The sequence below is a fragment of the Lithobates pipiens genome, unplaced genomic scaffold (genome assembly GCF_037356315.1).
Source record: "Lithobates pipiens isolate NorthernLeopardFrog02 unplaced genomic scaffold, aLitPip1_a1.2 Scaffold_8, whole genome shotgun sequence".
Classification (NCBI taxonomy): domain Eukaryota; kingdom Metazoa; phylum Chordata; class Amphibia; order Anura; family Ranidae; genus Lithobates; species Lithobates pipiens.
The window spans coordinates 552,473,004-552,542,747 of NW_027507903.1; the positions used below are offsets into that span (position 1 = coordinate 552,473,004).

The window sequence follows — 69,744 nt, forward strand, 5'->3', positions numbered from 1 at the left end:
ACTCTCCTGCGCCCCCCCCAGTGCTCTCCTCCAACACCACACTCTCCTGCCCCCCCCCAGTGCTCTCCTCCACCACCACACTCTCCTGCCCCCCCCCAGTGCTCTCCTCCACCACCACACTCTCCAGCCCCCCTCAGTGCTCTCCTCCACCACCACACTCTCCTGCCCCCCCAGTGCTCTCCTCCACCACCACACTCTCCAGCCCCCCCTCAGTGCTCTCCTCCACCACCACACTCTCCTGCCCCCCCCCCCCCAGTGCTCTCCACCACCACACTTTCCTGCCCCCCCCAGTGCTCTCCTCCACCACCACACTCTCCTGCCCCCCCCCCAGTTCTCTCCTCCCCCACCACACTCTCCTGCCCCCCCAGTGCTCTCCTCCACCACCACACTCTCCAGCCCCCCCTCAGTGCTCTCCTCCACCACCACACTCTCCTGCCCCCCCCCAGTGCTCTCCTCCACCACCACACTTTCCTGCCCCCCCCCCCAGTGCTCTCCTCCCCCACCACACTCTCCTGCCCCCCCCCCAGTGCTCTCCTCCACCACCACACTCTCCTGCCCCCCCAGTGCTCTCCTCCACCACCACACTCTCTAGCCCCCCCTCAGTGCTCTCCTCCACCACCACACTCTCCTGCCCCCCCCCAGTGCTCTCCTCCACCACCACACTTTCCTACCCCCCCAGTGCTCTCCTCCCCCACCACACTCTCCTGCCCCCCCAGTGCTCTCCTCCACCACCACACTCTCCTCCCCCCAGTGCTCTCCTCCACCACCACACTCTCCTGCCCCCCCCAGTGCTCTCCTCCACCACCACACTCTCCTGCCCCCCCCCCAGTTCTCTCCTCCCCCACCACACTCTCCTGCCCCCCCAGTGCTCTCCTCCACCACCACACTCTCCAGCCCCCCCTCAGTGCTCTCCTCCACCACCACACTCTCCTGCCCCCCCCCCCAGTGCTCTCCTCCACCACCACACTTTCCTGCCCCCCCCCAGTGCTCTCCTCCCCCACCACACTCTCCTGCCCCCCCCCAGTGCTCTCCTCCACCACCACACTCTCCTGCCCCCCCAGTGCTCTCCTCCACCACCACACTCTCTAGCCCCCCCTCAGTGCTCTCCTCCACCACCACACTCTCCTGCCCCCCCCCCCAGTGCTCTCCTCCACCACCACACTTTCCTACCCCCCCAGTGCTCTCCTCCCCCACCACACTCTCCTGCCCCCCCAGTGCTCTCCTCCACCACCACACTCTCCTCCCCCCAGTGCTCTCCTCCACCACCACACTCTCCTGCCCCCCCAGTGCTTTCCTCCACCACCACACTTTCCTACCCCCCCAGTGCTCTCCTCCCCCACCACACTCTCCTGCCCCCCCAGTGCTCTCCTCCACCACCACACTCTCCTGCCCCCCCAGTGCTCTCCTCCACCACCACACTCTCCTGCCCCCCCAGTGCTCTCCTCCACCACCACACTCTCCTGCCCCCCCAGTGCTCTCCTCCACCACCACACTCTCCTGCCCCCCCCCAGTGCTCTCCTCCACCACCACACTCTCCTGCCCCCCCAGTGCTCTCCTCCACCACCACACTCTCCTGCCCCCCCCAGTGCTCTCCTCCACCATCACACTTTCCTGCCCCCCCCAGTGCTCTCCTCCCCACCACACTCTCCTGCCCCCCCCGTGCTCTCCTCCACCACCAGACTCTCCTCCCCCCAGTGCTCTCCTCCACCACCACACTCTCCTGCCCCCCCCCCCCAGTGCTCTCCTCCACCACCACACTCTCCTGCCCCCCCCAGTGCTCTCCTCCACCACCACACTCTCCTGCCCCCCCCAGTGCTCTCCTCCACCACCACACTCTCCTGCCCCCCCCAGTGCTCTCCTCCACCACCACACTCTCCTGCCCCCCCTCCCAGTGCTCTCCTCCACCACCACACTCTCCTGCCTCCCCCCTCTCTCCTCCACCACACTCTCCTGCCCCCCTCACAGTTTTCTCTTCCCCTGTTCTTGCTGCCCCCCAACTCTCCCCATCCTTCTCTAGCCACCATCCCAGTGCTCCCCCCCTGTTCCCCCCCGCCCAGTGCTCTCCACTCCCCCCAGTGCTCCCCCCCACAGCACTCTCTGCTCCCCCCAGTCCTCTCCCCTCCGTGCTCGCCCCCCTGTTCTCCCCCCCCATGCTCCCCCCCTGTCCCCCCTCCAGTGCTCTCCACTCCCTCCAGTGCTCTCTCCCCTGTTCCCCCCCGTGCGCCCCCCCCTGTTCCCCCCCAGTGCTCTTCACTCCCTCCAGTGCTCTCCCCCCTCTTCTTTCTCCCCCCTCTTCTTTCCACTCCCCCCAGTGCTCCCCCCCCCCAGTGCTCTTCAGCTCTCCCCATCACTCTCCAGCCCCCAACCCAGTGCTCTCCAGCCCCCCATTCTCCCCACCCCTGTTCTTTCTGCCGCCCTGGTGCTCTCCAGCCTCCACCCCTGTTCTTTTTGGCTCCCCCCAGCACTCTCCACTCCCCACCCCTGTAGTCTCCACTCCCCCTGCATTCTGCCCCCACCCATGTGCTCTCCAACCCTACCAGTGCTCTCCACCCCTCATAGCCCATAGTGCTCTCCAGTCCCCAGTGCTTTCCACCCCTGTTCTTTCTTGCCCCCACTGGTGCTCTCCACTTCCCCCTGCTCTTTGTACCGCCCCCCCAGTACTCTCCAGCCCCCGTGCTCTCCACCCCTGTTTTTCTGCTCCCCCAGTGCTCTTCACCGCACCACACTCTCCTGCCCCCCCCCCCCCCCGTGCTCTCCTCCACCACCACACTCTCCTGCCCCCCTGCTCTCCAGCTCTCCCCATCCTTCTCTAGCCACCATCCCAGTGCTCTCCCCCATTTCCCCCCAGTGCTCTCCCCCCTGTGCCCCCCCACAGTGCTCTCCACTCCCCCCAGTCTTCTCCCCTCCGTGCTCTCCCACTGTTCTCCTCCCCAGTGCTCTCCCCCCCAGTGCTCTCCGCAAGGTTACTCAGGTGGCTGCGTACCATGCCCATATAGCCTAGAGAATGTACATCTTTTTACATTGCAATACATCTGTTTTTGCCATATTTTTATCTTGATGAAAACAGCCTATACAGTGACAGTATGAGATCAAAATATGGCCACAACAGATGTATTGCAATGTAAAAAGATGTACATTCTCTAGGCTATATGGGCATGGAACACAGCCACCAGAGTAACTTCCAATACAAAGTGAAGATGAATTATCTGTTATATAACACATATGTATTACCAGTGGAAAGATTTTCATGAGATTGTCGAAAAGGGGCGGAGCATGAGTGGCCTTAAAATGATGCTCCCCCTGGAAAAAGTTCTGCGGACGCCCATGAGGGTGCTGTATTATATTTGAGAAGAGGAGAAGAGATATTGTCAGTGTGTGTTAAAAGATTCAATAAACAAACGACTTTTCAAACTATGAATCATCACAAATACATATATCTAGACATAAATATCGACTTTCAATGCATACGAACGAAATTATAGCGTATATAACGAATTAATTCGACATGATTCAAGATTCAGTATAACAAATATTGACACTCTACAGAAATAACGAATTATCTGAAAATGTATTAACGTAACATAACTAATATAACGAAATTAAGTATTTTACGAATGACAACGAACCGAAACTAAACAACATTTTCAGTTTTGCACAAATCTAGTAAACACATGTCTAGTAAACACGCGCAAGTAGAGAAGAGCCAATCAGCTGCTCTCCTGACGGGGGGGGGGGGGGGGGGGGTCTGTGCTGATTATCAGTGCAGCCCCCCCCTTGGATGCCTGTCCAGGACCACCAGGATACTGCCAGGACCACCAGGGATGGCCGCCACACTGGACCACCAGGTATGCCACCCTAGACCACCAGGGAAATGCCAATCAGTGCCCAAAGAGCTGCCAATCAGTGCCAAAATAAAATGCCTGCCAGTGCCACCAGTGATGCCTATCAGTTAAATCTATCAGTGCCAGCCATCAGAGCCCATCAATGCCCATCAGCGCTGCCTTTTAGTGCCCATCAGTGTCGCCTATCAGTGCCCAGAAGTGCCGTCTATCAGTGCCACCCATAAGTACCCATCAGTGTCGCCTATCAGTGCCCATCAGTGTCGCCTATCAGTGCCCATCAGTGTCCACCAGTGCCACCTATGAGTGCCCATCAGTGCCGCCTATCAATGCCCATCAGTGTGGCATTTCAGTGCCACCTATCAGTGTGCATCAGTGCCACCTATGAGTGCTGTCGCATCCAGGGGCGGATCCAGAGTCTAGTCTCGGGAGGGGCACTTCTATAAAATATGTTTTTTGGGGGGCAATTTATATGGGAAATGGCTGGTATTGGCGCTTCAATCATTACGGCACCATGGTTGTTATGGTGTCAGGATGATTGAAGCGCATTATTTCTATTAATACATTGTAATATAAAATTAAATGGTTCAACTCACCATATTGCAGAATCAGTGGGAGCCCTGAGGATGTCACTTGCCATGTCGCCTGCCACCAAATGTGGATTGTCACTTGTCACCAAATGCGGATTGTTACTTGCCACGTCACCTGCCACACATTGCGGATTGTCACTTGCCACGTAGCCTGCCACACATTGCAGATTGGCACTTGCCACGTCACCTGCCACACATTGCGGATTGTGACTTGCCACGTCACCTGCCACACATTGCGGATTGTCACTTGCCACGTCGCTTGCCACCAGATGCGGATTGCCACGTAGCCTGCCACACATTGCGGATTGCCACTTGCCACGTCACCTGCCACACATTGCGGATTGTCACTTGCCACGTTGCCTGACCCACATTGCGGATTGCCACTTGCCACGTCACCTGCCACACATTGGGGATTGTCACTTGCCACGTCACCTGCCACACATTGCGGATTGTCACTTGCCACGTTGCCTGCCACACAATGCGGATTGCCACGTCACCTGCCACACATTGCGGATTGTCACTTGCCACGTTGCCTGCCACACATTGCGGATTGCCACTTGCCACGTAGCCTGCCACACATTGCGGATTGTCACTTGCCACGTCACCTGCCACACATTGCGGATTGCCACTTGCCACGTAGTCTGCCACACATTGCGGATTGTCACTTGCCACGTCACCTGCCACACATTGCAGATTGTCACTTGCCACGTTGCCTGCCACACATTGCGGATTGCCACTTGCCAGGTAGCCTGCCACACACTGCGGATTGTCACCTACTGGTGGTCTTTTGTTGGGTCCCAGAGTGAAGATAGGCAGCAGAGAGATGATGCAATCTCTCTGCTGCACACAGCTTCCTACACAGTGAGGGTGGAACTGGAGGGATGCAGGGCAGTGAGAGATGATGTCATCTCCCTGCTCCCCTGCCTGCTGGCTTCCTGATTGGCCAGCAGCCCTCCTAAGCCGCCCAGCTGCCCCCCCCTCACCCGTCCACTCAGCGCGGGTACCCGCGGAACCGACCGCGATTGGACCCGCGGAACCGGCCGCGGGTACCCTCGGAACCGGCCGCGATTGGACCCGCGGAACCGGCCCGGGGTACCCGCGGAACCGGCCGCGATTGGACCCGCGGAACCGGCCCGCGGGTACCCGCGGAACCGGCCGCGATTGGACCCGCGGAACCGGCCGCGATTGGACCCGCGGAACCCGGCCGCGGGTACCCGCGGAACCGGCCGCGATTGGACCCACGGAACCGGCCCGCGGGTACCCGCGGAACCGGCCGCGATTGACCCGCGGAACCGGCCGTGCTGTCATTAGCTGGCGGTATTCTCGGAGGGGGCAATTGACCCGTTGCCCCCCCCCTGGATCCGCCCCTGGTCGCATCAGTGTCGCCTTATCAGTGCCCATCAGTGCAGCTTATCAGTGCCCATCAGTGAAGGAGAAAACTTACTTATTTACAAAATTTTTATAACAAAAACAAAGGAAAACTTAAAAAAAAAGTGGTGATCATATACCACCAAAAGAAATCTCTATTTGTGGGAACAAAATGATAACAATTTAGTTTGGCTACAGGTGTTGCATGACCGCGCAATTGTCATTGAAAAAGTGACAGTGCTGAAAATTGGCCTGGGCAGGAAGGTTTAAAAGTGCCCTGCATTGAAGTGATTCAATTTAGTTTTTACATGCAAACAGTTTAAGTACTTGACTCAGACCTGGTATCTACCTCTTGCAGTGTTCTTTAACCACTTGCTTACTGGGCACTTAAACCCCCCTCAGTCCCAGACCAATTTTCAGCTTTCAGCGCTGATACACTTTGAATGACAATTGCGCGGGCATACAACACTGTACCCAAATGAAATTTTTATCATTTTTTTCCCACAAATAGAGCTTTCTTTTGGTGGTATTTAGTTACAGCTCGGAGTTTTATTTTTTTGCTAAACAAACAAAAAAAGATGCAAAAAAAAAAAAATCATGTTTTAATAGTTTGTTATAAAATTTTGCAAACAGGTCATTTTTCTCCTTCATTGAAGTGCGCTGATTAGGCGGCACTGATAGGCTGCATTGGTGGGCACTGATGGGCTGCATTGGTGGGCACTGATGGGCTGCATTGGTGGGCACTGATGGGCTGCATTGGTGGGCACTGATAGGCTGCACCGGTGGGCACTGATAGGCATAGTTAAGGCGGCACTAATAGGCACAGATAAGGCGGCACCGATGGGCACAGATAAGGCGGCACTGATGGGCAAAGATGGGCACAGATAAGATGGCACGGATGGGTGGCACGGATAAGTGGCACGGATGGGTGGCACGGATGGGCACTGATAGGTACCACAGATAGATGGGACTGATGGGCACTGATAGGTGGCACTGCTGGGCACTGATGGGCGGCACTGCTGGGCACAGATGGGCGGCACTGCTGGGCACTGATGGGCGGCACTGGGGTGCAGCACCTTTGAGGCAGATTGGGTGGCACTGTGGGTGGCACTGTGGGTGGCACTGTGGGTGGCACTGTGGGCACTATGGGCACTGACGGGGGGCACTTACTTTTGCTTTTATTTTATTTCAGGATGGCACTGCGGGAGGCAGGTGGGCACAGGCAGGTGGCAGGTGGTCCCTTGTATTGATGGCCGTGATCGGGACTGATGTCCCGATCACGGCCGCCGGCGATCGGCTTTTTTTTTCTCTCCTCGCGCTGTCAGGAGATTACCGGCTCCGTTCTATCACATGATCAGCTGTCATTGGCTGACAGCTGATCACGTGATAAGGGGTCGGGATCGACCCCTTACACGGATCGGTGATCAGGCGAGTCTCACGGACTCGCCGATCACAGAGCGCGCAGCGCGCGCCCCTCAGGGGGCGCGCAGGCCGCTCGTAACCGGGACCACGTCAATAGACGTAGTCCCGGAAATGTAGGTCCGCGCTAATGCCGTCATTTGGCAATAGCGCGGATCTGTAGTGGTTAAAGTAGGGCTGGAGTGTGAATGGAAGACCAGCACAAGCAGACAATCTGTACATTTGCTGAAAAGGAGCTTGCTGGTATGAGGAGAGAGAAGAGTGACAGAGAGATGAGCTCATTACTGTGCTTCTTCTCCTGTCATTATCCAGTCATAGGCTGGGGCGTGTCCAGAATGACCTGGGCTATAGCAAAAAGTAAAAAAGAATGCGTTTTTTTCAAAATTGACACTTTTTTTTATTTATCCACTCCTAGGAGTGGATCGCTGCAGCTGGCTGGTGATCAGTCAGCATGAGCTGTTTTTTACAGCTTTTTACTCACTGATCACCAACCTAGTCGAAAACACAGTGTAAACACAATGTCCCCACACATGTCCCCAAAACACACATGTCCGCAAAATACACATGTCCCCAAATAATAAAAACACATGTGCCCCACATATGCCCCATTAAAATCACGTGTCCCAATGATCATCTGCACACATATGTCCATGATCACCTGCACACATCTGTACATGATTATTTGCGTACATATGTCTGTGATCACACAAACCAACTATTATACACTTAACGTAATTTTTTTTACCAAAGACATGTAGCAGAATACATTTTGGCTTAAATTTATGAAAAAAATTGATTTTATTGGATTTCTTTTAAAATAGAAAGAAGAAAATATTGTTTTTTTCCAAATTTACGCAATTTTTTCGCTTATATCGCAAAAAATAAAAAACGGAGTCGTGAATAAATACCACCAAAATAAAGCTCTATTTGTGCAAACAAAATGATAAAAATTTCATTTGGGTACAGCGTAGCATGACCGCGCAATTGTCACTGAAAGTGCGAGAGCGCTGAAAGCTGAAAATTGGGCTGGTAAGGAAGGGGGTGAAAGTGCCCTGTATTGTAGTGGTTAAGCTATGCGGTTTGCTATCACATCACTGTGCCTTATTGGATACAATCTAATGAGCTCCAGTGAAGACTATCAGGTCTGCATCTTGGACATTGCTGTTGTCACCATTTAAAGGGCCCTATTCTGTCCCTATTCTGTCTGGTCTCTTATTAGGATATAAAAGGTTTTATAGGCCGTCTTGGGGTTCCCTTTTAGTGTATGACTGCCTGCCTTAGATAGCTAAGCCTGTACTATCCTTACAGGTCATGCTCCAGGTGGTACTTCATTGTACATAAATGTTATTATGCTCTTGAACTGTTCCTAAGTTGTCTTGTTGGGAAATTATTCTTCCGAGTCTGGGCTGTTATTCAGAACTCGGTTGACCAATTACCCTCCTTTGTATATAAATACCACATTGCTTACTTCAGTAAAAGCTGAGATAATATAAACATATTTGACTTGTGTGACGTGTCATTTAAAGGTGCTGTAAAAAATGTCTGAACCCAGAGTGTCAGGTGGGTTGGAATGTTCACAGGGTCATGGCGATGCAGATGAACAGGTAAATCCAAGCAGTCCTCAAGGGGGCCGTGCTGCAAGGAGTAGGGGTATTATGGGATTCCCACCTGACTTCCAACAACTTCAGGGACACCTTTCCTATAAACACTCCTCTACTTCCAGCACACTTGCTTGCAGAACTCCGCTGCCACACTGATGAAAATGCTTCTGACACATAACCCAGTCTGATCTTTGAGCAACAGCCTGTTATAGGCAGGAACCCAAGGCCCCTTTAAATGTGTAGCAAAAGTCAGTGTCCAGCTTTCCTCACTATGTCTACTTATCCCAGCACCACTTTTCAGGCACTGATAACCCACCTGGCTGCAGCTGCTCCTTTCACTAGCCCTCCTGGCTACACCTCCACAGTTCTCTGACTCCTCTGGAGAACTCCTGGATGTCATGACTTGCTCTTGCTGTCCTGTTCTTGCTCCTGTGTCTCCATAAAGGATTTCCTCTGGGTCCCTCCAGCACCCGAGCCCCAGGCCCGAGGTAACCCCCCCTCAGACTAGGGGCACCCTCAGGGGCCACCAACAGCCTCCTCGGCACTCCTTCTCCTTCTTTCACCCAACTGCCCCTGCTGGCATAACCAATATGTATTTTTGACTTACCTGCCCCCTTCCAGCCCACCTTGCTGGGGATCGGCTGGGGCCCTCATAAATACTCCAAGCATCTTCTCATAAACTCCACGCTCTACTTCTGGAAGCTTCTCCAAGGTTCCAGAGATCAAGGGGAGTCACTAGAGATGCTTATTGCTGAGTTATCCAGCCTTCCTGAGTCACTCAGCCCTGACCCAGATTCAACCCAGGCCTGGCTCTAAGCCAGGCCAAATTTCCCACTGTATACACTATACACTATACTTATATACACTAACACACTTAGCTAGAGGGTGCAACGTTTACATTTTGGATAGCATATGAAAGGGTTAGACCCTCTGTCAAGTGTTATTGTTGTCTGTGTCGCTAGTCGGAAAAATACATCCCTCTTATTGTGCTGTTGAACACTGAAAATGAGGCAGAATATGAATCCAAAATTTTAGAGCTGCCACCAGAGCAAGATGCAGTATAAGGGAAAATATTACAACCTTTTACAGTCAGCAAAACAAAAGAAAAAAAAATCCAATCTGGTAACCTTTTCAGATGAAAGCTATCTTGTTCACATGGGCAGGTGAAGAGCAGTAAAAACAATTGGGTTAGTCGCAGTTATACAAACCACCTATCTAAAAGATAGCTAGTAACCACTCTTGGTTGTACACATGATACAGTCCTGGCAAAAAATATACCACAACCTCAACCTCTAAGGCTCACATGCACATTAGTGTTTGTTTTAAGCGAAAAAAAATGCTGGAAAAAATGCTATTAGTAGAGTTTTTAGGGGGGGTTCTGCTTTAAAAATGCTCCTGGATACTCTACAAAAACTATTTTTTTTTCTACTCCTAGATGCCGAAGCTCAAAAAACGCTAATAGCCTAAAGTAGTGTGCATGGACGCATTGGATAACATTATTTAGCTTCTAGGAGCAGAAAAAAAAAATGCTAATAACAGCTGCTAGGACAGTGATGGCAAACCTTGGCACCCCAGCAGTGTTGCCGACTGCCCATAGATTTACGGGCAGTCCGTAAATTTAAACCCTTTTTCGGGCTGCCTGTTAAAGTTCGTTACGGGCACCGGTGCCCGTAAAAAAGATGGCTGCGGCCCAACTACGCAACTGTGCATGCACCGTTCCGAAGCCGGCCGGGCTTGGGAAAGCTTGTACACGCTCCGCCAGGTGGCGCATGTGCGGTAACGTAATTGCACTGCCCGGTGCCATTTTTGAATAGATCGAGAGAGATGGCGGCCGGCGACTCTGTCCTGTCCTATAGTGCACTCGTCATAGAAGGAGGGGCTGAGCAGGAGTGAGGAGGGGGAGGAGAGTGAAGCTGTTGGTGGGATATCGTAGTAAAAAGGGGACAGAGAGAGGAGGATATTACTGGGAGCCGGGAGGCTGAAGCCTTGCCATGCCATGCAGGGGACAGAGACTGATGTGCTATGTCCACCATCATTACTTCTCCAGTCCACATCATCAGTGTGCTGTGTCCTCCTATGCCCCTTTCATCTCTCCACAGGTCAGGGCAGCACAGTGCTGCCCTGACCTGTGGAGAGGTGAAAGGGGCACAGGAGGAGGATACAGCACACTGATGATGTGGATAAGTAATATGATGGTGGGCAGAGGAGGAGGCTACTGTGAGGGGGTGAGGAGGATGCCATCATGTCCGCAGCCTCTGTCCACCCCCTATAGTATGTCCGCAGCCTCTGTCCACCTCCTGTAGTATGTCCGCAGCCTCTGTCCACCTCCTGTAGTATGTCCGCAGCCTCTGTCCACCTCCTGTAGTATGTTCGCAGCCTCTGTCCACCTCCAGTAGTGTGTCCGCAGTCTCTGTCCACCTCCTCTAGTGTGTCCGCAGCTTCTGTCCACCTCCTGTAGTATGTCTGCAGCTTCTGTTCACGTCCTGTAGTATGTCTGCAGCCTCTGCTCACCTCCTGTAGTATGTCCGCAGCCTCTGTCCACCTCCTGTAGTATGTCCGCAGCTTCTGTTCACCTCCTGTAGTGTGTCCGCAGCCTCTGTCCACCTCGTGTAGTGTGTCCGCAGCCTCTGTCCACCTCCTGTAGTATGTCCGCAGCCTCTGTCCACCTCCTGTAGTATGTCCGCAGCCTCTGTCCACTTCCTGAATCATGTCCGCAGCCTCTGTCCACCTCCTGTATCATGTCCGCAGCCTTTGACCATCTGTTGTCTTTTATCATGTCTGCAGTCTCTGAGGGGATCCTAGAAAGTCAAGAGTGGGAGCGCCGCTGGGATGGGGGTTACGGGAAGAGACAGACATGTGTGGACTGCAGAGAGGAGACTATAGACTAAAACTAGAGCTGCCATGTTGGAGCCGACTGACTGAGCCCTGCACAGTGCACCTGAGAGGAGGTCAGTGACAACGCCGCCAGGCCAGTCTGGGGGGGGGGGTCACTCATGTAAGGGGGAGTGAATACAATAATGTAAGGGGCCACTAATATAAAGGTTCCCCCCTATATTGGTAATCCTCCCTCCCTTACCTTAGTGTATTCACTCTGTGGAAGGTGGTCTCTGGTCACCATCCTGCAGACTCTGATGTAAGGGAGAACTCTGTGCTGGCTAGGTTATGGTATCCTGACCTTCATGTAAATTGAGAAATATGTTTTTTGACTTTTGTTTACCTTAAACACATTGCTAATAGCACTAGCTATCTGTTTATAGTTCACATATTGATATTTTAGCACTAAAACAGTAATTTTAGGTACTTTTTTGCAGTACCAGTAAAGAATGTGGATTCATCAGTAAATTTCATGATTTTTCATCAGTAAAAAATTGGTGCCGTTTGTAAATTTTGGCGTTCTGCCAGTAAATTTCACTTGGGAGAGTTGCCAACACTGCACCCCAGATGTTTTGGAACTACATTTCCCATGATGATCAACTACACTGCAGAGTGCATGAGCATCTTGGGAAATGTAGCTCCAAAACATCAGGGGTGCCAAGGTTCACCATCACTGTTCTAGGAGCTTAAAAAAACACTAAGGCTCCATGCACACTAGTGTTTTTTTTAAAGTGGTTGTAAACCCTTACAACACACTTTGACCTACAGGTAAGCCTAGATTAAGGCTTACCTGTAGGTTCAAAAAATATCTCCTAAACCTATACGGTTTAGGAGATATTTGCCCGAAGACAGGCACCGCTGTCTACGGCGCATGCGCCGTAGACAGCGGCGCGCAGGCGCACTGAGCGTGGCATTTTCAACGACGGAGCTGCCGTGCGTGTCGGCTCCCGTGCACATGCGCGGGAGTGACGTCATTGCGTCTTCGCCGAATGACAGCGGTGGAGCTGCGAGAAGATGGAGGCTCCGGACTACAGGGGACAGCGGTGACTTCGCTGGCTCCTGTGTCAGGTAAGTGACACATAATGGACTACTATGCGATGCATAGTAGTCCATTATGCTTTGCCTTTGCAGGGAATGAAAGAGGAAGTAAACTCATCAGGGTTTACTTCCTCTTTAAGCTCCTAGAAGCTGTTATTAGCATTCTTGTTCTGCTCCTAGAAGCAAAATAGTGTCATCCTATGTGTCCATGCACACTACTTTAGGCTATTAGCATTTTTAGAGCTTCAGCGCCTAGGAGCAGAAAAAAAAAATCTTTTGTAGCATTTCCTGGAGCGTTTTTAACCACTAGAGATCCGCGCTATAGCCAAATGACGGCTACAGCGCGGACCTCCTTTGCCGGGACGACGTCTATTGACGTCGTCCCGTGCACGAGCGGCCTGCGCGCCCTGTGATCGGCGAGTCTACGAGACTCGCCTGATCACGGATCCGAGCCAATGACAGCTGATCATGTGATACAACGGCCAGCTTACCAGTGCCCACCTGCCCCCTGCCAGTGCCACCTCTGTAATAAAAAAGTGCCACCCATCAGTGCCCATAGTGCCACCCTGCAGTGCCCACAGTGCCACACATCAGTGTCCACAGTGCCACCCATCTTGTGCCCACAGTGCCACCCATCAGTGCCCACAATCTGCCTCAACAACGGTGCTGCACCCCAGTGCCACATATCCGTGCCCATCAGTGTCATCTACCAGTGCCGATCAGTGCCCATTAGTGCCGCCCATCAGTGCCCAGAAGTGCCACCTATCAGTGCCCATCAGTCCCATCTATCAGTGGTACCTATCAGTGCCCCTTAGTGCCACCCATCCGTGCCATCTTATCTGTGCCCATCTTTGCCCATCAGTGCCGCCTTATCTGTGCCCATCAGTATTGCCTTATTTGTGCCTATTGGTGCCACCTTATCTGTGCCTATTAGTGCCGCCTTAACTATGCCTATCAGTGCCCACCAGTGCAGCCTATCAGAGCCCACCAGTGCCGCCTCATCAGCGCATTTCAGTGAAGGAGAAAAATTACCTGTTTGCAAAATGTTATAACAAACTATTAAACATGATTTTTTATTTTTTTTATTTTGCATCTTTTTTTGTTTGTTTAGCAAAAAATAAAACTCCCAGCTGTAATTAAATACCACCAAAAGAAAGCTCTATTTGTGGGAAAAAAATTATAAAAATTTCATTTGGGTACGGTGTTGTATGCCCGCGCAATTGTCATTCAAAATGCATCAGCGCTGAAAGCTGAAAATTGGTCTGGGCAGGAGGGGGGTTTAAGTGCCCAGTAAGCAAGTGGTTAAAGCAGAAACACCCCAAAATGCTACTAATAGCGTATTTAAGCTTTTTTCCCTTTTACTGCATAAATGATAATAAAAAACGCAAATGCTCTTAAACGCTACTAAAACACCACTACAAAAAGCACAATGTTCACTTTTTTTATCCTAAGTTGCTTAACGGTGCTGCTGATCGCCTGCAGGCTTTTATCAGCCACTTCCTACCTACATGCACTCTAGAGGTAGCTGCATTTCTCAGGACAGGTTTTTTTACTTGTGTAAACACTGATCACTTCTGAGATTGCTCACACACACACATGAAAGTGGGAAATTTCAGCAATAAGCCCATGCATGGGTAAGCACAGATGCAGAAGTGATCTGCGTTTATACACTTATATATAAGTGTGCACGTGTCCAGCCATTCAGTTGAATTGGCATCTGTATGAGGGGATTTTACGCCAGAGGACTCGATGCATGTGTGCACGAGGCCTAAGTCTAGGTTTACATCTATGTGGTTGATGCATTTTGCAGGCAACTTTTGCGTGCATTTTTAAACCCTCATATTTGATGCGATTTTGCATTTTTTCCCCCCTCTTTAAAAACACTGCATATAGCTGATTGCTTGGGAGAGGACCAGGAAGCCAGCCACCGCATCCTTAACAAACGATATGTCATCAGCTGTCAGCAGCCCCCCCCTGTGACGTTGCCGACCCAGCATGCACTGTTTGATGACATCACAGGGGGGAGGTGGCACCAGGTGACATCGCTGGATGGCCCCGTCCCTTAGATATTTAAGAACTGTCACACAGCGGGACAGGCAGACCGTGGGAGCGTTCATCGCGAGCGGAGCTGTTTTGTTGGGTTTTTTTTGTTTATTTTTTTTCTTTTTTGGGGTTTGGCGGGGCAGTGGGCATCGTGATTGATGATGGATCTACATCGGGGGACATTGTTTTTTTTATTTTTTAATAAAGGAGTTGTCAAAAACTGGCTGGTGATTGAGCTTATGGCTCATCGGCCAACTCCCCAGCTGCTCCTTAGTAAACAGTACAATGTATTTAAAGAAAAAACAAAGCAAAAAGAAAAACGCATTACCAACGCACCCCCTTGCGTTTTTGGTGCAACTCCATTTAAGTCTATTAGGCTGGGTTCACACTTGTGTGATGCAGGAACCCGTGTGATTCCTGATCCATGTGATCTGATCCCAGTATAGACCAAAAAAAGGGTCCTGCACCATTTTGGTGCGAATGCGATGCGATTTCAGCCATAAAGTTTGGGTGAATTTGCATCACACAGACATCACATGTCATCTGCACAGCAATGCGTGCAAATTGCATGTGATGTCTGTGCTCTCATAAGTGTGAACCCAGCCTTGCATGCAAAACGCAATCTGCTGCGGGGAAAAGTCCCTGACCCTTTGCAAAAATGCACCGGCTGAAAAACGCATAGATGTGAATGTGTACCATAGGAAACCTGTTAAATGGACTGTAGTGAGTTTCTGCAAAAGGCAAAACGCACTAAAAAAACGCATAGGTGTGAACGTAGGGTCAGTCCTGCAATGATACAGTGTATCAGGGATCAGACGCAAGCTACAGGGATAAATGACTAGAGCAGCCTGGGCTTTCCTGATGAAGCTACAGCAAGATGGCATGGACATAGGTGTGACAGCAATGAGACCAAAAGGGTTCATTGCAAATGTGAAGGGGTGCATGCTCAGAATCGCAGGAATAATCCATTATATATGAGAGAGAGGAGGAGCGGAGGACCAGACCTGAGCACACATTGGTTCCTCCCTCTGTGACAAAGAGGCGAGGGGCAGCTGGTGTAGGGAGGAGGGAGTCAGCTGAGTGAGGAGGAAGCATCATATGATACAGAGGAAGGAGCTGTATGAGTGTGACATTGTATCCCCGGGTGCAGGGATCTCCTGTGTAAGGTAAGAGCTCTTCATATCCTCCATAGTCACCACTGCATACAGATACATGGCCAACACACGCTTTCAATGTAGTGCAGCGGGTGTAGATCAGTATGGTACAACATGTGATATGCATAATGTGCTGTGTATGTATACAGCATGGCTCCTGGACTCTTTGGGCTCCGGCCGCCTGTTTCTTATCATGTGCTGTGTTATACAGTTATACAACAAGATACGTGTTGTAGTACATAAGCCATGTTGTTGTTGCGCTCACCCTATGACCCCTGGGCTCTGCCTGGTCATTATCCGGTAACACAAAGAGCATTCATGTGTTCCTGCAGCTAATGCATGGTTTAGGATTACAGGTGAAACCGATGAAGGCAGAAGGTTATTCCAATGGGAATTTCAGATAGAAATGTGGCATAGGGAGAGCTGGGGGTGTTGCCCTTGGTTACCCACATTCCATCTGTTGTTTTCCAAAGCAGGTTAGAAAATGGCAGTTACATCAAGTGGGTTGTTCCTGCCAACATCAGGCTGGATACAGCAGGAGCTGCAGATGCTGATGGCAAGGATTTTAATGGAGAAGTACAGCCAAAGCTAATTTGGCTATACTTCTTCTGTGGATCACAGGAGTGCAGTTCGTTCTGCACTCCTGTGACCCGCTGTCAGCTGATGTCACAGAGCTGGTTCAGAGTCGAGATCTGCCCACGTGTCTGGACCGGCTCAGCCTCTCAGCGAGCCCGAGCCGCCCATCAGAGGTGACTAACAGTCACTAGCTCTTTGCTCAGGGAGCCCTGAGAACTGAGTAATTGCCAGTGTTTGATCACTCGGTTCTCAGCCTAAGCGCCCTTTCACACTGGGGTATTGGAGGCATCAGCGGTAAACCACCGCTATTTTTAGCGGCACTTTTCTCGCCCACTAGCAGGGCGCCTTTAACCCCCGCTAGCGGCCGAAAAAGGGTTAAAAGTGCCGGCAAAGCACCGCTTGATTTCAATGGGCAGGGGCACTTTATACACCATTCTTAAAGCGTCTCAAAGAAGCTGCTTGCAGGACTTTTTTTTACGTCCTGCCAGTGCACCACTTCAGTGTGAAAGCCCTCACACTGGAGTGACAGGAGAGGCGCTATTTTTAGTGCTATAGCGCCTGTAAAGCGCCTCAGTTTGAAAGGGGTCTTAGAGGCGGCGGGGAAGAGATGCAGCATCCACCTAGGTAACAGTGGTGGCCTGTCCATTAGGGGCACGCAGGCACCCCCCCTCCAAGTCTCCCCCCTATAGGCAATAAATATGAATCTCTCCCCGGCCGCTGTGGCCAACCCCTATTCATGTGCCCCTTTCAGGGCACCGGGCGCATGAATTACAGCGGCTTTTTTTTATGTTTTCCCGCTTCCCCAAACAAAATTTCCACCAGCCGCCACTGCTAGTTAACTATGATTCTAAAATAAAAACAATTCCCATACTTCTCTTTTAAAGCAACCGCAAAAGGGCGCATGTCTTTAAAGGACATTTGTTGTAATATAAATATTTAGTTGCTCAAACATTGACGATGTTGATTGGGGAATACCTCCCACTGCCCTATTCTATTTTGACAGTTGGAGGTTTCTCAGTTGTCAGAATAAGGCCTCTTTCACACTACCGATCCGTTCAGGTCCGCCTGTCAGTTTTTCAGGCCGGCCTGAACAGATGCTCCATAGAGGTCTATGGAGCGTCGGATGTCAGCAGTGACATGAGCAGTGACATGTCCGCTGACATCTGACTGGCTCCGATCCGAAAAAGTGTGACGGGGGAAAAAAACTACTTTTCCATCCTTCATCGGGTCGGGTGACGACGGACTCTGTGGTCCGTCGCCATCCGATCTCCCATAGGAGAGAGGCTCTCTGACAGGTCCGTCCCTGTGCAGTGTGCAGAGACGGACCTCTCATCTTCCTGCTCAGCGGAGATCGACTAAGCGATCCCCGCTGAGCAAGTGGATGTCCACGGGGCGGATCAGCACGGCCCCATGTGAAAGAGCCCTTAAAGGATCATTCCTTGCAGCTATAGCCACCTGCTGTAATCGAACAAAAAATAACCCAGTCGGGCTGGTTGTACTGACAGTATAACTAATGCGGCGTACACACGGTCTGAATTCCGGCCAGAAAAAGACCGATGAGAGCTTTTCATCGGAAAATGCGACTGTGTGTATGCTCCATCGGAATTTAGCTGTCCGAATTTCCGCCAGCCAAAATTTGATAGCATGTTCTCAATTTTCCCGACGGAAAAACGTTCTATCGGTAGTTCTGACCGTGTTTATGCAATTCCGACACTCCAAAAAATCACGCATGCTCAGATTCAACTACGAGACAGAAGCTATTGGCTACTGGCTATTGAACTTCCTTTTTCTAGTTCCGTCGTACGTGTTGTACGTCACCGCGTTCTAAACTATCGGAATTTGGTGTGACCGTGTGTAGGCAAGACAGCTTGAGTGGAATTCCGTCAGGAAAACCATCAGAGCTTCTTCAGACAAGAATTCCGATCGTGTGTATGCGGCATTAAAGGCAAAACCTTTTTTTGGATAGAGTAGAGAGGGATTAGAGTGCTTTTCAGTTTTTAATGTGGTCTATGCCCTTGTTGGGGAGATTCCCTCTCTCTATTTGGTCTGTTTAACATTACCATTGAAAGTAAGACCTTTCACACGTTTTTCAGGTGCTACAGTGCTAAAAATAGCGCCTGAAAAAAGCGGCTCCATTCACTGCAGTGTGAAAGCCCAAGGGCTTTCACACTGGAGCGATGAGCTTGCAGGGTGTCAGGAAAAGTCCTGCCAGCAGCTTGTTTGGAGCAGTGAACTCACCACACCTCCACCGCTGCTCCCCATTGAAATCAATGGGGCAGCACTGCGATACCACCGGCAAAACGTCACGCCGGCGGAGTTTTGCGGGCGGATTTAACCCCTTTTTGGCCTCTAGCGGGGGGTTAAAACTGCCCCCGCTAGCGTCTGAATAACGTTGCTAAAAATAGCGCCGCTTTACCGTTGATGCCCGGAATAGAAGGGAAATCTTCCAATGGGGATACTAGTTCTGGTGACCCGGGGTCCCCACAGAATTCCCTTTAACCACTTGCCGCCTGCCCATCATCAAATGACAGAGGGACAGTGTGGCTCTCATTCTGGGTGGACGTCATATGATGGCGCACCCGAGCGGCTGCTCCTGTGGGGGGCACATGGCGATTGCGGTCTTGCCGTGTTGCTGGGACACCGCACGACCCCGATCTCTGTGAAGAGACACTGACACCGCTCTTTAATCATGTGATCGGCTGTGTCCAATCACAGCCAGTCACCTGTAAACAAGGAAGTGCCGGTAATCAGCGTTCCTCACCTGACACTGACAGTGTGTGGCAAGGAGAGCAGATCAGCCGGATCTCCTTGCAGGGAACTGCGAGATTTAATCAGGGCACTGATGATCAGTGCCCTGATTACATTCGAGAGCCCACAATCAGTGCACACCAGAGCCAGCAATCAGTGACCATTAGTGATGCCAGTTAGTGCTGGCTTTCAGTGCCCACCAGTGCCACTCATCAGTGCCACATATCAGTGCTACCTATCGGTGCAGTAAAGGAAAAAAATTACTTTTTTACAAAATTTGCTGAAAGAAAAACTTTTTTTTTTTTTTTCATAATTTTCCGTCTTTTGTTTTTGTAAAAAATAAATCCCAGCAGTGTTTTTAAATACCACCAAAAGGAAGCTCTATATGGTTACACTGTAGCATGACCGCGCAATTGTCATTCAAAATGCGACAGCGTTGAAAGCTGAAAAATGGCTTGGGCAGGAAGGGTATGAAAGTGCCCTGTAGGTAAGTGCTTAATTTGCAGTGATTTCCTTACTTCCTGTTCGGCTATGGGACAGGGAGTGAAGGTCCACAATGGGATACATTTTTTTTTTTTTTGACAGGGGTTATAACCCTCCCTTACTCTATCCAAAATGAGAAATAAATGTTTTGTCTATAGTTCTACTTGAAAATTATCAATCGGTCGACTTCAGTACAACCAGCCTGCCCATACATGGATCAAAATATTGCCGGTTCCTGCTGAACCTGCCCAATGTCGATCCCTCTGTGGTCAGCTTTAGGCTCCATCTACACGGGCTCCATACAGTCTCGAAAAATGAAAGTAATCACTGGCTGTGCAATCGCTGGCTGTGCTACAGCAGCCGCCAACAGCCTGTCGTCGCATTTTATATGCTCAACAGCCACAGCTATCCACACACGTCTGTCAATCCCAGCTGCAGGAATCCACAGACTCTTGCCACTGGGATTGTGCGTAAATGCTTGTGTGAATAGATTTTTGGGCCTATGGTACACCACCAATCTGCAAACTACAGGATCACTGTATTATCCTGTTTTCACAGCATTATTTCCTCCTCAGTAAGAATTTTGCAGTTTTTCACTGAAAGCTGGACCAAGTTTTCACCAGGTTGCTGTGGTAAGGCACTGTCACAACGCGCTTTACTGCATTGTGCAGCAGCACACCTTAAGAGCCCTTTCACACTGGGGCCATCCGTGCGTTAGCGATAAAGTGCCGCTCGTACCCGCTGCGCTTTACCACTGTTTAAGCTGCGATTTATATATTTTTTTTTTTTTACCTCTAGCAGGGAGCTTTTAACCACAAAGAAGGGGTTAAAAGTGCCCCTGTTGCTGTGCTTTTCAGGCACTTCAGAAGCGCTGCCCATTCATTGCAATGGGCAGGGGCGTTTTCGGAGGGCTAAATACAGTGCACCCAAAGATGCCAAAAGGGATAGGGACAATTGTAGACACTCACTCAGGTTGAACTGGATGGACTGGTGTCTTTATTCAACCTTACTAACTATGAAACTATGCTGCTTGCAGGACTTTTTCCAACGTCCTGCAAACGCACCGCCCGCCCCAGTGTGAAAGCACTCAGGCTTTCACATTCGGGCGGCATGGGAGGCAGTTTTCAGGAGCTAAAACGCCTGAAAACTGCCTCAGTGTGAAAGGGCTCGAAATGCGTTGATGCTGTGTCGTTAATTTTGAATGCCATCTCATCATCCTTTTCAACAGATGTTTGTTGCAGCACCATGTACTTCTTTCACATGGGCAGCTGGGGGGTGGTAAAAACAGTAGTTTTAGCACAATTTACACCCCCCTCCCCCAAGCCACCCACCCAAGCTGACCGCCAACAGTCAAACTTGGCCATTTAGGTCAATGGAGCTACATTGCAACCACAAGGCAAACGTCTCTCAAATTGACATTTGACAAAAGAACAAAACAGGCATTCAGGATAGAGCAGACTTGCTTTTCGGAGCATTGGCTAGTGTCATCACAGCCGTTATGAGCTGAAATGTCCTTACTGGGGACATATATTATAAATTAAAACCTCCCATAGGTTCTATCCTTTCCCCTTCTTGGGGAAGGGATAGAAAATGTGTCTTGTTGCAAGCTGTGTCCCCGGGACAGATTTACCATGACTCTCTGCCTTGGATGTTGGAGAACAAATCGCAAATAAAACTGACAATTGCGCAGTCGTGCGACATTGTACCCAAACAAAATTGACGTCCTTTTTTTTCCCCACAAATAGAGCTTTCTTTTATTGGTATTTTATCACCTCTGCGTTTTTTATTTTTTGCACGATAAACAAAAAAACTACGCAATCGTCAATTTTGAAAAAAACACATCCTTTTTTCCTTTTTGCTATAATTATTATCCCCCAAAAACATATAAAAAACACTTTTTTTTTTTTTTTTTCCTCAGTTTAGGCCGATATGTATTCTTCCACATATTTTTGGTAAAAAAATTCACAAAATAAGTATATATTGATTGGTTTGCGTAAAAGTTATAGCGTCTTCAAAATAGGGGATAGTTTTATGGCTTTTTTATTAGTGATGACAGCGATCTGAGATTTTTATCAGGACTGCAACATTATGGCAGACGCATCGGAAACTTGACACTATTTTGGGACCATTGTAATTTGTACAGCGATCAGTGCTATAAAAATGCACAGATTACTGTGTAAATGCCACAGGCAGTGAAAGGGATAACCACTAGGGGGCGATGAAGGGGTAAAGTGTGTCCTAGGGAATGATTCTAACTAGGGGGGATGGGCTTCAAGTCACACGACAGCAATCACTGCTCCCGATGACAGGGAGCAGTGATCTCTGGCATGACACAAGACAGAAATGCCTTGTTTACATAGGCACTTCCCCGTTCTGCAGCTCAGTGACACGATCGCCGGGAGATATCGAGTCCGCTGGTCCCACGGGCATGGTCACACTGTATGCGGAGGGTGCGTGCCTGCTATCCCCGCCTCTTAGGCCCCTTTCACACCGAGGCAGTTTTCAGGCTTTCACACTGGAGTGGTTGGTGCGCTGGCAGGATGGTGAAAAAAAGTCCTGCTAGCCACATCTTTGCGGGGGTCAAAACTGTCCCGCTAGCGACCGCATACCGCTGCTAAAACGATGGTAAAGCGGTGCTAAAAATAGTGCCTTTTTACCGCCGACGCCCGCACTGCCCCAATGTGATAGGGGACTTAAAGGGGATGTATAGGTACGCCCATTTGCCCACCGCTGCCATTGCCACCTGTCTGTTTGACCCGGACAGTACGGGTTTAGAAGGCTGTGCCCGGGTTTCCCTCTGCCTCACACCTGGACACCATTTCCAGATGACACGGGGTACCATGGGGCCTCCTTTTATGAGCCACAGCACACAGGATGACCCGGACAGCAGGGGGATCGAAGTGGCGGGCGAGGGGAGCAATTACAGAGCAATGAAAACATAAGGGGGGAGAGAGAGACGACAGGCAGCTGCTGGTGCGGAAGTTTTTAATAAAATAAATGCTTAAAAACAAACAATCCACTCACTCTCCATCAGGGCCGCTGATAGAAATCATGGGGCCCCGTACAGCCTACTTGATGGGGCCCCCTTCAGCTCCACCCTGGCCCCGCCCCTGGTCCCTCCTTCAGCCCCTCCCCAGACCCCGCCTTGAAACAAAGTGTAGGTTTGTCTACAAGTAATATTTGTTTTTCTCCAGCCAGTTATAGGTTTGATTATCCAAAAGAAATACTGTTTTCAGATGAGAACAGACCTCGTTAATATCTATATGTAATACAAACCATTAATGAATAAATAAAATGGTATTTTGAAATTGAATTAGGGATATTAAACAAATCACAAAGGTTGAAAAAAACAACAAGCCAGGTCTCGTTAAAGATAGTTTACTGTAGATAGTTTTCAGGTGTATTGGCAGGGCAGAGGCGGCTCTAGGCTTTGTGGGGCCTTAGGCAAAACTTAGGCATGAGGCCCCACTCACACCCACAATGGGAAAAATAATTCAAGTGATAAATAACTGTATAAGGAGGGTAATTGGACACAGTACAGGGAGGAGCAGGACACAGCACAGGGGAAGGGTAAAGAGGCACAGTACAGGGGGCAGGAGTGTACAGCACAGGGAGGGAGGGAAAGTGGGCACAGTACAGGGGGCAAGAGGGTATAGTAAAGGAGGGAGCATGAGGGCACAGCACAGGGGGAGGGTAAGTGGGCACAGTACAGTGGAAGGTAAGTGGGCATAGTACAGTGGGAAGGAGGGTACAGTACAGGGGGAGCAGGAAGGCACAGAACAGGGGGGGGGAGTGGACAGAGTACGGGGGCAGGAGGGAACAGTACAGGGGGAGCAGGAGGGCACGGCACAGGGGGAGGGTAAGTGGGCACAGTACAGGGGGCAGGAGGGTATAGTAAAGGAGGGAGCAGGAGGGCACAGCACAGGGGGAGAGTAAGTGGGCACAGTACAGTGGAAGGTAAGTGGACATAGTACAGGGGGCAGGAGGGTACAGTACAGGGGGAGCAGGAAGGCACAGAACAGGGGAGGTAAGTGGGAACAGTACAGGGGGCAGGAGGGTACAGAACAGGGGGAGCAGGAAGGTACAGCACAGGAGGGAGGGTAAGTGGGCACAGTACAGGGGGTAGGAGGGCACAGCACAAGGGGAGGGTAAGTGGGCACAGTACAGGGGCAGGATGGGGCAGTACAGGGGGAGCAGGAAGGCGCAGCACAGAGGGGAGGGTAAGTGGGCACAGTACAGGGGGCAGGAGGGCACAGCATAGGGGGAGGGTAAGTGGGCACAGTACAGGGGGTAGGAGGGTACAGTACAGGGGGAGGGTAAGTGGACAATACAGGGGGCAGGAGGGTACAGTACCAGGGGAGCAGGAGGGCACAGAAGATGGGGAGGATAAGTGGGCACAGTACAGAGGTCAGGAGGGCACAGCACAGGGGGAGGGTAAGTGATCACAGTACAGGGGGGAGGAGGGCACAGCACATGGGGAGGGTAAGTGGGCACAGGACCGAGCAGCAGGAGGGTACAGTACATGGGAGGGTAAGTGGGCACAGGACAAAAGAGTAAGTTAAAGGAGGGAGCTGGAGGGCACAGCACAGAGGGAGGGTAAGTGGTACAGGGGGAGTGGAAGGAAAGAAAGATACCCATTACATCAGAGTACCCCCCCCTAGAGACCCCCCTTATAGCAGCACCCCTTGCCCTCTTTAAGATCCACATCATTTGTATTGCCTTACCGGCATGAATAAGGTACCGTGAGAGCCGAAGATGGGGGGGCGGAGCTGAGAGGTGGAGCGGGGAGAGAGGCACCGAGCGGAGGAACAGACTGGCCTAGCTAAGAATCCTCCTTGAGTGGAGCGCAGTGCCGGAAATTCGGGACTTGGTCCGACACTGGCTCCATCCCCTGATGGGTCAGCGGGGCAGACAGGAGAAGTGGGCGGAAGGAGGATGAGCAGCAGCATTAGCAGCTCTCTCTCCTTTCCTGCTTGTGAGGGGAGGATGGAAGTGTCAGCGCTGGCTCTGAGCAGCTGTCCCTGGCTGTGATCCGGAGCTATCAGTGAGCTCCGATCAATCAGTAAACAACCCGCTATCTCTCCATGTAGCGGTGAGCAGAGTCAGCACTGTGTTGATGGCGGGGGGTGCGGACGGTGATCGGTGGAGGAGAATATTTTTTTTTTTCATTAAAAATTGACTTTGCAGTTCAGGTTGCCCGGGCCCCCCCTGCTGGTCAGGCCCGGTACAGCAGGGCCAGTTGTACTGGCCTATCAGCGGCCCTGCTCTCCATGCCAGAGATGTATATGTCAGTCTGTGAAGTTGGCTGTCCCATTCTCCCCTCCGATCCACGCTGCTGTTATCACTGAATCTCTGGAGGAAGCCATGGATACAGAGCTGTGGGGAGACTGCAGTGAGCTGTCAGCCTGGGATGCTGTGACCAATCAGAGTGTTCCGGAGGCTTAACCACGCCTCCATCATCAGAGGCTGACAGTTCACATGAGTTTCCCGCTGCTCTCTGTTTCCTCCAGCGATTCAGTGATAACAGCAGCGTGGATCGGGAGAATGGGAAAGCCGACTTCACAGACTGACATATACAGCTCTGACATGGAGAGCGAGTTGATTGTTTTTAAGCATTTCTTTTATTAAAAACACCCACACCAGCAGCTGTCTGTCGCCTCTCTCTCCTTTATGTTTTGACCCCTCCTCTGTGTTTGCCTCTCCTCCTCTGTAATTGCACCCCCTCATCTGTGGCAACCCTAAAGGTGGCAACCCTAGTGCCGACGTAACTTGGCATGCAGCGGTCGGCAAGTGGTTAACAAACTTTGTTGCAGATTCCTACCTAAAGAAATCCCCTGTGTCCATGTGGTAAGGAAATCTAATGGGAGTGGTTTCATAATTATCAGTCAGTTGCTGCACCAGCAGGGCTGTAATGAGAAAAGCTGTTGAATCTGCATCCCCTTAGATGTGATTTCCTATTGGAAGTATCAGGGGATGCCTGATATCTGACTTGTATCTTAGTGTAGACTTTTTGGAAAATCAGTGAGCCAATCACACAAGCAGGAAATTATGTTTCTGGGGGTCGTTCTATAGGCATTCTGTGTACAGAACACCTCCGGGTAGCCATATTGCATTTTACAGAAATTTACAGAGCTGCAGATTGAAAAGGAAAGGTAATTTTTAATAACATTCAATTATAATTTGACTTGTGATGCAATTGTATGATCTATTTTTTATTTTTTTTCCCCATGAAAGTGGATTTACGCTCTAAAGAACAAGTTCCTTTTGAAATGAACTGCGGTGAATGTGAAAGTGACATTTCATATCAACATTTACTTATCTTGTGGGCTGAGCCCCATATTGTTGACCAGTCAAACACCAGAGAACTCCTTACAAAACTATGAAAAATATTTTATTGGAACGATATAGTTCTCATATGGCGCTTTGTTATTTTGGAATTCTATGTGAAGGGTAAAACACTGCGGAGGTGTGGAAGAGGACCCGTCGTATAATACAGTAAAGTCTACCAGTAACACAACAGTTCCAGTAAATACTGAATTATAGGGTATTTCCTTTTTCTAAAATGGGAAATATTAGATCAACATAGTCTTGTGAAAGTCTCATAAATTATAGCGTGTCCATCCAGAAGATGCGTTGTTATCTAATGTGCAGGGTTAGTGTACAGTGCATGCTAGAAAACGTTAGGCAGTGAACTGTGCCACCACCATATCTTGGATTATAATCGGAACAATGTTCCCTTTACCCCCTGTCTCTTTGACACTAATTAGTTCCACCATAATGACACAGGGGCCTAATGATCAGCCCTAGTTAGGCTGATCAATACAATCCTGTGACATAACCCTGGAACAAGACGTTTTGTGCAGTGTACTGCTGTGAGGTCATTGTATTCGTAACAATTAATTAAATTACTTTTTTGGATAAGGTAGAGAAGTGTTTGAACCCCATGTAACGTTTGTTGCTCAATTACTGTATGTAAGAAGCAGTAAAGGGCCCCACAGTAGTGTTCAATGAGTCCAAAAAAGTTTTCTTATGAAATTGGTAATAAAAAAATAAAAATAAAAAGAGCCAACATGTTTCAGAGTTCAGACATTCCTCCTTCATCAGGCCTATGAATAAAATAAAAAAATCAGATCCTTTCACCAGAACTTTGCACAGCTCCCTTTCACTGATTATCTAATATACATTTTTTTGAACTTTTTGACCAAGGGTGTGGCATCCTTACTGCTCCTTATAATATACTGTCTTTGGACTTCTCTCAAGACCCCCTTGCTCTTGGGGTGCTCAAGTACAGCGGTGACCTGTCCATACAGGGTGCCACCCGCCCCTAATCTACATGCAGGGCGCCAGACACATAGATGCCAATGGAGTTTTTTGTTTTTGTTTTTTTTTAGAAGCACACGATTAGAGCCCGAGGCTCTAATTTGGCTTCAAAAAAGGGTGGGCTCGGGGCACAGAGCACTGTGCCTTGAGCCCACCCAGTTGTGTGACAATGGCAAACTAATATTCGCTATTGTCTTCCTGATTCTCCTCCCAGCCAATCGGGAAGAGGGTCCTGAGACCCGTCACCAGATTGGCCGAGAGGTAGAGCAATTCTATTGGCTGACTAAGAGGAGGGAGGAGACGCAGGGTGGAAGCTACCGTGATGCCGAGGAGGCGGAGACGCAAGCGAAGCCCCGCCGCTTGGAGGAAGTGCTGCCTGCGACCTAGATGGGGTAAGTGTAGGGCTGGCGGCTGACTGGGGGGGGGGGGGTTGATTTGTCTGTGTCCTCTCATTATCTGTTGTGTCTCTCAGATAGGAAGTGAAGGAAATACTCCCCCATCGGAAACACAGATAGCAAAAAAAGGGGTTTGTCTAGAGATAGACTTTAAAAAACAAAACATAGGCCTTTATACTGGTGTAGCACCCTCATCTTAGAATAGGGCTACAGGTAAATTTTAGTTGTGCTGGGTTGTAGCCAGCCTGGCTAATTTGTAGTGTTTAGAGGTCAAATGTCTTCTCTCCTAAACCTGTTTAGCTGTGACTTCTCCTCTTTGTCAGTTGGTGGCGCTGTTGCCTTTGACATTATTATGATGAGCCAATCAGATTCCTTGTTATGAATGCTGGGAGGAGGTATTTATTCAAAAGGAGTCAGGTGATCGGGGTCTTCCCACCCAGAGCTGCGACCTGGGTGGATGTGTGTGAAACAGCTCCTGGCTGCTAGGCCTATTCAAGGCCTACCTGGGTGCTCAAGATTATTCTGAGAAAAGCCAGCTCAATATCCGGAAACAATTCTGAGAGGGATAGAGTTCTAGAGAAGCACCAGAGGTGACTCTTCACTGACCAGGGATCCATAAGGTGGTTAGGAGAGCTTCAAGAGAGCACTCATCCAAAAGAATTCAGTATGAAGCTGTGAGTAAAGTTCAGTTATTATAGGAGAAAGGCTATCATACAAAGTATAGATGTGCTGGTTCAGCTTAAAGGCTCATTTCCTGTACTGCTGTTTGCCTTATCTCACCTATTTTTGTCTAAGGAGTCTGCCAATCTGCCTGTTTGCTGATTGTTACTAAGGGTGTCCTGTGCCCTATCCCCTCTCTCACACATTTTTCCTGTTTTGAGAAATAAACTTCTCTCTTGTTTAAGCATAAAAGTGACGGGCACCCAACTTTCTTGTACATAACTCACTATGCTGAGTAACCTGCTCCCTGATGAATTATGTCATCCCACCCTACCTCTGCTAGTCACCATCAAGCTCGCGGAAAACTGGGGTAGGCGATACACTGGGCATACAGCAAAGAAGCAGTACCGGAATAAACTCTGCAGGCCCTAGGCAGTTGAAATCTTGAGGTCCCCCTCGCAGGTTTCTGTAAGTTTTCGTGCATGTGCGTTAATGGGTTAACTTTGAAGTAGTGTGCATGTTGGCCGTTGATGGAGATGAGCATCACTACTGTGCATTACACGTACATAGGTTGCACCAACATTTTTAGAGTGACAGCTGAAAGAAGATGAGTTTTTAAGTGACAAACTGTAATGTGAACCTGATGCCTATGGTTTATATACTTTAAGTTGTTATTGGGTACTTTACATTGATACAGTATTTTCTTTATAGAGTCTATAAGAGAGGTGTCACTCATCCAAGGCTTCATCTCCATAATGGTTGCCCTCAAAGGGCCAGTTTTATCTATAATGCCACGTACACAGGATCGGAATTCTCGTCGGAAAAAGCTCTGATGTTTTTCCAGACGGAATTCGGCTCAAGCTGTCTTGCCTACACACGGTCACATCAAATTCCGATTGTTTATAACGCAGTGACGTACAACACGTATGACGAGACTAGAAAAAGGAAGTTCAATAGCCAGTAACCAATAGCTTCTGTCTCGTAGTTGAATCTGAGCATTCGTGATTTTTGGCGTGTCGGAATTGCATACACACGATCGGAATTACCAATAGAAAGTTTTTCCGTTGGGAAAATTGAGAACATGCTATCAATTTTTGGCTGGCAGAAATTCGGACAGCTAAATTCTGATGGAGCATACACGCGGCCGCATTTTCCGATGAAAAGCTCTCATCGGTCTTTTTCTAGCCGGAATTCCGATCGTGTGTACGCGGCATAAGACAGTATACATTTAGCCAGGGCTTTTTTTCTTTTCTCTCAAAGAATAGGTTCAGAACTCAACCAACAGTGAGTTTTACTAACAGTGGGAGGATCCTTCTCAAGTCCCGTCGTACCTGAAGTCACGTTCAAAATGAACGGACTTTAGTCCGTGTGTGGGCAAGTCCGTTCATTTGGAAAGTCCGGCGGACCAGCATACAGACGATCAGATTGTCCACTCGAAAGCCGAGTCCGGCGGACAATTTTGAGTCAAGTCTTCTTTCAAAGTCCCCCGGACTTTCAGGAAGAAAAGTAAGTCCGCCGGATAGTCCGATCGTGTGTACGCGGCATTACAGTATATTTTACCAAGGACACTAAGGAGGGAGGCTTCAGATTTTGTTTGCACTTCATAATTTACCTTTAATAATTTATTAATAATGATAATTACATTTTTATTGACACTACTAAGGGCACTAGGCGCAACAACATAATCACTCTCATTATCTGACTCAAATTGTGGAACACAATAAGGTTGTATGCAGCTAGCCATCACAAGAAAAGCTCTATATCAATATCTACAAGGTAGTGCGGGATATCCTACACATTTTTTGCCAATCTACAGAGGGCCCCATAGGAAAAGGAGAAGCGAAAGTAAACCCTTCTGTTTAGTGACTACATTGGAAAGGAAGTCCCAGCACTCTTGTCAGTACAGATCTATTCCTTCTCTCCATATGGCAGTAGAGCAATGCTATAATGATCTGTTTCTTACTAATTGCGCCCAGCACTAGATGCCTATTAGAATTGATTTGCTTCTTCACTGATCAGATCCAGATCCTAAAAATACATAAATACAAATATTCCCTCTCCAGATTAATCACCAGGTTGCAGCAATGATGTCAGATGATCTGGATGACATTTATGTTTGCTGTGCAAACATCAAATGCTCATGTAAGAGAAATATTTGCAATCACACACCTGTGAAAAAAGTTGCCGTCATGCTATCTTGTGCTCTCGTCAACCCAACTTAACCTTATCCTAATGTTACACCAACAATTTTCGCAAACTTTGTGCTTTGCTATATAGCGTTGAAAGGAGAGTAAAGCTCTTCTAAAGTAAAGTGCATATGTTTTGATAATTTTGAGCTGTATCTGCTATGTTATAAAAATAAAAAGATAACACTGATGTGATAGCATTTTAATCAGCAGACTTGAGTAAATTTCCATGTAAATATATGGGGTTTACATTTTTTTTTTTTTAAGATTTATTCCAAAAAAACAAGGAAACAAAAATAGAAGTATTCGAATTTGCTACCAAATAAAGGCTTATCTGACGCAAAAAAATGTTATAATACCATAGACTACAAACCCTCAAATATATTTATACAGAATGTAGACATCGCCAAAACAAAATAAATGCTTTGGCACCGAAGTAATTAAGAGGATCGTCTTGCCTATTTATGATCTTACTTGAAAGATATGCTAAATGATAAAGTTTTGCATGCAAGTGATACTTTTTATTGGCTGACTCAGAAAACCAAAAAGTTATGTAAGCTTTGTCCGGCACGCCTGATGAAGAAATCAAGTGTGTTTTGAAACTTTGCATTTTCCGTCTTCTGAGTTGGCCAGTAATTCCTTTAACTCTAAAGATTCTACCTTCGTCAGTGATAAACACACTACCATACACTGTCAGTAACGCTGTACACTTGCCAAAATGGTTATGTTGAGTTCCCCTGGATAGTAGGAACCTTTGGAAAGTTCTTCCGTGGGTAAACTTTTAGGAATGTGTACGCGGAAACCTCTCCAGGATGTTTATATAAGAATTATTGTAGAAAGCTTTGGAAGAAAATTCTGTTTACATTTTATTCTGTTCTGCTTAATTAAAGTGAATGTAAAAATAAGAAATAAAACTTTTATCGTGCCAATAAAATAGGCACCAGAGAGCACGGTAATCATATGACCAAAGAAGGCCCAGCAATGGGCTCTAGAGGTGTACCCAGGCTTGGGGTATAGGGACAATTGCCCTGCGCACAGGGAGATCTATAGGTCTCAGCACATTACTGTTGTACAGCAGGCCCTATAAGTGGGATAGTTTGTAGCCTTTCCAAGAACTACATGGGCTCCCAGTGCAGCTATGTGCCATCAGTGATATCCCACCATTAATGATTTCACTAGGGCCCCTAAGAGAGGGGGCTTGGTTTGTATATGACAATGTTTAAAGGTTATGTTTTTTTTTCTTTCTTCTAGGGCCAGCACCAAGAACATCATCCATTGTTTTCTTCCCACTACCAGCCATGATCCACAGCCTGTTCCTCATCAACCCTTCCGGGGATATCTTCCTGGAGAAACACTGGAAAAGTGTAGTGTCGCGATCGGTTTGTGACTACTTTTTTGAGGCACAAGAAAGGGCATCAGATCCAGAGAATGTGCCACCCATCATCCAGACTCCCCATCATTACCTGCTCAGTGTTTACAGGCATTCCATATTTTTTGTGGCTGTGATACAGACTGAAGTGCCTCCGCTGTTTGCTATTGAGTTTCTTCACCGAGTGGTGGACACATTCCAGGTGAGACCTTACAATAGCTGTTCCTTTTTTTACCTAGAAGTGCCTCAGAGGATAAGTGTACTTGCATACGTCAAAATGTCCGCTATCATTGTCCAATATGCAAAATGCATGAAAGGACAACATGAGTTGCTATGAACAAAGAGAACTGTCTATCTCGGATGCTTTTAGTTAAAAACTAAACGAATTTGTTCTGTTTGGGTGATGAGCAGAAACTGTTGATTACACTTGCTTAGGACTTTTCAGACCTACTTACCAATCTATGCACTTATGTGAATGTTAGTGTATTGTTACTTAGGGCTCGTTCAGATGTGTAGCTGAGAGGCAGTAAAAGCAGGCAGTTGAGCCGCAGTTTTACTGCTCCTGACCATCCACCTGAACAATGATATGCAACTGCACAGGGATGTGCACATAAAAAATGAAACTCCCCTGGTGGAGGACTGGCGAAAATGAAGTATGAGAATCCATTAAGGGGTCCTTAATGTTGCCTTTATTGAGGCAAGTTACACGAAAGGTGGTATTTAGTGTGGGAACGCCGGTCAAAACAGTGTACCACGCACCTCGGCTACCAATTTCAGGGGCTGGGGCCAGATAGGTTCACCTTTGCATGTGTGATGGTCATGTTCCAAGGTCTGTTGTTTTTGGATGATGGTTCATTCATTTTATTTTTTCAGTCACAATGGTGACAACAGTCACAGCATCACTAAAGATGCGTGTATTGCCCTAGTAAATAAGCCTGTTGAAAATGCTCCATAACATACTCAGACCTTGATCTACTTTATATATCTAGCAGCCAAAATCACGATGGCGACAGCATGGAAAAGCCCCATAATAGACATTGTAATAGTAAAACGAAAACTTGCATAGATCCTCTTTACTGAAAAAATAGTGAGTGTCTTACGAGATAAACAATCAATTTTTGAAAAAATATGGTCCCCTTGGCTTACTACTGAACCTTAGAGCCGGTTCACACAGGGGCGACTCAGATCCGACTTCAGGTCGCCCCTAGTCGCCTCAGGTCGGACAACATTTAAAAATCAATGTAAGGGAATGAGAGCCGTCTTAATGCACGCTACTGAAGTCGCTCCGACTTCAGAAAAGGTTCCTCTACTACTTCAATCCAACTTGTAGGCGACTGGTACCCATTGATTTCAATGGAGGTCGCCTCCAAGTTGGATCTCCATCTATACGGAGGCGACTCTGACAGAATTATCAGCTCTCAAGAGGTAACTTCACGCCAAATTTCTGAAAAAAATTTAGCGTGGGTTCCCCCTCCGAGAGCATACCAGGCCCTTAGGTCTGGTATGGATTCTAAGGGGAACCCCCTACACCGAAAAAACGGCGTGGGGTCCCCCCCAGATCCACACCAGACCCTTATCCGAGCACGCTACCCGGCCGGCCAGGAAAGGGGGTGGGGACGAGCGAGCGCCCCCCCCCTCCTGAGCCGTACCAGGCCACGTGCCCTCAACATGGGGGGTGCCATGTTGATGAGGACAAGGGCCTCTTCCCAACAACCCTGGCCGTTGGTTGTCGGGGTCTGCGGGCGGGGGGCTTATCAGAATCCGGGGGCCCCCTTTAATAAGGGGGCCCCGGATACCGGCCCCCCACCCTATGTGAATGAGTATGGGGTACAATGTACCCCCTACCCATTCACCTGTGCAAAAAAAAGTAAAAAAAAACACACAACACAGGGCGGCGACAGAAGACCGGGCCATCGCTAGTAAAAGAGCTGGAAGAAGAAACGGTGGCCCGGCAAGAAGAACCGAAGAGGGGGACAAGACCCCCGAAGTCAGAAGAAAGCCGGGCTCCTCCGCTAATAAAAGAGCTAGCAGAAGATAGCGGAGGAGTCCGGCGGGAAGACCCCCGAAGACGGAAGACCCCCGGAGCTGTGCAATAAACTATTTTAACCCTGTGTTGTGTGTTTTTAACTTTTTTTTTCACAGGTGAATGGGTAGGGGTACATTGTACCCCATACTCATTTACATAGGGTGGGGGGCCGGTATCCGGGGGCCCCTTATTAAAGGGGGCTCCCGGATTCCGATAAGCCCCCTGCCCGCAGACCCCGACAACCAATGGCCAGGGTTGTCGAGAAGAGGCCCTTGTCCTCATCAACATGGGGACAAGGTGCATTGGGGTGGGGGGGGGGGGCGCTCGCTCGTTCCCACCCCCTTTCCTGGCCGACCGGGTAGCGTGCTCGGATAAGGGTCTGGTATGGATCTGGGGGGGGACCCTACGCCGTTTTTTCGGCATGGGGGTTCCCCTTAGAATCCATACCAGACCTAAGGGCCTGGAATGCTTTCGGAGGGGGAACCCACGCCAAATTTTTTTTTCATAAATTTGGCATGGAGTTCCCCCTTCAGAGCTCATTCTCTGATTGGCCACGGCAAAAGTCGCCTGGCCTGGGGCGACTTAAAGTCGTGTTGTAAGTTGCCCCAGGTCGTGTTCAAGTCGTCTCCAAGTTGCCTCACAAAGTCGTCCTGGAAGTCGTGTCGCCCCTGTGTGAACCAGCTCTACGGTATGAATAAGTTGATGCAGGATCTCCTGACAGATCCATTTCTTTTCTTCATTTCTCCCTTTTTTTTATTATTTTATTCTTTCCCTTAACTTTGGCCAGCCTTGGCATCACGTCCACTTAGCTTTTTTTTTTTTTTCTCTTTTCTATTTAAGTTCTTGATGTTCATATTTGAGGTCGGGAGTCCCTTTGTGGATCCGTTAGAATGCTCGTCAACGGGGAATGCTTCGCGAACCGTGGTTGCTGGACGTGGGTTTTACTTTCTGTTGGGCCTACTTCCAGGGATTACGATTTAAGATGATCTTGACCTTGATATCTTGGGTTTTGTTGTCCCACACTATGATCCAAGGGGTGATCGTATGGAAGACCACTTCCTAGTGTCCACAATCGTTTTGATGTTTTATGGCCCTGTTCTAACAAAATATGTTATTCCGGTTCACTTCTGATGGCGGTGAAATGGTCACTCATGAGCTTAATGAATACCCACCTAATTGCCAAGATTTTCCAAACTTTTGTTTCCTCCACCTCTGTGCCATTGTCTATACAGATCTTGTGAGGATTGTTCATTGCTCTGCACAGTGCTCTTGTTACTGCTGCTCTTTTTAAAACCTTGAAAAAAAAAAAATTAAACCCCCTGCAGGGTTCTGCCCACTGCCTGCATCCCATTCAATTTAATGGGGGTGCTGTGCACATTGCACACTGTTGCGGCATGGTGGTTTGGCATCTTGAGGGTTAAAACGGGCATTGAGGAGACAACATTTTGCTTCCTAACGACCTGTAAACCACCATCTAAAAAGCAAGAACTGCCGCACATCTGAATGAGCCCCAAGAAGATCCTGTCACCATATCATTTATTTTAATAATAATAATGTTTCCATAAGATTAATTATTAGGCCCTTTTCACACCATCAATTTCGTAGCGCTATTTGGCCGCTAGCGGGAAGCGCTTACCCCCCCGCTAGTGGCCGAGAAAGGGTTAAAACCACCCGCTAAACGCTGCTGCAGCATTTCTTTGCCAGCGGAATACCCGCGCTGCCCATTGACTTCAATGGGCAGGAGCAGTAAACACACTGCTCCAAAGATGCTGCTAGCAGGCCTTTTTTTTAGCGTCCTGCCAGCGCACCGCTCCAGTGTGAATGCCCTTGGGCTTTCACATTGGAGACAGAGGAGTAGCTCTTTCAGGGCGCTTTGCAGGCGCTATTTGTAGCGCCTGCAAATCACCCCAGTGTGAAAGGGGTCTTACAGTTACAATACAATTCAATGCAGGAAGAATCAAATGCCCTGCTCGTCAGAGTTTACACATCAGTCCCATCCCTCAAGGAGCTTACAATCTGTGGTTCCTAACTCACATTCATACATACACATACTGGGGCCAATGTAGACAGGAGCCAATTAACCTACCAGCATGTCTTTGGAGTGTGGGAGGAAACCCATGCAATCTCCAGGCAGGTAGTGTCATGGCTGGGATTCAAAGCTGCATGTACATTTAACACGTTTTATGAAAGGTAAACTTCTCCCTTGTGTCGACATTCAAAAGATTTGAAATTGCTACTGATCATGACTATCTTGGATGTGTTGTCGGCAGCCACAGTAGACACTTTTTACTGAAAATGGAAAAACAAGACAATGACTGTAGTATTCTCCTTTCGCTTCCTCTGTGTTGCTCATAACATTTACTATCTACTAGATTCAGAATATCCACTACTGATTGCAGATGCAGCACATGTGGCAACCAATCAGAATTTCGAATAAACATACCCATAAGAAAGCAATTGTTTATAGCATTTAAATCGTCTGGTCATCTAACTATCTTTGCGCTCTTCTTCCCCCCCCCCCCCTTTTTTTTTTAAGGATTATTTTGGTTCATGCTCAGAAATTGTCATCAAAGAGAATGTGGTAGTTGTCTATGAAGTTCTTGAGGAGATGTTGGATAATGGATTCCCTCTTGCTACCGAATCAAATATATTGAAGGAGCTTATTAAACCTCCCACTATACTCCGCAGTGTGGTGAACACAATTACAGGTAACGGGCTTTGTCTTGCATTATTTAAGCAGTTTTGCTCTGAATGATTGCTATGTTTTAGTGGAATTTTTTTTTCTCTACCCCATCAGATCCTCACTGTTGTCTGTGACCTGATGGGGACAGATCTCCAGCTGCTACACAATGATTATGATAATATGCAAAACATTACAATGTGAGCATCAGTGGGAAGACCAGAGTTTTCTCCCTTATAATCTTTGATGCATATTAACATATATACACATCACACATACATACACAAAACTACAAACCTAAGGTTCCCAACCAAGTATTTGACTCATCACTCTAATGTAAGAATAATGATGATTCCAATACCACCTAACCGCTTGCCGACCGCCTCACGCCAATATACTGCGGAAGAATGGCACGGCTGGGCAAAACCCCTCCGAGCCAGAAGGCACGCACGTGCCCGCTGCACAGCGGGGGGACCGGATGGGAGCGATCACTGCTGGCCACACGCGATCATGTGCACGACAGCCAGCATGTTTCGTTGATGAGCTGAAACTGTTGGATATGTGTGTACACACAAATCCCTGTCCTGTCAGAGGAGACCTATTGTTTGTTCCTACTAAGTAGGAATAACGATATGTCTCCTCCCCCCCAATCAGTCCTATCCCCATACAGTTAGAACACATACAGGGAATACACATTTAACCCCTTGCTCGCCCCTAGTGTTAACCCCTTCCCTACCAGTGTCATTTACACAGTAATCTGTGCATTTATAGCACTGATCGCTGTATAAATGTCAATGGTCCCAAAAATGTGTCAAGTGTCCGATCTGTCCACAGCAATATTGCAGTACCGCTAAAAATCGCAGATTGACGCCATTACTAGTAAAAAAAAAATTATAATAAAAATGCCATAAATCTTTCCCATAGTTTGAAGACGCTATAACTTTTGCGCAAACCAATCAATATACGCTCTATTTGTTTGAGTACAGCATTTGCATGACCACACAATTCTCAGTTAAAACGACAAAATGCCAAACTGTAAAAAGTGCTCTGGTCAGGAAGGGGGTTAAATCCGGGGCTGAAGTGGTTAACTTGTTCAGCTCCGCGCTATAGCCGAATGACGACTACAGAGCAGATTTGCTTTGTCAGAAGTACATCTATTGACGTCCTTCCCATTCAAAGCTGGCCACCCCCCCGAAGGCCCGAGTAAGGGGCCGATCCTGGCCCCTTACCACATGATCAGCTGTCAGCCAATGACATCTGATCACGTGATGTAAACAGAGGATTTGTAATCCATTTTTTTTTTCTTCTCACGCTGTCAGCGTGAGAAGAAAAAGACGATCGCCGGCTTCTGTTTGTAGGAACCTTGGTCCGGAAGAGGCTAGGCTGCCTCATATGTGCCCACAAGTACCGCGAGCCAGTGCCACAAATCAGTGTCCCCAATCAGTGCCAACAGTAGTAAGTTTCACTTATCAGTGCTGCCTATCAGTGTCGCCTACCAGTGCCAATTAGTGCCCTTCAGTACCACCTATCAATGCCCACTAGTGCCACCTTACCAGTGCCGCCTTATCAGGCTGCATTGATGGGCACTGATGGGCTGCACTGATGTGCATCGTTGCCCATCAGTGTAGCCTCCTCATCCACGTACATCAATGAAGGAGAAAAATTACCTGTTTGGAAAATGTATTAACAAAATATAAAATGGTTTTGTATTTTTTTTTTTTGTAAAAATCAGCCTTTTAAGAAAATTTTAACAAAAAATTAAAACCCGGAAATGATAAAATACCCCCAAAAGAAAGCTCTATTTGTGGGAATTTTTTTGGGGTACAGTGTTGTGTGACCGCGCAATTGTTGTTCAAAGAGTGGCAGTGCCCTTTACATCAAATGTCCCAATCAGCGTTTCTTTTTACTTTAAATATCCCAGTCAAAGTGCGTTCTTATGCCGCGTACACACGATCAAACAAGCGGGTGGAAAAGTCCGGCAAACTCAAGTCCGCCGGACAATCCCCCCGTGTGTAGCCTCCGGCATACTTTTTTGACCCGAAAGTACGGCGGACTTAGAAAGTAGTTTTACACTCCAATCTTCCCGGCGGACTCGCATTTCGGCAGACAATCCGGCCGTGTGTATGCCAGTCCGCCGTACTTTTGAAATGAGCGGACTTTTCCTGCCCGGAGAAAAGTCCGCTCATTTCGAGCGGGTCTCCAGGTAGGCGGGGCCGCGAAGGAGACGTCGCTCGCCCCGCCGCCTGGTATGGACTTAAAGGGGAACCCCAACGCCGAAAAAAAATCGGTGTGGGGGTCCCCCCCAAGTCCACAACAGACCCTTGTCCGAGCACGCTACCCGGCCGGCCAGGAAAGGGGGGGCGAGCGAGCGCAACACAACACACGAGATAAAATACTTTATTGCACAGCTCCGGGGGTCTTCCGTCTTCGGGGGTCTTCTCGCCAGACTCCTCCGCTATCTTCTTGTAGCTCTTTTGCTAGCGGAGGAGTCCGGCTTTCTTCCTCGCCGCCGGCCTCTTCTTCCGTCTTCGGGGGTCTTGTCCCCCTCTTCGGTTCTTCTGCCGGGCCACCGCGCCTTCTTATAGCTCTTTTACAGGTGGTGGCCCGGTCTTCTGTCGCCGCCGCCGCCTTCCGTTCTTCTGTTCTTCTCTGCTTCTTCTTCTTCTTCAGATGTTGCCTCGCCGAGTCCTCCACTCACAATGACAGGGACCGGGCACACGGCGACTTATATAGGGACAAGGGGCAGGGTCTTCGGTGGATGTCACATGGGTTCATGTCACATGGTGACCCCGCCCCTTACGATGTCACAGTCCCGGAGGATGCTGGGACTGTCGCCATGTGACATCAACCCATGTGACATCAACCCATGTGACATCAACCCATGTGACATCCACCGAAGACCCCGCCCCTTGTCCCTATATAAGTCGCCGCGTGCCCGTTCCCTGTCATTGTGAGCGGAGGACTCGGCGAGGCAACATCTGAAGAAGAAGAAGAAGCAGAGAAGAACAGAAGAACGGAAGGCGGCGGCGGCGACAGAAGACCGGGCCACCGCCTGTAAAAGAGCTATAAGAAGCGCGGTGGCCCGGCAGAAGAACCGAAGGGGGGGACAAGACCCCCGAAGTCGGAAGAAGAGGCTGGCGGCGAGGAAGAAAGCCGGACTCCTCCGCTAGCAAAAGAGCTACAAGAAGATAGCGGAGGAGTCCGGCGAGAACTGGTACGGCTCAGGAGGGGGGGCGCTCGCTCGCCCCCCCTTTCCTGGCCGGCCGGGTAGCGTGCTCGGACAAGGGTCTGTTGTGGACTTGGGGGGGACCCCCACGCCGATTTTTTTTTTTTTTTTTTTTTTTTTTTTTTTTTTTTTTTTTTTTCCGGCGTTGGGCTTCCCCTTTAAGTCCATACCAGGTAGCGGGGCCAGCGACGTCTCCCTCGCGGGCCCCGCCTACCTGGAGACGCGCTCGAAATAAGCGGAATTTCCTCCGCGTGTGTGGGCGAGTCCGTTCATTTCAAAAATAGGGCGGATAGTACGGCGGACTTAGTACGCCGTATTAGTCCGCTGAAAAAGTGCCGTGTGTGGGCAAGTAGCCCTTTCGGAAAGTCCGACGGGAAGTCCGCCAGACTAAGTACGTCGGACAGACGGCTACGTGTGTACGCGGCTTTACATGAATTATCCCCACTGCAGTGTCCCCATTAAAGGTTACCATCCGAGTGCCACCTTACAGCAATTGTCACAATTGGAGTGCTCCTTACATCAATTGTCCCTATTACATTGGCTCATGGATCACTGGATACACTCTCTCCAAAACCTGTGGGGGGCTCACAGCTAAAATCCTGGGGGGGGGGGCATAGCCCCCCCAACCCGCCAACCCACTAGATATGGGCTTAAACTGGATTATTATAAACTGATATTTATGCTGCTTAAATTGTAGAAACCTCTAGTTAGGAATAAGGAAATTATATTAATGATTTTTTGTTTTTTGTTTTTTGTGCTTTGGTTGCAGGTAGCTCAAATGTGGGTGACCAGCTCCCAACAGGCCAGCTCTCAGTAGTGCCATGGAGGAGAACAGGAGTCAAGTATACTAACAATGAGGCTTACTTTGATGTCATAGAAGAGATTGATGCCATCATTGACAAATCAGGTCACTGGTTAATACAGGGGTTGACAAATTTGCTTGGAATCTAGGAGCCAGCTTAAAAAGTTAGGAGCCAGGTCCGTGACGGCGATCCGGACCTGTCCCTGGGCTGACATGGAGACGAGTGAGGGGAAGATAGCAGCGCCGTCGCCGCCCCCCCCCCCCCCCGTCTCCAAGTCATTGCCCATAGCTCTTAGAGGGACATTTTATTTATTTTTTTCAAATGACAATTTTTTTTTTCAATTGCATTTTAGTGTAAATATGAGATCCGAGGTCTCTGACCCCAGATCTCATATTTAAGAGGACCTGTCATGCTTTTTCTATTACAAGGGATTTTTACATTCCTTGTAATAAGAATAAAAGTGACACAACATTTTTTTTAAAAGAACAGTGGAAAAAAAAAAGTTAAAATAAGCAGAAAAAATAATAATTTTTAAACGCGCCCTGTCCTGCCCGCATATAAAATCGGTGTTCGAACCACACATAGGAGGTAGCGCCGTGATCGGTAGAGCGAGAGCAATAATTCTAGCCCCAGACCTCCTCTGTAACTCAAAACGTGCAACCTGTAGAATTTTTTTAAACGTCGCCTATGGAGATTTTAAAGGGTAAAAGTTTGTCGCCATTCCATGAGCGGGTGCAATTTTGAAGCGTGACATGTTGGGTATCAATTTACTTGGCGTAACATTATCTTTCACAATATAAAAAATAATTGGGCTAACTTTACTGTTGTCTTATTTTTTTATTAACTAAATTATTTTTCCCAACAAAAGTGCGCTTGTAAGTCCGCTGCACAAATACGGTGTGACAGACAGTATTGCAACAACCACCATTTTATTCTCTAGGGTGTTAGAATAAAAAATATATATAATGTTTAGGGGGTTCTAAATAAAGGGAAGAAGATGCAGGTAATATAAAACAGGCAGAGGAAACTTTGCAGAGGAAATTAGCATTGCTGGTTTGTCATACCAACAACGACCACAAGAGGGCGCCAGATTCCATAAGGAATCATAGGACCGCAGAAGGCCTCAAAGCCGCGGCCTAAATTTTCGGCCGCCGGCGGAACGGCCCGATGCGATCACGCTGGGGGGGTCCACAGAGACAGGATACCCCCAGCTGTGCTGCCCCAGGCGCGAGGTCGCTATTTCTAGTCGCCAATGCGACCTGGCGACCGGGTTTTGTCGAGCCCTGGGTTAATATATACAATAACTTATCAATGATCTAATAATGTTAGTGGCCATAAAAGTTCTAACAGCAAGTGAAGTAGACATTGCAAGCATGCCATAGAAATCACTAAATCATCTTAAAAAAAAAAAAAAAAAAGATTTAATAGCAGGCACCAGATAACCATTATCCATTACAAGGACTGCATAAAGTTGTAAAATGTAAATCACCACATCTGGGTTAGAATAAAGATCACTGTGGGTGCCAGGATCATAACCAGATGGTCACATCGCTTGACATTAGCTGTTCTTGGTGAAAACATGCCCTTCTGTGGCCTTCAAACTATACAGTAGAAGCAAGTGCACAACATTGAAGCTTTCCCTTAAATTCTGCGTTGCCTACTGGACATGTACCACCATCTGATAATGTATGTGTTTCAGTGGTAGTAGGTATACATACTTGTGGCGGCCACTGTCTGTTATATAGCTTAGATCATTAACTCTGGAAGCTCTTACAATAAATCTGCCTCAACCTCATAAAATAATGCCATGTTTACAAAGCAGACATCACAAGTTGGCACATTTATTTTAACATCCACCCTCCTCTGCCTCCAGAGGCACCTGAAAATCCTGGACTTGAGTGTATGGAGAGAAAATTCAGACCGCCTCCCACCCCCACCAGGTCTGCGTTGCTCCTGGGGGAAAGGTGGTTATGCAAATACTGACTTTAGCAATTCCACTGGCACCCTGGTATGTGAGAGGATGAGAATAAAGCAATCCATGTGATCTTACTCTGCCTCTTGTGCACCTACAGTCTTAGTTTAGGTTTGCTTTAAAATGGTTTAAAATTATAAAAACATTTTTAAATGAAAGTTAGAAAAACTAAAAGATTGTAACGTGGTCGTTTTTTTAATGCTGTAAAGGGGTATATTTTCCACTTGGCCAGTTGGCCAGGTGAACCTTTGATCACTTTGCATGTCCAATCGTGTGTGTGTGTGTGTGTGTGTGTGTGTGTGTGTATGTATGTGTATATATATATATATATATATATATATATATATATATATATATATATATATATATATATATATATATATATATATATATATATATATATTCAATTTTTTATTTTTTTTATGTATGCTTGGATGATTGAAGTAAATACACCTTAAGGCTGGGTTCACACCGCTGCGGGTGAGAGATCCGGATGTGATTCGCACCGCACTGCAGTGCAAATCACATCCGATCTCTGTGCGATGCGAGTTCAGCCATACAGATAGTATGGCTGAATTCGCATCGCACCCGCCGCAAACTCGCACAGGACCCTTTTTTTGGTCCGCAGCAGAATCGGATCGCATGGGTGTTCACACCATGCGATCCGATTCCTGTCCGAGTTTGCAGATCGCACTGCGATATGCGGACTGGTCTGGGGGTGTCATTAAGATTTCATTGACACTCCCAGCAGTCCGCATAGGGCAGTGTGAACTGCCGGCGGGAGGCATGCGATGCGGGGAAAACGCAGCGGATTTGCGGCGTTCCCGCATCGCTATGGTGTGAACCTAGCCTAACTTAGCTGCATGAAAAATCTGTTGCTCAAGTTTAAGGCTGCATTCACACCTGAGCGTAGCTTTTCAAGCGTTTTTTGCGGCGTTTTTTACCGCGATTCGCTGCGTTTTTTACCGCGATTTGCTGCGAATTTGTGCAGGGCAAAAGGTCACCAATGTTAAAAGAAGAAAAACGACCAAATCAGCCCGATTCGCGCGACAAAAAAGGGTCCGGAACTTGTTTGAGCTTCAGGCGTAGGGCTTCAGGCAACTTGGAGTGGAGATGTGAACCATCTCCATTGAGAATAATGGATTTTTTCCCCTCCAGCGTTTTGTAGCTTCAGGCGTCAAGCTACAAAACGCTCAGGTGTGAATGGGGTCTAAAGTATTACTAAACCCACCACAGTAAAAAAAAAAATCTGTATATGCAGTAAATCATGCTTGTTATACTCGCTGTGCAATCTAAGGGGTTAATCCTCTACATTGTGTAAAAAGGCTGTTTGATCCTGTCTTCTCTGATCCTCCCCTCCTTCCACTGTCCCCTAAGAATTTCCTGATAAAACAGAATCTATGGAGTCAGGCTGCACATTCTCAGTTTGGTGTGTATTGCTAGAGGTTTTTTGTTTTTGTTTTCTTGGGAGGGTGCATGTGATCAGCACAGTGCCAATCAGCACTGTCCAGACAGAGGGTCAGGGGTCTCGCAGTCTCATAGGACAGTCAGAAAACTCCTCCTACAAGCTTTAACCAGTGCTTGATAGAAGTCACAAGACTCTAACTGTTGGGGAGAAAAGGCATTTAGAAGTTTATATTTAGTAAAGTAATTGCATTTCTATGTTCTGTGTACTGTGGGAGACCAGATATAGTGAATGCAGGGTCCTGGGTTTAGTAACACTTTAAGTGCACATGGATGCATAAAGGAGGTACTTGATGATCAATCCTACCAAGCTCTCCAAAGTATAGTTCTTTGGCAGTAGTAACGTGTTACCAGAGACCTCTTGCTTCATTATATATAATTTTGTTAAAAGGAAATAGACTGCCATGCTTAAATCTTATCAGAAAATGGTACTTGCTGTATTGCTTATCCAATGGCTTCATTACTTTTTGAGTTATTAGTCCAGTACAATGAATACAGGAACAACCAGCTTTTTGCAGAAGAGGTCAGCAGCAGCTTCCCTTTTTTAGAGACTCAAAATGGCATATACAGTACAAAAAATAAGTTGTTTGTTGCTTGCAAAGTCAGCTGTCAGAATACCTGAATAGTGAGTGACTGCATGTCATTGGCTGCAGTTGCTGTTCTGCCAAGAATTTCCACCCAGTTCTTTCGATTTTCAGATCAAAGTTTGTCAAGCTAGGTGGTACAAAGTCACCCATGGCTCAAATTTTGGTTGTTTCAGCATGTATCCGTCTGAAATTGAACTGTGTGTGTCTAGCATTACAATCACCACATGTCAAGAGGTTGGGGATTCTGGAAATTGTCCCAGGTGCCTGAAGAAAAGATGGTGGAGCTTTGCCACAAAATTTGCAAAGTGCATTTCTGATTAAGCTTGAGTTGCATCTATTCAAGGTATGGATAGATTAGCAGTTAGTGCCAGTTTCTTACTGGCATTTCAGTGAAATTTTGGCAAGTGACATTGAATTTAGTGAACACCTAATTGGGGGCAGTACTAGTCATCTCTCTACAGTTCTTCAATGAATGTACAAATATAAGCCATACTAATTATGCCTTCTGTATTACAGGCTGCACAGTAACTGCTGAGATCCAGGGTGTGATCGATGCCTGTGTAAAACTGAGCGGGATGCCTGATCTAACACTTTCTTTCATGGTATGTCAGAAGTAATAAATGGCTGTCTGATAGAAAATGTAATTTGCCAATTTCTCGTCTCAATACTAGATCCAAGGCAGCTGCATCGTTCACAGTGACTAAAAAGGAGAAAAGCAATGAGGCCAACAATAATGCAGTAAATACATAAGTGTTAAAAACAGTAATACACTCCCAAACACTTGGGAAGAAGGGAAAGAATGGGCAGTCGGCTTAAATCAGTTTCTATAGATCCCTCATCCCTACTGTGGCCAGCAACTGGGAATGCTGTTGTGGTAAAACAGGCCAGTCCTTACAGTTCTGTGCAGCGAAGGGGAAGTAAAAATTCTAGACGCTACAATCCGACTCCACCCACTCCTGAACATGAAGAGGTACCTTATGGAATCATGGTACGTTTTTGGGGAAACACTCTATTCTTTCTCCTGAACTCTACTTGGTGCCACCCAGATGAAAAAGAGCATTTAGTAAATAATATATCAAATCAGCAACCAAAAAGCCCTAACAGAATAAATAGATTATCCAACAAGCAGGCTTGGGTAGTCCCCAGAGGTCAGACAGATGAAAGGACAAACTTTCCCTATCTCTTTTAAAACTGATTGAAAATGCATCAGGCAAAGAAACCGGAAGTTGCGCAGTAGAAGACCCGCCCACGGCACATGTGAAGAGCTCTGTGAAATTGCACAGTCCAGAGTCCCGGAAGCCAGCCAACCCACAATACATGTGAGGAGCTCTGTAGAGTTGCTCAGTCCAGAATTTAGGAAAAAACCTACCCATAGCACATGTGAGGAGCTCTGTGAAGTTATACAGTTCAGAGTTTAGGAAGCAGACCCATCCCACAGCACATGCGTTTATCTCTAAGAAATTGCTCAGTCCAGAATTTTAGAAACTGACTCTCACACAGCACATGTGAGGAGCTCTGTGAAGTCTGGGTGCAGTGGATTGCATATAACTTGGGGTACATTGAGTGGATATTCGTTCTTAAGCATGGGGTGTATGCTGGATAGCATTCACAATTTGCCTGATTTCATATATCTGGAATTACCCTTTAGTACTAATCTCAATTTACTTCGCTCATTTAGTACTAATGCCATTTACATTTTTTCCTGTTTATGCAAAAGTAATTAAATAAAACAGTTTTTACAGATGAACAATACAGTGTAACAAGTGACAGCAAGTGCCTTACAATATTACAGGAAAATGTACAGATGTTATAAATTACGTAATGATATGCCTTTCTCATTAACCAGAATCCTCGTCTCCTGGATGATGTCAGTTTTCACCCCTGTGTACGTTTTAAGAGATGGGAATCTGAGCGAATTCTGTCTTTCATCCCCCCAGATGGCAACTTCCGCCTGCTGTCCTACCACGTCAGTGCTCAGAAGTAAGAAAGGGAACCTTTAGAATCCTGCTGGGGTGTAAGGGACCACTATACCAAAGGCCGCAGCACACTTCTTAAGACATCATAAATAATTTGTGAGATCATACAGGACAAGTTCAGTTAGGATGAAAGTTCACTTGATTTTTAATTCTTTCTATATTTTTTATATAATACAAGCAGAATGAATGACACAAATTGCAACCTACAGTGTATATATACATTCCAGAGTGTCTCCTTAATTCTGCAATTTTGAGGTTTTCAAGCCTGCCTTAAATTTTTTTTTTTTTTTTTTTTTTTTTAATGAATAGCAGGAGAAGGATAGGGAGGAGAGAGAAGGGTATATGGGTATAAAAAAAGGGGGTATGGGGGAAAAAGGCAGGGAAGGAAGGAAATAAAGTTGAGGAAAGCAAGAAGAGGTGGCTGCCATTCAACTTCCCTGGAGAGGGCGAGAGAAAGAGTAGCTTGCTTTCAGAGGAGGGGAATGCACATTTTGACAGCATTAAATAGTTGAAAGAGAAGGGATTGTTGGGCTCATTCACTTGAATGGGCTGCCTTAACACAATGAATGTTAAGGAGTTAAAAAAACACAGGTAATTGTAATGCACTAGGTTGCTAAGTTGTGAATGGGCCCTTGCTGAAAATGAAGTAATATTTTTGTCCAGTAGATGGCGTTATAGGTCACCTTATTGACTTCTTGTGGAGTACACTGTGTAGAGGTTGCTAATTGTATTTGTCACTTAGCCATGATGCATTAGCTATTCAGTATGAATGAATTTCCACCAGAGATGTTGCAGCTGTATGCAGATTGGTAGCTGATTAGTTCTATCTTACAGCTTGGTGGCCATTCCAGTCTATGTAAAGCATGCAATCAGTTTTCGGGAAGGCACCAGTTCTGGGCGATTTGAAGTGACGCTGGGACCTAAGCAGAGCATGGGCAAAACCGTGGAGGGGGTGACTCTTACTGGACAGATGCCAAAAGGGGTCCTGAATATGACACTCACCTCATCTCAGGGGACATATGTCTTCGATCCGGTGACCAAGGTGTGTTTCCACTGCAATATGAATACTACTGAAAAATGTGGCTAAAACTCCTCACACTTTTTATTATCCCCATCCACAGTTGTTGTCATGGGAGGTGGGGAAAATTAATCCTCAAAAACTACCAAGTTTAAAGGGAACCATGATTCTCCAAGCTGGATGCTCAAAGCCAGATGAAAATCCAACGCTGAACCTTAATCTCAAGATCCAGCAGTTAGCAATCTCAGGTATGCTCTGTACTATATTACATCTAGATATAACTGGCTTTATTAGTAGGGTAAAAACATGTTTTAAGGAGGCTTAAAAACCCATGTTACAAGTGCATATATTAGTGTCTGCCATCCTGTCCTAAAAAAGCATATAGACACAAATCATCCCAAACAGGAGGGGGAAGAAAAAAAGCAAGGGCTTATAGAATAACAGAAAACACATCTCTGATAAAGTAAAGTATAAACACTTTATTCTTAAATATAAAACATGGTGGTTAACTGGTCATTAGTACTGGACTTGCTCATGAGTGTTAAAGCTAATCACAATAGACTGGCCAAACAATTACACATACATATGGGACATATACAACATAAAACAAATATATCAAAAGACGTCCGGACACAAGGTATATTGGTGTAGGTTGTACTCACTTGGAAAATGCAGAGTGCTTAGCAAATGCTGTAGATGGAACAACCAAGCACCAACCCTCTGGAGGTTCGAGCCATTGGGAGGTAAGGAAAGGGGCCATCGATGCTGGTCAATCCAGGATTCTGCAGACAGACTATAGTCTGACCAATGACATAGAAGCAATTAGTCTGTCAGAAAAAAAAACAGCAAAGTCTATGGTATCAATTACTTGACAAACCCAAATATAGAGTTAACCTGTCAACAAGTTTAGTGAGCGCATGATTAACGCAGGAATGTCGCATCAATCATATGTTACCGCTCCGGTTGGAAACTCAGACTAGGTCAATGTAGTTAGTCCTCTTCATGATCAAACAACTCGGAGTTGTGTCAAAATGTTTTTATCGGTCGGGTGTCATCTGAAGGTCCGATGCTTAAATGCCTTTGTAGCCACCGCTCCTCCCCATATAGGGGTTGGTGCAGATCCGTGGATATCAAGCCTTCACTACCTACCCTCTGTCCACCAAGTGGAAGGATTTCCCATCTATTACCCGAGAGGTTTGCCAACACAGTGGGGGATGTCGTCGTAGTGTGGCATCCTGGCAGAAATGAGGTCAACGCGTTTCACAATGCTATTGCGTAGCTTCGTCTGGACGTTAGGGCAGCGTATGAGGGTTCAATTTAAACATCATCCACTCCTCAAATGTGCCCACCCCTACTGAGGAACAATCCTAAAGGAGATTCACATGTAGTGAAGAACGATTGGATTTGTGTCTCTTATTGAGCTCAAACATGCATTCAAACATTTTAACAATTTCTTTAGAGGTTTTATAATCTCTGGGTTTGTAGTGTCTGGTGGGTAATATCCGTCAATCTATATCTGTCAGATATTCAATTATTCAAGATACCTTATTATTTCAGCATCGAGGGATATGGATATTTGGATATATACATGAGGAAATGGGATCATGATTTTACAGGGGTATATAGGTCCCCTCAGACCAAACACGAAACCAAACACAAAACAGGACAAACGTTAATCAAGTAGTCAGTGAAAAAAAATGCAAATCCATATTGAGATCCAGGAATCCATATCCTAGGTCTCAAGAGAGGGCTGCAAATTCAATTCATTGTTTAGGCCTAGGGGCATGAGGGAACCTAATCTAAAAATCCACCATTTTTATTTCTGGAGGATCTGATCGAAATCCCCCCTCCTTGGTGGAAGATTAAGTGAGTATATACCCTTGACTTTCATGCCTGTCAGGCTGTCCCTATGAAATTGAGTAAAATGTCTCACCACGGGTTTATCAGGGTTCTTTTCTAATTTCCCTCATATGTTCAAATGTATTCTCAACTGGTGTTTTGTTTTCCCAATGTAGATTTTGTTACAGAGACATGTTAACATGTAGATGACTTTAGTTGTAGCGCAGTTGATAAGATCCCTAATCTTTGTTTCATTTGCGAGTCATGAAAAGTTGCCATTCTATGAACATACGGACAAACCTGGCAGTGCCCACAGGGGAACATACCCTTGCTTCTTGGGTATTGTGATAGCAAGATTGTTTCTGTAGTTTTTGTGAATTCCGAAGGTGTTAGGGTATTGCCTAGGTGTTTGGCCCTTCTGGCTACCATTTTCTAAGGAGGCCTTCCTCCTCAGGAAATTTGAGTTTGTTATTCGAGTCCATTACTAGTTTTGGAAAAGGGTCCTTGGTTAATTTCCTATAACAGCCGTCTCTGTGGGCACGCCGTGACAATTACACTGTCATCGTTAAATCGTCCGCTCCCGTGAACTACATCTCCCACAGTCCTCTTGAGATAGCGGTGACGTGTCTGAGTAGGCATGGTGCATGCTCCGAACGATGAATCCACGCCCCCTGTTCTCAAACATCTGACGCACCTGTTGACGTGCCTGCGTGGGAAATCTCCTGACACATGGACACCACCGGAGCGACTGGAGCCTGACCCCACACCGATTTTAACAACTCAAATGTGAGTTTTATAACCAATTGCCGACCGGGCCATAGCCAAAAGATGGCTACAGCACGGTTGGCTTATTCTGGGAGAGCGTCCATGGACGCCCTCCCAGAATCTTGCTCCCGCGCGCCCTACAGTGCGAGGGGAAGAGGGAGTGAGATGCAATGCTATGCCCATACTATGCAATGCTCTGCAGTACCCTGCCCATACTATGCAATGCTCTGCAGTACCCTGCCCATACTCTGCTAATACTATGCAATACTCTGCAGTGCCCTGCCCATACTCTGCCAATACTATGCAATACTCTGCAGTACCCTGCCCATACTCTACCAATACTATGCAGTACTCTGCCAATACTCTGCAGTACCCTGCCCATACTCTGCCAATACTATGCAATACCCTGCAGTAACCTGCCCATACTCTGCCCATACTCTGCCCATACTATGCAATACTCTGCAGAACCCTGCCCATACTTTGCCAATACTATGCAATACTCTGCAGTACCCTGCCCATACTCTGCCAATACTATGCAATACTCTGCAGTACCCTGCCCATACTCTGACAATACTATGCAATACTCTGTAGTACTCTGCCCATACTCTGCCCATACTATGCAATACTATGCAGTACTCTGCCCATACTATGCAGTACTCTGCCCATACTATGCAGTACTCTGCCCATACTATGCAGTACTCTGCCCATACTATGCAGTACTCTGCCCATACTCTGCCAATATTATGCAATACTCTGCCCATACTCTGTAGTACTCTGCCCATACTATGCAATACTCTGTAGTACTCTGCCCATACTATGCAATACTCTGTAGTACTCTGCCCATACTATGCAATACTCTGTAATACTCTGCCCATACTATGCAATACTCTGTAATACTCTGCCCATACTATGCAATACTCTGTAATACTCTGCCCATACTATGCAATACTCTGCAGTACTCTGCCCATAAACTGAATAAAGCCTTTTTTAACTAACTTACTACTCTTAGAGCGGCACTGCTCTATCTTAAAAAAAAAAAGGGGGGGGCTCATTATTAGTGTCATTGTGAAACGACTGTACGAATTGTTTTTTCTAAACTAAAACCTCGTTAGTCAGGTTTAATTGCAGTGTTGGCAAAAAAATAAGTCGTTTTGGTTTGCAGTTTGGGCACTCGGGCTCAAAAAGGTTCGCCATCACTGTCCTATGAGTTCTTTCACCACCCAGAATTCGATTGACTTCTCTCATATATTTAATCTTGTCCAAAAGGTTGAGATTCCCACTCTTATCACTTCTTTTAATGTTTTTTTTTTTTTTTTTGTTTTTTTTTTTTCTTTTCAGTTAATAGCCCTACGTTCCTCTGAGGATAGGGTGTCATGCCCTTTTGTTTTCCAGTTTACTCTGCCCAGGTCCATCTGTACCATATCCAAAAAAAATACTTAACCATTTTGTTTTTAAATTTGTTATGGACGAATTTTAATTCGTCCTTAAAATTAGTAGGGGAGAACGACATACCATGCTGTAACAAATTGGTATGTCTAGGGGCAAGGGGAAAGCTGATCACTTTTATGTCTACTCCTTTAGTCCTTTCAGTCAGTGGTTCCTCTGACTTCTTTTCTGGATACCACCCCTGCCTGAACTCCAGTCCCTGTCTGTCTGTTTCTGTTGTCTCGTTTCTGTTGTCTCTGGTTTTTTGCTGTTTTCGCGTGGTTGGGTTGCCCTGATGTCGGCCCTCCCTGTTCTCTCCTATCACCCCCTCCTTTTCTAAAAAAGGTCACAGACCTAGGTCAGTTGTCTTCATGAGTGTCACTTGGGGATCTTGTCCCTCTAAAAGTTGCCACATCGAGATCTACTTCTATTGTGGCGTATAGTGAGATCAAAGATCTCCATTTTCATCCCAATCCCCTAGGTCGTGTCTAAACTTTTTGATTGCTTAGTTGTTTTAAAATTGTGTTGTTTCCTTTCAACTTCTTTCTTGAGGATACTGTTCTGAATTTGAAATTCCGCTGTATCTTTGTGAGGTTCCAAACCTAGAGAACTCTCAATGATGGCACTGAAGAGCTCATCTAGTTGGATCCTTTCCTCCTCAACTATCAGTTTCATGACAGCCGCCCCATGGTCAATGCATGGCACCTTCTATTTGTCAAGAAATCTTGCACTATGGAGATGTTCTGCTGGAATCATCTTATCTCTAAGACCCCTTGGGACTATTTTGTGTTCTCTGTATGTTTCAAGGAATGAAACATCCCATTTCCTGTTGAGATGTTTTAATAAAACATTGATCTCCTCTTCCTGACATGGAATAGAGTCATTTTTAAATGCTTGTCTTATTTCCTGGTCAATATCCTTACCAATTACCAATTACAAATGCCATACCCAGTGGCTTTATTAGTAGTAATGATCACAGAGGTGAAATGCCAAAGGTTGATTTATAAAAATTTGCAAAGCCATTCTCCCATTGAAACTGCATGTACATTTTGTTCTATGGGAATGGGGGGAAGAAAAAAAAAAAAAACATTGTGAGCAGGCTATATACTCTACTATGCTGTTCAAAAATAAATTATTTATTTAAAATGGAAAATACTGCATTTGGCCACTAGATGAAGCTAAAGCATCATATTCATTTCCTATAATGCTTAGCTCCATCTAGTCACCAAATTTGGTATTTTCCATTTCAAACCAATGATTTACATTCGAACAGTAAAGGAAATAGTCTATTTACATTTACTTTCCCCCCCATTTGTGCAGAACAAATATGCATGCAAATATGCATGCACTTTCACTGGGTACATGTCCCTTGTGCTGATGCCCCTTCTGTTGAAACCCTCCTCCATTTATGTCTCCCATCCCTGCCACAACAATCTTCCAGTGCAGGGAGGTTAATAGAACTGTGGGAGCAAGCTCTTATTAGGTGTCCAACTATGCCCGCCCTTTTGACCCAGCTGTTCCATTCATAGAAGCTGTACTACAGGATAAACATAATCTATGAATGGAGGGGGTGGAGCTTGCAATCATCCACCCATCTTCCATTCATAATTGTCCCATAATCTCACGAGACATGTAATGACAGTCTAGTACTTGCTTGCTTGTTTGAATAGCCTGCCCATTAAAGTGTATGGGTGTGCATGGGCAGAGATAGATCAGTCAGATGCACAGACCAGATCCACTCCCTACATGCAGTTCTGGCATAAGAACATCAGCTCTGCTAAATCTGAACTACAGGTGAGCTGCAACAATATGGGATGTAAAAACCAGAAGTCAACCACTCACTTTTATGCCCCCTGGTCACATGTCTGAATAAGCCCTTTCATTTAAAGATGAGGCACCTATTTCTGCTACTGTAGCCATGGATTCCTAAAGTAGGCTCAAGCCTACTCCTCACAGCCTACTCCTTAGTATGTACAGAGACCTATATCTATATCCCGGGGTCTGCTGTCCCGCCTTTAAATCTGGAGCCAGTGGGTGCAACAGAGGGAGATTAGCACATGGACGTTCACTGGTCTCCCTCTCAGAGGGAGACCAGTGAACGTCCATTTGCGGATCTCCCCTCTGGTAAATAAACACAGAGGTGGTGTGTATTATGCTGCTGTGGTGGTGGAAGAAGCTAATAAAGCAGTCTTTGTCACAAATGTTGCATATTGCCTTCAATGTTTGCAAGAGAGAGCAAAATTTCTAGGGCTATCAGTTACTGTTCATTTTAAACTGAGCCTGTAAGGGCCCTTAAAGCGACACCTATTGGCCATTTTGGACAATATAAATGACATCTTGCAGATAATGTACAAAAAAATCAATGAGGGTAGCAATAACAATACTTAATGTAATCCTAATGACCTTGCCATATACCGGTGGTAGGTGACCTGTGGTTTTCTTTCTGCTAGCAAGGCAAAACGTAGTTCCATCCAGGTTGATGCCAAACTGTTATGTTATCTGATTTTTTAATGCTGTGTTTTAACACCCTACAGGTCTGAAAGTGAACAGGCTGGACATGTACGGTGAGAAGTACAAACCCTTCAAAGGAATCAAATACATGACCAAGGCTGGAAAGTTCCAAGTCAGAACATAAGGGGGTGATGCTATCCAAGGAATATCTCCTAATGTCTGTGAAGTGTGCAGCCATCTCTGGTGCTCATGCTGCTTTGCTCCCATGTTAATAAGCAGAGTATGCAGAGGGTGTGACCTGCTGTGTGTGTTTCTAGATAACAAGTACTGTAGAGGCAATGTCATGTTGCATGGCAGGCTAGTCTTGTATGGAGACAACGTGTGTATGGGATATATTGTGCAAGTATAGAGTCATTAGGGACCAGACACAATCAGGTTTTATGTAAAACTTAATGTAAACACTTGTTAATTACCACTTAGAAAATGAGGAAATCCTGAAGCCTGGCCTGTAGCTTTCTTCCCCTGAGGAAAGACTGTATACTGCATGTGTGTGTGCGCGAGTGAGTGAGTGGCCCATTGTTCTCCAGTGTATGACTACTATACCTGCATGCTGGGTAATACTATAGCAAAGAAAACAACATACTCTGTTTTATTGTATGCTATGACTACTAAAGTGGCATATTGATGGTTTGATCTAATCTGCAGCAACCAGCAATTCTGGTAGCTTTATACCTAATTTGCTTCTATGAGTAGTTTTAAAGGGTTAGTTCACTTTATAATAATATTTGTAATGTGGGCAAAGAGCCCCATTAGGTTATAAATACTAGTGTACTTGAGAGAAATTCGCCTTCCTGAAAAAAACATTGCAAACAGAGAAACCAATGCGTCGTTTAGCTGAGTAGATAATCTAAAAAGACACGCACACCAGCTGTTGCTCTTAGAAAAAATCTTCATATTTATTCAAAAACGACAGTACACATACACAGATAAGATCAGTTGATGCATTTCAGCCTACAAGGCCTTAGTCATAACAGTTATGACTAAGGCCTTGTAGACTGAAACGCATCAACTGATCCTATCTGCGTATGTGTACTGTGGTTTTTAAATAAAGATGAAGATTTTTTTTTTTTAAGTCCAAAAGTGATTTCCTCAAAGTTTAGCCTAAAAAAACAAGCACACTCATTGATTAGCGACAATCTGCATATAAGCTAGGAAGGATGCTTTCTTGAGTGTGCCCCTAGGACAGTGATGGCGAACCTTGGCACCCCACATGTTTTGGAACTACATTTCCCATGATGGTAATGCACTCTGCAGTGTAGTAGAGCATCATGGGAAATATAGTTCCAAAACATCTGGAGTGCCAAGGTTCACCATCACTGCCCTAGGATAACAGAAGCAAACCTGGCGCTCCTGTATTGCTCATCCACAAATCTGCACATCTGTGCTGTCCCTCCACTGTCACAGCTGCACTGAGTTCAACATACCATCCCAGCTTATGGATGGCTTTGATCAATGAGAATGCAAATTTTTGGCCAGGCATTATGGAAGGTGCAGTTGGCCTGCAGGTATGTAACTTAAAGGAAGTTAAATTTTTCTAAAATTTTGGGGCACCTTGAGTGTGCTGCAAATTCTATTTTAAAAGTGAACTAGCCCTTTAAACTGTACTTGTCAAACAAAATTGTCAGGCATTTTGATTGCTAGAGCCATTCCCATAATAGTCATGAGATCTCCGGTGTTGGCATAAAACACTAAGAAGAACATGGCAATGACCAGGCCAAAGGGATTCTGGTCATTCTGATGTCTCTGAATTGGTCTTGTTGAATCTGGTATGCCGACGTGGCACGTCTGGTTGCAGTTTAAAAAGTATGCTATAGGACAGGGGTCTCCAAACTTTGTGTACTCTCCTTCTGACTTTGAGAGGGCCAGACACTGGCCAGTGTGGGTAGAAAATTCCCTGACGTCAATTGGCGTAAATAATGCCCCATGATTGATATTAGAGGGAGGAACAGTGCCGCATTGTTGGTATCAAGGCCAAGAAAAGTGCCCCATAGGTCTCCAAACTGTAACTCAGGGGCTGGATATGGCCCTTTGCTTATCTTTATCTGGCCTTTGGGGCACTATTCTATTAACTGACACCAATCCTACCACCCACTGGCACAATCAATGGCGCTATTCTTCCCACTGATACAACCATTCGGGCCTCCCAGTCATTTGTTCATGGCCACTGATCCCAGAGCATTTTCTACTTCCACTAACCACAGTTCGCCCCCCCCCCCCCTCCCCCCCAAGCCTTAAGGACAGTAAACTGGCCCTTTGCTTAGAAAGTTTGAAGACCCCCTGCTATAGGAAAATGTATTTGCTGCCTACAGCAACCAATCTGGGTGTGAGGGGTTTAGTAAGTAATCCCTATTTTTTTTTTTTTTTTACTAGGGTAGGGTGACTCATAGCTGACAGGGCCTGTGTCGATGGGTTTTTGTTCTCTTAAATTAGGTTTTGCATTCCCATCCAAGTTAAGGGAAATACAAAACCCACATGAAGCAGGTAAGAAAGAAAACAAATGCCTCTATCATTTCTGAATGATCTTTGAAGCTCCCCAAACTGATGTAAAACTGATGTCACCAAGACAAGCCTAAAGCCCATTGACTCTGGTGTTACTCAGCTATTACAGCACAAATGTGCAATACTACAGAGCAGCTAAACTTGTGCATGAAATCCTGATGGTGAATGTGCAACGCACTGACCCTCTCCGAGGTGCTGACTTGATGGTGAACCTGGCAAGTGGGACATGTCTGCTTGAGCATGTACTTACTTAAATAAAATAGGATCTGATGGTTGTTTATTTTTCATGTGTGATAATAAAGAATATCTTAAGTGACCCACTTCTTTAGTAAACTTCTCCAATGATTCAATGAACGAGACTTCCACCTAGATGACAGCCATAGACAATTCTCCTTTTGACACATTAAATAAAAGAAATGCCCTCCAAGCCAGGCCACTTTACCAAGGTTTCTTTAGTCACACACATATATTTAAGACAGAATGGGATCCCGCTGTGCACTTTGTGTGGACCTCATGTGTGCACTAATTTAACTCCTCCTATCCCGTATCATGCAGCCAGGCTATGTGAAACCTACCACTGGGGAGGGAGCCACGTCACTGACCCACTCACTACCAGAGGACCGGTCATCTACACCAGGTACCACGCTTCATGACTGGCTGCAATGTATCTTGCACCATTTCTGATTACCAACAGTTCCTCCATATACCTTCTGTAGTGGCTTTGCTTCATACCCCTCATTTGTTTAACTGACCCTAGTTCGTTCTTATACCGGGAACCTTCATGCACCCCTTTGAAATGACTTCAAACCAGACTTGGTTGATGCAACTTTATTTGAACGTTTTGCAGTGCAGTTCAACATGAACAATTCAATGCAACATTCCCTTACAAACTCAACTAGGATGCTCCGCAAGGTGATAGTAAATTAGTGCCACCCCCGAAGACTTGGTGGTTCTCTGGACTCCTGGTGCCTTTTGATGGACTGCAGTGCACAACAGTCCTCCCTTTTGGTGCTCCACAACAATCATAGCATCTTCCTGAGAAAGCTGACACTCTGGAATCCAGCCTTCCCCCTTATTTATATCACAGGGCAGATAGGCTGGGTTCATTAATGACTACAGTGCTGCATTTATTTGTGTATTTTATAGCTGCCTGAAATTCAGTTTAACCTATAGCGCTGTACAGTATCTTTTAAAGATGAAGTAAGCTCTCCCACTCTGATGCTTCTTCTCATTTAGTCCATTATAATAAGTAATTATCAAACTATAGCCACTGTAATCCATCCCAAATCGCAAATTATTTACTGTTTAAAGAAACTTTAAAAAACTTGTTTCCAGGGGTAAGGCAGCACCATCTTAAGTATTGTTTTCTGAGTCCACAGTAGAGTGTATTTCTGCCCTTACGTTGAGCATTTCCTCTACTGTTAACCAAGCCTCCTTTTCAATTTCTATGGCAACCCTGCTCATAGCTGACTTGTTTTATTTCATAGTATTTACTTGTGCCGATTATCTAGTGTTTGCCTATGTCAGTATTATCAGCTTCAGCTGATAAGACTGCAGTTATACTGTCCAATGCCTTTTTTTTCCACTCCATGTGATGTCACATAGGGTGTAGGAGGAAGCTCTGAGTAATTATGCAGTCTTGTGGGATTTCTGTGTTGTGCTGTAAGAAAACCTGATAATAGATAGACAAGCACACAAAGTGTGCCGTAAATCAGGGGAGATATGGGCATGCTCAGTGATGACATTCTAAAGAACAAAAGGGATTACAACAATCCTATACAAGTAAGGAGATATCTACAAGCAGTGTTCATTATGTTTTTTTATGCTGATTCACATGGGACAAAGTTGTGGGGGAGAGTTTACAAGCACTTTCATTTCCAATCATTTTTATTAGTTTTAACAGATGAACTGTACATTAAACGTTTTGACATTTAAGAGAGAAAGAAACATAACTTATCTAGGCCTTCACGACCTAGGAGGCTTTAAGAAAACATTTTATCTGCTCCAGAGTCTTCCTCTTCCTTTCTTCTCCTTTATTGGTTATTTTTCCCTTTTCTCTTCTCCCTCCCGCTCCCTTCTCTGTTAAATCATTTCAAGAAACAAACTAACTAGGAGCATATCACACAAAGGGAAAAGAGATACAAAAAATCAACTTTTATCTGTTTAAACTCATATTTCCCTTGGGTTTACAAGCACTTTAATAAATTCCTATCTTATGAGTAATGCAATTTCCAAGCAGAAAATTAATTTAAACAAAAAAGTGGCAATAAGCTTTAGGTGGGTAATTCCTCTATCTTGAGGGGACAGTACATCCGATGGACAGTACAAGTATCAAGGGGCTTTTTTTAAGATTGGCAAACCTAGGACCATTTCACCAGTCTGTATCAGTCAAACATTCAGCCACAACAATTCTGGTGAATAAAAACTATACTTTTTAAATGCAAATGAGCAAATTGAGTGAGTCTTCAGTGTATCCTGAATACAGTGCTCTGAACATAAATATGGAGTAGTGCAGATCTCTATAGGAAAGCATTTACAATTCTTAGTTTTACTTGGTGCAGGGTGGTGAATGTTGATGGTTAAATCTCATTAGTTTACACTGGTCTTTGAAGCCTAGTGTTTTCTATTGTATAGTGCAAACATCTAAATGTGTATGAATGTTTCTTGATGTGTGGATAAATCTTGACAGTAGTTGTGTTTAAAAACTACAGCAGCAAATAATCAGGCACTGGACACTTTCAAATCCATTGCATCTTATTGATTTATAAATGCCAATTAGCTTTTTTGTTTGGCTTAGGCGGTTAGCTCAAGTTTTTATTGCTATCTGGAAAGATTTCTTTTAACTTCCTGACCAGGTAATGGGCATAAGGGCTGTTGTTGGCTTCACACCTGTATTGTCTGTAGCGGTCTCCCCGACCTCCAAGGGCCTGGTGGGGACCCCCAGAGGCCGGAAGGGCTGACATTCCTCCTCAGGGTGCAGGTTACTAGGCATGGTGGGTGTAGGGCAAGATGGAAAGATGGGCACCAGTCACTTTTAAAATGAACAAAGAGAGTTTTATTTATCTTAACAGGAAGAGGGGGAAAGACTGGTAGGGCATAGGACACCCCTAGGGAAATGCAATAGCAAATTGTCAGACTCCTTGGACGAAAATAAAACTAGGCAGACAGCAATACAGAAAAGGGGCCTTTAAGCTGAAAGCAGCGATCTGTATCTTGTAACAACTGCTGTCTCTTATAGCAACAACTTCACTCACTGTAGATCTTCAAGCTCAACTCACTGTATGCCACTGTAGATCCTCAAGCTTATCTCACAGCTACCTGCTGGACTTCTCCAACTTTACTCACAGCTACCCACTGTACCTTCGCTTGAATCTTTACTCACGTCTTCCCGCAGTACATCTTCATATGTCCCAACTTTTTGAAGTAGGAATGAGGGACACCTATCAGCAAAAGTATGCAGGCATAGGACACACCCCTTGCCACACCCCCTTAAAGGGGAATGGTACAAAAAAACAAGATTAGTTTACCACTACTATTCCTTCATATTGGCTTTTGAAATTTACAGATGCAGCAATTTAGAAATCAGATGAATGGTTTAGCACTGGAAAACACTTTTTGATAGATAAAAAGTGAATTTTTTTATACAACTATATAGATCAGACCAAAATGAGTGACAAATGAGGAGGAATGAGGGACAGAGGGACGTTGCTCCAAATCGGGGACAGTTGGGAGCTATGCACCTTGGATGAGTTCTCGCCTGAAGCTTTCCCAACACTTCACAGTCCCCGGCTGATGAACAGTCTGCTCTGGTACTCAAAACTATCCCTTCTACACCTGTTTCTGGCAACAAGAGTGGTTGACCCTCTGGCAACTTCTCCCTTGCCTCCAGGAAACTATCAGGCTCCCTCTGGGCTGAGCCCCTTTACATGTGGCTAGGCCTCAGGCTTCAGGCCGACACCTCTGCTGTTGCTCCACACATACCTGTCCAGGCTGCAGCCCAGGTGGAAAGAACCCTGATCACCTGACTCTCCAAATAAACACACTACCTCAGCAGCCAAAGAAACTCCTGCTGATTGGCAGAGAAAAGCATATTCACTCATAACCTAAATTCACTGTAATCTATCATTTTAATGCCAAAAATAACAGTGCCGCCTATTTACAAAAGAGAGAAATCAAAGTTAATCTTGGGTTTAAGAGAAAACCATTTGATCAAGACTACAAATTAGCCAGGCTTAGTTACCACCTAGCACAACTAAATTTACTAGCAGCCACCTAGCGCAACAAAATTTACTAGCAGACCTGTAAGGACAAGGGTGCTACATGTAAAATAGGCATTTTGGAACACAGACATCCACGTGCGATTCTAGATAGAGTTGAGCGGACACCTGGATGTTCGGTTCGGCCAAACTTCGGAAATTTTTTGGGGTTCGGGACCGAACTTGGCCCGAACTTGACCCCAAACCCGAACCCCATTGAAGTCAATGGGGACCCAAACTTTTGAGGACTAAAATGGCTCTAAAAAAGTAATGGAAAGGGCTAGAGGGCTGCAAATGGCAACAAAATGTTGACATGTGCTCTTCAAACAAATGTGGATAGGGAAATAACTTAAAATAACATAAAAAAATTAATAAATAAAAATAATATGCTGGAGGCTCCCTTCTCAGAAGAAGAGGTACAGGAAGTGATTAAGAACCTCAGGAACTCAACGGAACGATGCCACACATATGGTAGGAATGCCCCAGAATACGCCCTTTCTGTAAAAAAAATATTAAATTGAATGCATAAGCAAGTGGGAAAATAAAATACTTTGAAATAAAATAAAAAAATTAAATTATAATCTTGACCTAGGAGGACAAGGTCCATATGGAGTAGGAGGTTGAGGTGGATGTGGCGGTGTAGGTGGAATCGGCGGTGGAGGAGGACGAGGTAGCCAACACTGGTTCAAAAATACAACAATGGCTGGTTAAGGCCAGTGATGTGTCGAATTCTGTCCCCCGTCGGATAGTGTCCGCCCTGTACTGCGCTTGCTCAGTACATAGGACAAGGGGATTTCGAAAATCTCCGAAGATGAACGACGCTGCGTGGTGAGTCCATGTTCAAGCCACACCATCTGAGTTTCAAGCCGAGCGAAGCGAGGCCGTGCCTGAAGCGTGGCGAGCGAAGCGAGCCTGTGAGGGGCCCTGTAACTATGTGCTACCGTATGTCCGCTTGGATGGTGGGGCTTGAACCTCCACTCACTGGGCAGGTGCCGTTCATCTTCCGAGATTTTTGGAATCTCCTTGTCCTCGGGCCAGACACTATCCGATGGCCAGACAGTTTTTGTCAGAACACCGATATACATGTCTATTCTGCACATGGTACGGACAAGTCGTGTGGGATCCATTCCTGGTTCATTTTAATGAACGTGAGCTTGTCCACATTGGCTCAGGACAGGCGGCTGTGCTCGTCTGTGATAACGCCCCCTGCCGTGCTAAATACACATTCAGATAACACACTGGCTGCAGGGCAGGCCAGCACCTCCAAGGCGTAAAGGGCAAGCTCAGGCCATGTGCCCAATTTGGAGACCCAGAAGTTGAAGGGGGCAGACCCATCATTCAGTAAGTGTAAGCGTGTGCACACATACTGCTCCACCATGTTGGTGAAATGCTGCCTCCTGCTAAGACGTTCCATCTCAGCTGGTGGTGCTGGTTCTTGTGGCGTGCTGACAAAGCTTTTCCACATTTCAGCCATGCTAACCCTGCCTTCTGAGGTGCTGGCAGTGCCCCGGCTGTGTTGGCAACCTCTGCCTTCGCCTTGTGCTTCCACTGTACCCCCGCTGTCTGGTGGGAATGCCACCAGCAGCGCGTCTACCAGCGTGCGCTTGTACTCACGCATTTTACGATCACGCTCCAGTGAGAGAATTAAGAACGGTACGTTGTCCTTGTAGCGGGGATCCAGCAGGGTGGCCACCCAGTAATCGGCACCAGTTAGAATGTGGGCAACTCTGCGGTCGTTGCGGAGACACTGCAGCATGTAATCGCTCCTGTATGCCAGGCTGCCCAGAGGCAACGAAAAGCTGTCCTCTGTGGGAGGTGTATCGTCTGTGTCCTCTGTATCCCCCCAGCCATGCACCAGGGATGGCCATGAACTGGTCTGGGTGCCACCCTGCTGTGAACTTGGTTCCTCCTCCTCCATCTCATCCTCCACCTCGTCATCCTCCAGAACTGTGTCCTTGCTGCTGGACAATTGTGTAACTGGCGTTTGTTGGTGCAGGAACCCACCCTCATAGCCACTTGTGAATGACTGCCCTGAAAGCCTTGGAAATGATCCCTCTTCCTCCTCCTCCTCCTGTGCCACATCCTCTTCCATCATCGCCCGAAGCGTTTTTTCAAGGAGGCATAGAACTGGGATAGTAACGCTGAGAACGGCGTCATCGGCACTGGCCATGTTGATGGTGTACTCGAAACAGGCCAGTCCTGTTGTCCGCTTGTCCTGGCCTCAACATTCGTACAGCCGCATTAAGCCCGACCAAACACCGCTGTAGGCTCTGTCGCCTACTCATACCTGAGGAAGGTGTTTCACTTGTGCGTGTAGCTGGCACAGATAGACCACGTCCTCTCCCTGCAACAGGAGCTCTACCAGCAGCACCATGACCGGAGCCACATCTCTTCTTTGACGTTCTCCTCATATTTTCAAAATTTAGGATCTTGCCCTAAATGGGTGTTTTTGCAATAGCAGAATACACCCAGAGTATGTAAACGGTGTATCTCAGAGCTACAGAAATTCAGAAAATGCTATTCAAAAAAAGTTTTTGCCCTAAATTTTTTATTTTTTTTGAATACCACAATAGAAGAAAACTATATAAATTGTGTAACGCACACCTCCACATATGCAGAAAACACTGCAAAGTTGTTTTTTGGGCACTAAATGGGTGTTTTTGCAATAGCAGAATACACCCAGAGTATGGAAACCGTGTATCTCTGAGCTACAGAAATGGCGAAAATGCTATTCAAAAAAAATGTTTTTGCCCTAAATTTTTTTATTTGAATAGCACAATAGAAGAAAACTATATAATTGTGTAATGCACACCTCCACATATGCAGAAAACACTGCAAAATATATATTTTTTGCCCTAAATGGGTGTTTTTGGAAGAGCAGAATACACCCACAGCAGGGCTCGAGTCCTGCGGGAATGCATGAGAACGGCGTCCCTGCACTTTTTTCACAGCAGGAACACTGTTCCCTTTGCAGGACTAGAGTCACAAGATCGGAGCCGATTTTTCACTAAGCGGCGATGCCCAGCATCGCCACATAGTGAAGGATGGCGTCCAGGGGCGGGCCGGACTGGGGGATAGGGTGGAAATCTCCCCCCAGGCTGCCTACCTTACGGCTGCGACACTGTCTGTTACTTTATTTTTCCCAGGCTGTGACGTGTGACTGTGTTATACAGTACTAGCCACCGACTGGCTGGCTGCTGCTGCGCTGCACTCTGGGAGTTGTAGTCTGGCCTCACTGAAGTTCCTGGTGGTGGGAGGAATTCAGCAGCGCAGCAGACTACAACTCCCACCTCCCAGGAGCCTCAGAGGCAGCCGGCTTTGTCACACGTGACCTGAGCAGTTGTGGGCTGTGACCGGGCGCTAGCTTGAGGAGTGACAAAGAGGAGAAGAAGTGACTGAGATTTATCACCCCCTCTGAAGAGGCCATGCAAGGAAAGTAAGTACCTAGCTGTAACACAGACCCAGACCCTGACACACCCCCTGCTGACCCCCCACATTCCATGGGCACTGATCAAGCTGCACTGATGATGGGCACTGGTGAGGGACACTGGTCAGGCTGCACTGAAGATGGGCACTGGTTATGCTACACTTATGGACACTGTCTGCATGGGTGAGGTGGCACTGAGCAGATGGCACTGATGGGCACTGTCTACCCTGGTGAGGCGGCACTGATCAGATGGCATAGATGAACACTGGTGAGGAGGCACTGATCAGGCTGCACTGATGGATACTGTCTGCACTGGGGAGGGGGCATTGATCAGGCTGCACTGATGGACACTTTCTGCACTGGTGAGGTGGCACTGATCAGGCTGCACTGACGGACCCTGTCTGCACTGGGGAGGGGGCACTGATCAGACTGCACTGAGGAGCACTGTCTGCATGGGTGAGGCGGCACTGATCAGGCTGCACTAATGGGCACTATCTGCATGGGTGAGGCAGCACTGATCAACTGATCAGGCTGCACTGATGATGGGCACTGTTGAGGCAGCACTGATCAGGCTGCACTGATGATGGGCACTGGTGAGGCGGCACTGATCAGATGGCACAGATGAGCACTGGTGAGGTGACACTGATCAGGCTGGGCTGATGGACACTGTCTGCACTAGGGAGGGGGCACTGATCAGGCTGCACTGATGGGCACTGTCTGCATGGGTGAGGTGGCATTGATCAGGCTGCACTGATGGGCACTGTCTGCACTGGTGAGGCAGCACTGATCAGGCTGCACTGATGGGCACTGTCTGCACTGGTGAGGCAGCACTGATCAGGCTGCACTGATGGGCACTGTGCATGGGTGTTTTCTGTTTTTCTGTGAAATATATAGGCATATGAGCGTATCGTTTTTTGTTTTTTTTTGGTGGGGGAGTGCATCTTGGGTGGGAGTTCCCACGCTTTTTTCCCCAGGACTTGACCCCTGACCCACAGTATGTACAAGGTGTATCTCACAGCAACATATGCAGTGCTGGTGCAATGAGCTTGCAGATAAAAGTTATATTTTCTCTGGCAATGGGCTCATGGCAGTGTAAAAAGACTGTGCACTGCAACCCAACCAGGTAAATCTATGTAGATCGCTGAGTTATTAGAATATATTTCTGAATCTGGACTCCTAGATAATTCTCTCTCCCTCAAATCAGCAACAGGAACCTTGCCCTACACTGTCTATGTTTTCTCTCAGTGCAGTGTAAAAAGCTTGTGCACTGCACCCAAACAACTAAAGCAATGTAGATCGCTGACTAATTAGAAGATTTCAGAATCAGGACTCCTATGTTTTTCTCTCCCTTACAGCAGCAGCAGCAGCAGCAGCAGCAGCTAGGAACCTTTCCCTACACTGTCTAAAGCAGAGTGACGTGCTGTGCTATGTGCCTCTAGCTTAAATAGAGGCTGGGTCACATGCTGCACTGGCCAATCACAGCTATGCCATTAGTAGGCATGGCTGTGATGGCTTCTAAGGGCACACCAGTTAAACAAATGTTGATTGGCTGCTGCAGGGCTTTTTAAAATGCGCCATTACGTTGCCGAACACCGGACCCGAACCTGAACATACAGTCAAATGTTCGGGTTCGGGACCCAAAAAGCCAAAAGTTCAGTTCGGGTTCACTTAACCCTAATTATAGACAGAAGAGCAGCACCGGATGGAGACAGTCCCTAATCCCACTCATCTGTCCCTAATTGCATGTAATCGCTAGGATGTCCTCTTCTATCCAAACAAAGATAGCATTTGTTGGCCTATATTGATTTGAACAGTATGAGCGGCTGCAATTAATTGCAAACATCTGTGGAGCCCACTAAGCATTTGCGCTATATGGTCCAAAGTGGCCGAGTGTATAAGGTTGGTTAGTGGAATATTGCCCTTTTACCTTGGTGATCAGTATAGGTTGGAAATTAAGCTAATCACAGCATAAAGAACCCCTAGCAACCTCAGGAAGAGCCCTGAATGAGAAAAGCTGTTTTCAGACATTGGTAAATTATTATAAAACAAGAATCTAAAAGGCACACAAACTTTATTTTAAACTCTACTCCTCTCCTATCACATCTATAATAGGAGCCTTTATCAGCACAAATGCTAATCGCACTCTATAATAATAATATGGCATCATTTCAGTTTTCATTCGTATGGAACCAAGCTGGATGAGTACGTTTTCAGTTTTTATCCCTAAGCATATGTACTCATTACTTTGCAGTTTCTGTCTGCAGTGTTTGTGTTGGGCACGCAGGGACCTCAGCTGACTATTTTGAGGAATGTGTTTATTAAATGCAATTGGAAGTGTGTCATTTGTATACCCTGATGTGGTCTTGAATGCCAGAAATAGATCTAAATGTGTCAGTTTTTTGGGTAGGAAGGACACTGAGCAGGTGTTCAAAACATATGCCAAGGGCTCATGCCTATTGTGCAGCCAACATGCAGTGAGCACACTGAACAAAGAACACAGTAACCACATATAAAATCAGTGTGTGTACACATACCCTTCAAACCCTTTAGCCTCATTTATTGTCTGGGGGCTGTTAAAAATATCAGCCTTTTGCAGAACACTGCAATATTAATAGCATTCCAAACAACTGTTAATGGAAGATCACAGAACGTAATGCTGAAGATCAGCCATTGACGAGTCTTTGAGAGGTCAGTGTCTCTGATCTTGGACCTTAAAGACTCCCTTTTGCCAGAACAAGTGATTGTAATGCTGCGTACACACGAGCGGACTGTATGGCGTACTTAGTCCGTCATACAATCCGACGGACAGTCCGTCATACTTTCGACTGAACAGACTTGACCACACATGGATGCACAAACAGTCCGTCGAAAGCTTGCGCGATGACGTGTACAGCACGTACGATGGGACTAGAAATAGGAAGTCCAATACACAGCAAAGCACCCTTCCGCCGTGTAAATCCTTTCTGGGCATGCGCCATTCTTAGTCCGTCGAACTAGCATACTGACGAGCGGATTGTCCGCTGAAACCAAAGTATGACGGACAGAATTTCGAAAAATCCGAAATACTTAGTACGCCGGACTGCATGCTGAAAAAGTCCGCTGAAGCCCACACACGAGCGGACTGTCCGCTGAAATGTGTTTCGACGAAATAAGTACGCCATACAGTCTGCCCGTGTGTACGCGGCATAAGGGTTTGTTTTTTAATTTATTTTTAAATAAAAAACATATCATACTTCCCTTCACTGTGCAGCTCGTTTGCACAGGGTGACCCCCAACCTCATCTTCTGGGGTCCCCCGGTGGCTCTCACAGCTCCTCCTCACATCAGATAACCTCTGAGAAGGGCTCTCCCAAGGGGGTTACCTTGCAGACGCACTCCCGAGTCCAGCATTCAGCAGCCATAGCCTTTATGGGGGGGGGGCGGCGATGCTCCTGACCGCCGATTGAAGACCGCCAGCCACGAGCAATCGCAGGCACGAGAGGCAGAGCAGGGACACATCCCTGTTCTGTTCTCTGAGGAGCGACAGATCGTGCATTCCTAATAGCTAGGAACCACGATCTGTCATTTCCTCTCTAGAGACACACACATGGAACATAGTTAACCCCTTGATAACCCCCTAGTGTTAACCCCTTCCCTGGTAGTGACATTTTTACAGTATTTTACAGTTTTTAAAGCACTGATCACTGTATAAATGACAATGGTCCCAAAAATGTGTCAAAAGTGTCCGATGTGTCAGCCGCAATGTTGGCGTCCCAATAAAAATCGCAGATCACCGCATTTACTAGTAAAAAAAATAATAATAATAAAATGCTATAAATCTATCCCCTATTTTGTAGATGCTATAACTTTTGCGCAAACCAATCAATATACGCTTATTGCGATTTTTGTTACCAAAAATATATAGAAGAATACGTATCAGCCTAAAATGAGGAAAAATTAGCTTTTTCAAAAAAAATTTGCTATTTATTATAGCAAAAAATATCGTTTTTTTTTTTTTTTCAAAATTGTCAGATCTTTTCTGTTTGTAGCGCAAAAAATAAAAACCGCAGAGGTGATCAAATACCACCAAAAGAAAGCTCTATTTGTGGAATAAAGGGCGTAAATTTTGTTTGGGTACAGCTCTGCACGACTGTGCAATTGTCAGTTAAAGCAACACAGTGCCGAATCGCAAAAAATGTCCTGGTCATTCAGAAGCCAAATCTTCCGGGGCTGAAGTGGCTGGGGTTTACAGAGAATGGTTCGAAAAAGAGAAAGTATACAGTGTGCGGCAGTTTGTGGAGGAAAATGCCTAGTTGATGTCAGAGGTCGGGGGAGAATGGACAGACTGGTTTGAGATGATAGAAAGGCAACAACAACTCAAATAACCACTTGTTACAACCAAGGTATGGCAGAATGCCATCTCTGAATGCACAACACAACAAACCTTGAAGCAGATGGGATACAGTAGCAGAAGACCACACCGGGTGCCATGCCTGTCATCTATAAACAGGAACCTGAGGTTACAATTTGCACAGGCTCACCAAAATTGGACAAAAGAAGATTGGAAAAATGTTGCCTGTTCTGATGAGTCTCAATTTCAGCTGTGACATTCACATGGTAGGGTCAATATTTTGCATAAACAACATGAAAGCATGGATCCATCTTGCCTTGTATCAATGGTTCAGGCTGGTGGTGTAATGGTGTGGGAGATATTTTATTTGCACACTTTGGAACCTTAGTAACAACTGAGTATTGTTTAAACAACATGGCCTACCTGAGTATTGTTGCTGACCATTTCCATCCTTTTATGACCCCAGTGTACCCATCTTCTGATGACTACTTCCAGCAGAATAATGCACCATGTCACAAAGCTCAAATTGTCTCAAACTGGTAGACATCCAAAAAGTCTGAGAATGCTGCTGGGCACCATCATCTTGGTTGTGATGTCAGCAGACTTGGGTGAAACTCTATATCTCCATTGTAATGTATTTATTCCTGGTATTGGAAATATCTTAGCCTAGTTGTTAGGCAGGCGAGGAGGCTGGGATAGCCAATTTGGGGAGTAAGAAAATTGGATTTTTTTTTACGAATTTGGTGAGCATGGAAAAAAATATTTTTTTTTAAATATTTTGGTACAATAAAATTAGTATTTGTAATAGCAAAACAATTAAGTGGTGCTTTTTTTTACAATTTTTTTCATAGTAACACGATAGTATTACCCTTTGCTCTTCAGGAGCTACATAAAAGATTTATATAGGGAGGGGCAGAGGAACCAGGCCAGCCCAGAGAAACTCCCAGAAGCGGAGAGGGCTATGATGTGCAGTACAAGGAGGGAGGGGGCTGTGCTAGGGAATTGACTCATGCTGTAGTAGTCGAACGTTCGTTAGAACAAGTTCAGAGTCACATTGCAAGTCAACAAAATATCGCCCATAAAAAGAAAAAATAAGGATTTATAAAATAAGTAAGGATTTAAAATACTTTTTTTTTTCTGTGGTTTGCCTTGCAATTTTTTTAAGTTGGTGTCAGGTTCTCTTTAAGGATATTAATTTTTTTTCTTAATAGAAATATCCCTCCTAAATGCCCATTTTTGGGATGAGGGTGAGAATATGTGACATCACAAGGGATTTTT

At 46.5% G+C, this 69,744-nt stretch overlaps 1 protein-coding gene across 1 annotated transcript; it reads left to right on the forward strand.

Annotated features, from left to right (window-relative positions):
- Positions 1 to 15,798: 15,798 nt before the first annotated feature.
- Positions 15,799 to 54,888, forward strand: AP3M2 (adaptor related protein complex 3 subunit mu 2). Its single transcript, XM_077469921.1, has 9 exons — positions 15,799 to 15,938; positions 31,546 to 31,865; positions 36,226 to 36,397; positions 40,365 to 40,502; positions 44,938 to 45,023; positions 46,268 to 46,401; positions 47,232 to 47,439; positions 47,519 to 47,663; positions 53,979 to 54,888. Exons 2-9 carry the CDS (start codon positions 31,593 to 31,595, stop codon positions 54,077 to 54,079), a joined length of 1,257 nt encoding a protein of 418 aa, XP_077326047.1. The 5' UTR covers positions 15,799 to 15,938; positions 31,546 to 31,592; the 3' UTR covers positions 54,080 to 54,888.
- Positions 54,889 to 69,744: the final 14,856 nt, after the last annotated feature.

What these genes read in the sequence shown, in the direction of transcription:
- AP3M2 (XM_077469921.1), top strand. Translation starts at nt 31,593, where the DNA reads ATGATCCACAGCCTGTTCCTCATCAACCCTTCCGGGGATATCTTCCTG. An exon ending in TACCACGTCAGTGCTCAGAA is followed by an intron (nt 46,402 to 47,231) that starts GTAAGAAAGGGA and finishes TCTATCTTACAG; the next exon opens with CTTGGTGGCCATTCCAGTCT. An exon ending in CCAGCAGTTAGCAATCTCAG is followed by an intron (nt 47,664 to 53,978) that starts GTATGCTCTGTA and finishes AACACCCTACAG; the next exon opens with GTCTGAAAGTGAACAGGCTG.